At 38.1% G+C, this 72,089-nt stretch overlaps 2 protein-coding genes and 1 long non-coding RNA gene across 5 annotated transcripts in view; 2 read left to right on the forward strand and 1 right to left on the reverse strand.

Annotated features, from left to right (window-relative positions):
• The first annotated feature begins 1,632 nt into the window (after positions 1-1,632).
• On the forward strand, positions 1,633-17,450 carry CLUB (TRAPP II complex TRAPPC10/CLUB). Of its 2 annotated transcripts, none has more exons than XM_082884266.1 (21): positions 1,633-1,997; positions 2,562-2,791; positions 3,272-3,453; positions 4,152-4,335; positions 4,627-4,717; positions 7,045-7,202; positions 7,678-7,767; positions 7,886-8,047; positions 8,411-8,472; positions 8,599-8,689; positions 9,570-9,733; positions 10,029-10,242; positions 11,955-12,500; positions 12,606-12,818; positions 13,051-13,441; positions 13,543-13,633; positions 13,736-13,820; positions 14,338-14,527; positions 15,225-15,523; positions 16,671-16,761; positions 16,933-17,450. In XM_082884266.1, exons 1-21 carry the CDS (start codon positions 1,934-1,936, stop codon positions 17,109-17,111), a joined length of 3,777 nt encoding a protein of 1,258 aa, XP_082740392.1. In that variant the 5' UTR covers positions 1,633-1,933; the 3' UTR covers positions 17,112-17,450. The 2 variants fall into 2 exon arrangements, with proteins under 2 accessions (XP_082740392.1, XP_082740393.1); XM_082884267.1 differs by having other exon boundaries at positions 1,647-1,997; positions 15,231-15,523.
• Positions 17,451-19,265: 1,815 nt separating this feature from the next.
• Positions 19,266-21,239, reverse strand: LOC114284017 (uncharacterized). The gene is made up of 3 exons (XM_028226896.2): positions 20,761-21,239; positions 20,507-20,565; positions 19,266-20,397 (listed from the first exon to the last, which is right to left on the reverse strand). The coding sequence occupies exon 3, from the start codon at positions 20,356-20,358 to the stop codon at positions 19,486-19,488; it is 873 nt and encodes a 290-aa protein (XP_028082697.2). The 5' UTR covers positions 20,359-20,397; positions 20,507-20,565; positions 20,761-21,239; the 3' UTR covers positions 19,266-19,485.
• A 38,520-nt stretch (positions 21,240-59,759) lies between these two features.
• LOC145797350 (uncharacterized) overlaps positions 59,760-72,089 on the forward strand; it is a 12,530-nt gene continuing 200 nt past the window's right edge. The window contains exons 1-2 of one of the 2 annotated variants that reach the window (XR_014338788.1): positions 59,760-59,895; positions 61,210-63,518. This is a non-coding gene — a long non-coding RNA (uncharacterized LOC145797350). Of the gene's footprint in view, positions 59,896-61,209; positions 63,519-71,916 lie in introns of those variants that run through there. The other variant, XR_014338787.1, reaches the window with a different exon arrangement.

Genomic DNA, 72,089 nt, shown 5'->3' on the forward strand with positions numbered 1-72,089 from the left:
CAATTAATAATACCAACATTGACAGTAATGTGAACATTCACATTATTATACACCGATCTCAATGTTTGCACCAATGTCTACTACTGTGAGTTTATCCATTAATGAACAATAATGTGAATGTTCACATCATTGATGTTTACAAAATCAAATCCAAAAACAACAATAGTAATACGACAATGTAAATATATACATCGGTGATCACATTATGACTGGAAAACAGAAGATGGAATGATGTTGCTTACTTTTGTTCCTCATTGTGGGTGGGTACGAAAATCGATGGACCACACTCCGTTGACCGACGGGAAACACGAAACAACGAACCACCCTCTTTCTGATGTAAACCTTCGCAGCGGTGATATGAAGTGGATGACGACGACGATGGTGAGGTGATGTGAATCTAGGGTTACGGTTTAAGAGTTTTTTGGGGCTGACGATGAGATTTTCTTTGGGAAATCAATGTTTTGTGGATTGAATAGATGGAATAGGAATGGTTTGTTTTCAGAATGGAGTAGACGCGAGAGAAGTGGAGGGAGGGTAATTTCGTCCTATTATAATGAATGGACCTAATGGAATAATCAAAAACGATTTGGGTTTTATGGAATAAAACTGTTAGGAATAGGATTTATGAAAAAAGAGTTCAAGAAAATAATGTGGATTAAATGGAACATAAGTAGGTAAAAATGAATTTATGAAAAAGTACCCCTTAACTTTACTCTTATTTAAGTTGATGAACAATAATTTCAAGTCTCGTCGATTTTTAAAGTCTTATTTTTTTTTCCCCAGATTTGAAAAGTCTCATTTAACTTGAAAATTTTTCTGCAAAAAGAAAATATTTTTTATTAAAATAGGAAGACTTTTTATGGAAATTAATAAATTCATTCGAATAATTAAAATGAATTGATCCTGTCATTAGAAATTTTTTATCATGGATAAAAGCACATTTTTAAAAAATTAAAATATTTTACAAATTTGTTAAGCGCTTTTAATGTTCTGATTCTCTTTTTACTATTTGAATAATTAATGTTTTGAGACAAAGTTTTGTAGTTTTAAAGAAAAAAAAATTATTGAGTAAAATTGTAGTAATAAATAGCAATTAAGTTAATTAAATAGTCTTCCTAATTAATCTCTACAAATTAAAATGTGACATATGCTCTTATGAGAAAAAAAATATTAAAATCTACATCTTTTGCGTTAATATTAACTCACAAGAGAACTTGAAAATATATAAGCTTGGATTAATTATGTTGAAATTGTTACCTAAAGGACTTTCAAACAATTATTCATATTTTTTAAAAAATTAAATGACATAAAGATACAAAATACCTTAGGTATGTTATGAATTGAAAATATTTGAATTTAAAAGCCTATTTTAGAAACATGTTAAAATAATAATAAAAATTAAAATATCCTCATAAAAAATTAATTATTCTGTCTATTTTTTAAAAAAATTTACAAAAAATTAATTAAGTTATCGAAATAATCCCAATTAAAAAGAGAATTTTTGGACTGTAATCCTTATTTTTCTTAGCCGCGCTATCCTAGGTGCGGATAGCAGAACTATGCGTACAAACACTGTCTTTCGGGGCAAAGTCGTCTATTAGGAAAGTCGGTTGATTAATCCACCGCCAGACGAGTCACCAAGGGTTACGATCAGATGTTCCAACCCCTCATCATGAATTGTAATAAGGCCGCGACGTACCAAATTACCAAAATGTGAACCCCAACATCGACGGAAGAAAGAAACTGCGACCTCGATGGCGCTGCTGCATCAACCAAACTGCGCAGTTAAAACCTCACTTCTAACACACAGCCTCTACTGTCTCTCTCCGATTCGCAATCCCAACTCTTGAAGCAAATCACTTTCTTCGCTTCGCGGCTCTGAATTCACCGACCTCTTCTATGCAAATCAGCGCATGGTTTCTCTAGATCGATCATGGCGAATTTCTTGGCTCAGTTCCAGAGTATAAAGAATTCTTGTGATCACCTCGTAATTGCTGGTACTTTCTCGCATCTCTGTAGCCCTAATTTTGATTCCGATCTTCGTTTTTCATTCGAATTTGGGCATTGCATTACACTACACGGATCTTTTGAAACATTCATTGTCCCTTTCTATTGCTTGTGTTAGATTTGTGGCCTTGAGTATCAGATTTGAACTGAAACGAAGATGAGAAGTTGATCAATGAATCTCTGTTAATTTTTAATCATATATGGAGTAATTGTAATTGATAAACATAGAATATTTGTTTTGATTGTGTTTGAAATGTTGATGTGAGTTGAGTTGTTTACACAATTGAAGTTGTGACGTTCTACTGATCTTCCTGTGCTCACATTGTAGCCACAATATTGGTTATTGCTTTTGATGAAACTACTGTTCTTTTTTCTATCAATAATGTAAGTACAACTAGTCTAGGGAGTATGGTTTGAAGTTTTAAATGTTGTATTATACCTCTGTTACTATGTAACTCCCACGAACACACAAAAGGTTAAGTCTCATACTCTTTTGTTCGTTGTTGCATGTTCCAATCTTATATTTTCACCATGAAATATGAATTGCTTTCCAGTTGAAGATGTGAGCGACTTGTGGCCGATTGTCAAAAATGGATTTGAAGAGCGTTTGCCATTCAAAAGAGCTTGTTTAAATAACAAGACACGAAATCCTGTGTTTCTGGAGAAACTGCCTGCGGAGTTTATATTGACAACGGATGCAAGACTTCGTAGCAGGTTTCCTCAGGAGCCATCGTTATTTTGGTTCCGAGAACCATATGCAACTGTTGTTCTTGTTACTTGTGAGGTAACTGGCTATCTTTTTACCCTTAAATTTCCATATTAATATAACTTCTCAAGGAGCTTTATGAGGCATTGTTGTTTGATAGCGAACATTTAATTTAGTGTTTGTTTGAATTGAATACACCCCCGGCCCTTTTGAGTTTGAGGAATTGTATAGAACATCTTTAGAACGTAAGTCTTTCATTTTTGTGTAACGAAATCATTCCTTTGGAATGCACTTCTCGGTTTTGAGGTCATTGTGACCATAATATAGGGGTGGAAATTTATAACTTTGATTTAACATGCATGTTTTTCAATTTTGTCTAGAAGCACACAGTAAATTGCAAATGTCTTAAGAAAAATCAAGGCAGACTAACCACACCTATGACCTAATGATATGGTCTAGAAATTCCTTTCCCTCATTTTTTTCCTCATGTTGATAGGTTGTATGTTTTTTGTTATTTTCTTGTTTTGCTTGATCATTTTTGTGTTATCCATGGTGTAGGACCTTGATGAGTTCAAGACCATCCTTAAACCACGGTTGAAATTAATTGTTCAAAATGATGAACGAGAGTGGTTTATTGTGTTCGTGTCTAAGGCTCCACCCCACAATGATCAGGCCACAAAGCTTGCAAAGAAAGTATATGCCAAACTTGAAGTAGACTTCAGCTCAAAGAAGAGGGAAAGGTAACCTTGAAGCTGCTGATAATATGATTCGCTTTTTCAGATTTTTCATTGAGTTCTTTTGACATATATATCAGATCTTCTCATTTATTTATTTGGATAGTATAGAGTATGTATTATAGCATAACCAAATGTTGTCTTTCTTTTAGAAGAAGTAGCTGGTATTATGCTACAGATTAGTTAGTTTACTTTTTTTTTATATGGAATAAGAACATGTAATTATTGGCTAATAAGGGGACAGTAGGCTGTTGTAAAAGACAAACTGTTTTTAAAAGAATGATTTTCTTTGCTTCAATGATGCTGTTATAATCCATTGTCATCATTATTGCAGTGACTCTTTTCTTATTGTTCTTTTCATCCCTTTTACTGCATAATTAGCCCCCACATTATGCCTGGATTCTCTTCAAATTCATTTTTTGCCTCTTCAACATGCGTCCAATGACTTTTTAACTTAGAATTGAAGTTCAACACATAATGTCTTCAAGTCTTCTACAATTTCTACCTTGAAATGGTTACAAGCAATAAAACATCATATTGTGGCTAACATGGTTTGCTGAACTGGAATTAGTAAAAGATAAGCAAACTTAAGGGGAAATAAAAAAATATCAAGGTGCACTTTATATTTGAAGACTGTACAACGCAAGAGATTCATAGACGCTTATACTCCCTCTTGTAATGCTCCAAACAAATGCTTCACTCAGGTGCTGCAAACTTGATATATGTGGACCTGAAGCAAATTTCTGGGAAGACTTGGAGTCCAAAATCATGGAATGCATCAGGAACACGCTTGATAGGCGCATTCAGTTTTATGAGGATGAGATTCGCAAGCTCAGTGAACAACGTCTCATGCCAGTGTGGAACTTTTGCAATTTTTTCATTCTGAAGGTAGTTGCTACGCAAACTGTCTGTCTTAATTAGGAATGAATATTTGCATCCTTATTTTTTCTCATATGAAAATTCATTTTTTTTTAAAATAAAAAATTATTGTTTTAGTACCTCATGGTTTGAATGTATGGGGAAGAAAGAGAAAACTTCGTGCATGATGCAAATGGGAGGCTCATGTCTAATCTTTTGTGTCCTTTCAGCCTTGTATTCACAGTTACTCGAAACATTCTTGTTTAGAAGTGTTCTCTTTCTAGAGTTTCTGTTTTAATAATGATTTTCCTCCATATACAGGAAAGCTTGGCTTTTATGTTTGAGATGGCTCATCTCCACGAAGATTCATTACGTGAATATGATGAACTAGAGCTCTGCTATTTGGAAACAGGTGCTAAATGCATAAGTTACCTAGTGCTTCACTTGTTGTGTCAATATATATGGTGCAAATTCTAACCATGAATTCAAATCTCAATGCCAATGGCAACTCGTTAAAAAGAAAAAATATAATATATATTGGCTAATGTGAATATGATGAAGTAGATGTCTGCTATATGGAAACAGTTGCTTAATGCATATGTAACTTAGTGCATCTCTTCTGCTCCAAGCATATATAGTGCAAATTCTAATTATGCTTTCAAATTTCTGAGGCAATGATATTGGCACCTCATTGAAAAGGCAAAAAAATAAGCTATTGACTACTTATAGTTTTGGTGTCCTCAGGCTTCTATTAGCTTTAGCCTGTCTATCTTTTATGTATATTATTTCTTTCTTATTTATATTTAAGTAAAGAAAAATTGAAAATCTTCATGATTGTATATGAGGACAGTGACATATTTTTGGCTAATACTTTTTTGATTTTGTTTTAGAAAGAAGGGTCCAAAGTTTATCTAAGTCAATCGTGCCTAAAAGGTTAAGAGTTGGGTGCCTTGAGGAATGCCATTTTGAGTAATTATCATTATCTTGCTATTTCTGTTGGCTTATTTACTGATTTTTATTTTTTATTTTTTTTGTTTTTTGTAAGCTCAGTTAAGTTACGAGAAACTTGTTTTGAACTTGGGATAAGCCATGGTCACTGAAAATACTGTCTATCAAACTTATCATAGTCTTTGCTCTTCAGCTATTATTTCTTGATTTTGTTGGAGTTTGACAAACATTAGTTGTTCAAGGTTTTTGATTATTGTCCTCCAAAGCTTTTCCTTCCCTAAGAATGGGAGCCTTGGAAGAGCATTCTGTTTTCATATAATGATATCTTGCATTTGAGATATACTACATTGTAACAATTTATAGAATTATTCATTATTGTGATTATTTTTGCTATATTAACATTTAAAAAGTTGCAATGCTGATGTATTAGTATTAACAAATTTTGGTGCAAGACAAGTTGCCAGCACTGCTTTTGATTGCATATTAAAAATTATTGTCTAGCAGAAAATGATCAACCCACGTTAACCTTATCCCCAACATTCATGTTTCCCTGTATTCTGTCATACCACAAGGGCCAGATTTTCGAGTAACTTTGTAGGTTTTCAGATATTTTGTCATTGATTTTACCCATGCCCTTTGTGACAATGCCATTGGCTTGCAAATTGCTAGGCCATAAATTAGAACCATACAGCTCCTCACCTGTAGTCATGACTCATGAGTCCTGATAGATGATCATCAAGATTAACTTTCTCATTTTGTAACCAAGATTCGCGAGCTTGTAGTGCATTTGTATTGCTTCTTTATGCTTTTGTATTTAGAATATCTAAATTAATTAGTACCATAAAGCAATTGTATAATCCTGCTTCTCCTCATGCATCATCTATCTAATTTCAGTTCCCCATGAAGCATTTTCTTTAGTTTCTTCATTGTTTAGAAGGTTGAAGCAAGATAACATACATATTATCCTGGTCAATCGTTGCCAACAATTTTGGCAGTTACTTCACATACATTTTAAAAGAAAATTTGAAATTTTTTTACTACAATGAAGCCACATATATTTTATTCAGTTTTCTAACCACAAAAAAAAAAAAAAAAAAGTTCAATTGGATACAGGTATGTAGAGACACGACACCTGATGCCAGTCCAGCATAGTTGGGAATTCAATTTCCCCGGTTCATACTTATTATTTTAGTACACATCTTTTTTCAAGGCAGTATCATTAGAAATTGGTTTAAGACATACTATAGGATGGCAGTGAATCACAAAATGGCTCTGTGTAGTGAATTCCTTGTAGTTGAATAAGGCTTTGTTGAATGAGCATGCTCAGTTTTTGTCTATTTTGTCCCCCCCAAGAATTTTTCTTTATTCACTCTTTAAGACCGTATTATATAATTTTTCCATGTTAAAAATAGACCATGTTGGGGCCTTATTTTCATCTTCTTGATTGTTTCTCCTGCTAGCCAACTGTCAATTTCCTTAGGGTATGTAGATTGTTGTTTAGCACTCTGTCTCGAAGACTTGAAGTCCCTCAGTGGACTTACTATGCGAAATTTGAATCTCTATGTTCTTATAAGTTATAAGTACTCATCAAACATCTTTCTCTAGCTATATTTGTATTGTGTTTTCTCAGTCATTGTTGTCTTCTCTTGATTCACAAAATTAATTCATTCTTTGTGTTTCATTAGTGATGACAATATTAAAAGTAGCTGTCAATTTATGTGTTTCATTAGTGTTGCCAATTTAAAAAATCTGTCAATTTCTGTATGTGTTTACTTTTTTCAAGTAATGCAGTTATGTCAGGGAAACATCGGGACTTTGGAGGAATGGACCGTGGAGATGATCAAGCTGCAGTGCTAAACCCTGGGAACAAACCATTAACACAGATTACTCAAGATGATTCATTTAGAGAATTTGAATTCAGACAGTATCTTTTCGCCTGCCAAGCAAAGGTGTGCAAGACAAAGAAGTAGGATTAACTTAGGTTGGCTTTAGATAATAACAGGAGAAGTTATACATAATGGAAAATTATGTTTTTTATTTCATACCAGAAGTTATTGCGTTATTTGTTTTCCTCAACCATGTTCAATTTATGGCATGTAAAATTTTTCGTAGCGTTGAGTCTTTCATTTATCAGTAACACTTATATTATTCTTCTTGCATATTGGAAATTGGGATGCACTGCTTGAACTTGCTTTAGTATGTGCTCAGTATATCATAGTTAACTTAATTCTACATTTCATTGTTAAACTTCATTTGTAATATCTATACTAATTGCCTCACTGGAGCCATACTTTCTTAAGTTTTCTACAGTGCTGGTTATATTTGTCAAAACTTTATATATTTTGTCTCGCCACATTTCAAGGGTACTTGGTTTTCTGCAATTGTGTTTTAACTTTGTTGCAATTATACATCTCAATTTTGCAGCTATTATTCAAGTTGAATCGTCCCTTTGAGGTTGCATCAAGGGGCTATTCATTTATTATCGGCTTTTCAAAGGCATTGGCACTGCATGAGGTATTTGACATGTTGTTCAATGTTCACTCACAGTAATAATAGTACTTTTTTTAAGCTATTATTGAAATGTTATTTATTCTTATCCTTTTTACCTCTCTTTTCTTGGTGTTCTTTTCAGAGTATGTTACCCTTCTGTATGCGTGAAGTTTGGGTGATAACTGCTTGCTTGGCTTTAATCAATACAACTGCTTCTCATTATAGTGATGGACAAGTGGCACCTGATATAGAAAAAGAGTTTTATCGCCTTCAAGGTGATCTTTATTCACTATGCCGGATTAAGGTAAAGTTTACACGCATTGCAAGTGACTTCCAAACTCCATATACTTAGTGTGATATAGTGCAGTGTTTGCATACTATACTATGTAACTTGGTGAGTGGAAGTAATTAACATTTGTTATTTCAACCGAGAATGGAGTTTGAGGGAAAAAATAGTTGTCCAGGCATGTTTTTTGCTGACATATAGATGCAATGATATGTTTCATTCTATTTTTATTTCTCAATGGTTTCCCTGTGACAATTAACAAGCATTTTTTTTTGTTAAGAAAAAAAAGAAAAAAAAGAATAGCCATGCATTTGTTCACTTGTTTCTACAAATTTAATACCAAAATTATTGCTTATTGCAATGTAATACCCCATGTTGCAGTTCATGAGGCTTGCATATTTAATTGGTTATGGATCAGATATAGAAAGAAGTCCTGTCAACAGGTAGAAACACAACTTTTTAGCATACCAATCCTATTTGAAAGTAGTAGTCAGCATTGCCAAAGAGTTCCTTTGATGTTGCACTGTGGTCCTCCAACTCTCTCTCTAATATATTTTTCTTTTGTGCAGTGCTTCACTCAGCATGCTACCTTGGCCTAAGCCCGCAGTTTGGCCTTTAGTTCCACCTGATGCTTCATCTGAGGTGTTTGAGAAGGAAAAGGTGAGGTTTTTAATTTGGTATTATTGACATGTAACTAGGAAAAGGCTTGTAAATTTGAGCACTGATATAAATTAAATAAACCAACCTTGTACTGGTTATTTCGAGGATACTTCAATTGATACTCTGCGTCTTTTGTTATAAGCGATTCAACTGGTTTGCTGGTTGTTTAGAATGAGTCTTAACTGAAGTCAAATAAAGTTAATTACATTTTAGGATGAAAGAAAATTTTATTCATAACTCAAAAATCATTTGATGGCTCAGTATGATGGCCTCAGTGACATCCTAACAAAGCAGGCCATTTTAATTGGGCCAGAACTGAAAGCTACTCTGGAAAACATGATCTGGTTTTTTACTTTCTTTGTAAAAATTAGTTTTTTCAATAATGCCTCCTGTGCGCTCAGAAGCTTCATCATCAACATCTTTACTCTGGATTATTGGAAGAAATAACTGAACAACTGTGGGATAGTCAAATTTATTGTTGTCGCAGTTCAATTACATACATTAGTCACCAATATGGATCTTAGATGATATCTGGAGCTGGAGGATTGTAAGGACCAGGTTGTCAAAAAAAAAAAAAAAAAAAAAATCAGTTTTTGGAAATTTGTACTACTTACCTGAGCAGTGCTTGTGTCCTTTCATTGAATTGTTATGGTAATGTGGCTGAAGTTGAGGGTTAGGATTAAATGTTTCACTAAAATAGACTATGTCTTTGTGGGCACTTTTTCTGAGACACAACATGCCCTTCCTCACCTCAGTTAACATGTCAATAATGCGGTTTAAGTAATCCTTCTCAAAATTATCGTAATTATAGTTGTTACTGATCCTAATTTCATTCTCATTGAAAAATGTTATTGTTTATGTATTCCTTAAATCCATGCAGATGATTCTTCAAACAACACCAAGGGTTAAGCACTTTGGTATTCAGAGGAAGCCATTACCTCTTGAACCATCTTTACTTCTGCGTGAAGCTAATCGCCGAAGGGCTTCTCTTTCTGCTGGGAATGTGTTTGAATTATTTGATGGTCGCTCAGGTTTTATTGATGGGTAATGGAAATTTAGTAATTGAATGCAATATATTGTTACATGCTATTCAAAGAAATGCATAATTTCTTGGAGGGGGAATACAATCTTGTTGGTTGGTTCCAGTGTTTTGGCTTAACATGTACTGAACTGCTTTAATTTGTTTTGGAAGCAAGCATACTAGTTGCTGATAACAACCTTCCCCCCTCCTTTTTTTCCCCTCTAATTGTTGAAGAAGTGAACTCTAATATTTGTATCTTTGTGTAAATGTAGATGTCTTTGTCTTTTGAGCCCTTACCCAGTTGTTACATGCTGGCAGCTTAGGTTCAGATGCATCTCCGAGGAAGCCCCCTACAGCTAAAGTAAATACTGTTTCCATGTCAAGAACTAATTCTTCACCTGGAAACTTTGAAAGCTCCATCGATCGACCTATGAGACTTGCAGAGATATGTGTTGCTGCTGAGCATGCTCTGCAGAATACAATTTCTGATGCTAATCTTTGGAAGTCACTGTCATCTGTAGAGGAGTTTGAGGTACTTGTTAAAATACTGTATTTTACGTTTCTTCTCAGACATGATAAAAACTGTTTGGTTCTGTAGTTTCTAGCTTTGCAAGATGTCGTATTAACAAATTATCATGCTTAATGCACACCACCACCATAATTTTATTTATTTATTTTTAAATTTATTATTTTGACAACTTTGTGTTATAAGAGAGGTGTCAGAGAATCAATTTTGGTTTATGCCCGGCAGGTCAACAATAGAAACAATCTATCTTTTGAGGAGAGTAATAGAAAAGTATAAAAAAAAGAAAAGAGACATTCATATGGTGTTTATCGATCTTGAGAAAGCATATGATAGAGTGTCTCGGGATACAATATGGTGAGTGTTAGAGAAGAAAGGGGTGACAAAAGGTTACATTGATGTGATTAGGACATCTATGAAGGGGTGGTGACCACTATTAGATCGCCTGCTGGAGAGACAAATGAATTTCCTATCACTGTAGGGTTACACCAAGGATCTATCTTAAGTTTTTTTTTTTTTGCTTTAGTTATGAATGAGTTGACGAGAAATATTTAGGATGACGTGCCATGATGTATACTTTTTGCAGACGATATTGTGCTAGTGGATGAGACTAGAGAAGGAGTTAACACAAAGTTGGAGATTTGGAGAAAAAGTCTTGAATCTAAAGGATTTTGGATAAGTAGAACTAAGACAGAGTACATGGAGTGTAAATTTAGTAACAGTAACAATGAAAGCTGAGGAAAAGTGAAGATTGAGAACCAAGAATTACCCAAGAGTGAACATTTTCGTTATTTAGAGTCGATTATTACAACGGGGGAGATTGATGCGGATGTGGTCCATAGGATTAAGGCGGGATGGTGTAAGTGAAGAAGTGCGTCTGGGGTATTGTGCGATAAACGAATATCCAATAGACTAAAAGGTAAATTCTATAGAACCGCTATTAGACCAGCAATGTTGTATAGGATGGAGTGTTGGGCAACCAAGAAATAATATGTAGATAAGATGAGTGGGGCTGGGACGAGGATACTAAGGTAGATGTGTGGTAAGACTAGACAAGACAGAATTAGGAATGAGTGTATTCGGGAATGGGTAAGAGTAGCACCGATAGAAAATAAGTTGAGAGAGAATCGATTGAGATGGTTTGGTCATATTCAACGGAGACCAATAGAGGCAGTAGTGAAGAGATGCGATACTGTAACGGTAAAGTAAGTGTTAAGGGATGAGGTAGGCTTAGATTAACGTTGGTTAGCGTTGTAAATTGAGATATGGATCTACTTAATTTGACTAACGAAATGGCCTTTGATAGGACTGCGTGGAAAATAAGGATTCATGTAGCCGACCCCATTTGATGGGACTTAAGGCTTGGTTTGTTTTGGTTTGATTTTTGTGTTTAACCATTTTGAAATCATACTATAATAGGTACTTGTGAATTTTTGGGATGATTATCAAAGTCCCATTAGTTAAATTTAGTTTCTTTTGGAAGTGAGATTCCATCAAAATACCTGGATTATTATCTACCACTAATTCTTGTTAAAGCATCTTGATCAATTTACTTTCCTATCAAATGTGAAGTTCCAAGAGCTTTGTTGGCTTTATTTTTATTTTTATTTTTATTTTTGATTGTTAAATGCATTATTGGTTGATTGTTACAAGTATATTTACAGTTGAATTTTTTTATCTGTCTGCAATATGATGTGATCCTGAATTTTTGTTACTGTCAGCAAAAATATCTGGAGTTATCGAAGGGTGCTGCTGACAATTATCATCGTTCATGGTGGAAAAGGCATGGAGTTGTCCTTGATGGTGAAATTGCAGCTGTCTGCTATAAGCATGGGAATTTCGATCTTGCTGCAAAGTCATATGAGAAGGTTTGCGCTCTCTATGCTGGTGAAGGATGGCAAGATTTGTTGGCTGAAGTCCTTCCCAATTTAGCGGAGTGTCAGAAAATACTGAACGATCAAGCTGGCTATTTATCATCTTGTGTGAGATTGCTCTCACTAGATAAAGGTTTATTCTCAACGAAGGAACGCCAAGCTTTTCAGTCAGAAGTTGTTGATCTTGCACATAGTGAAATGAAGCACCCTGTGCCCTTAGATGTGTCGTCGTTGATAACATTCTCGGGCAATCATGGGCCGCCATTGGAGCTATGTGATGGGGATCCTGGCACTCTATCTGTAACTGTTTGGAGTGGCTTTCCTGATGACATAACTCTTGAATCACTTAGTCTCACCCTGATAGCTACATATAATGCTGATGAAGGTGTTAAGGTACTCTTTCTATGTAACACAATGACATTCAATTTTACATCACCAGTATTTTGTAGTATGCATATGATGGCATTCCTAATGTTTGATAATCTATTCTGATTTTAGGCTATAAGGAGCTCTGCGGCTACCATACTAAAGCCTGGCAGAAATGCAATCACCCTTTCCCTACCTCCACAGAAACCAGGTTCCTATGTCTTGGGGGTTCTTACTGGGCAGATTGGTCACTTGAGATTTAGATCTCATAGTTTTTCTAAAGGTGGACCAGCAGACAGTGATGATTTTATGAGTTATGAGAAGCCAACAAGACCCATTCTAAAGGTATCATTCTTGTTTAATGGAAAACCCAAACAGATTTTGATGATGTGTATTATAATAAAAACAATGATGAGAAGATGATGATGAGGATGTGGAGCAATCATTATGCCATCGTATTTTAGATTGCCACCTTTCCTGTATATAGTCTCCCTTTTAACATGACATGGATTGGTTTGTGACAACGGACCACTTTGTTGATTCATTTATTCATCTCACAATGCATTTCCATTGTTAGGTGTTCAAACCAAGGTCTCTGGTCGATCTTGCTGCATCTGTTTCATCTGCTTTGCTTATTAATGAACCTCAATGGGTTGGAATAATTGTTAAGCCAATTAACTACTCCCTTGAGGGTGCCGTCTTGCATATTGACACTGGTCCTGGTTTGAGGATTGAGGAGTCTTATGCCATTGAAATGGAGAGGTATGCTGACCTGTCACAAAATCCAGCCAACTCAGGGTCATCAGATGATGCTAGCGATGATGGTTCTGCAGTTACTGAAGAGTTTAAGCAGTTAACTCTTCAGGATGGAAAAATTGAGTTGCCAAAGTGGGCAAGCGATATAAATTCTGTCCTGTGGATTCCAGTGCGTGCTGTTAGTGAGAGTCTAGCTAGAGGAACTAATGCAGGTTAAAATAATGCTAAAGACTTCTTGTGGTTTGCATATACTTATAAAATTTCTGTTGTGTTAAGCGCTAAAATGAGCATGCTACGTGTCATATATGTGCAGCGGTTCCCCCACGACAGAGTGTTGTGGATGGATTGAGGACCATAGCTCTGAAACTTGAGTTTGGAGTATCACATAATCAAACCTTTGAAAGGTACTGTTATTCTCTTCCTTCTTTGAATTTTTCGTGCAGCTTTAGTCAAATTAGTTTTTGTTAGCCCAAATTTCATCCGAAATACTTGGAATTGATTTACAGGACCCTAGCCGTGCATTTCACTGACCCTTTCCATGTGAGTACACGTGTTGCAGACAAATGCAATGATGGTACTTTACTTCTGCAGGTATTGTGTCCTCTAGTTTCTTGCATAAATCGTTTGTAAACTGGCCATGATAGTGTTGACTGTATCAAGCTATTTTCAGGGGTGGGGGTGTCGGATTGTTTGAAGATTTCTTGCTTTGTATACAGCTTGTTGATTAAAAGTTGTAATTGGGCTGGGCTAGCTGAAATACTGGTATGGGTAGCTTGAACTGGGTCATTATGAACTATTGTTTCAATGCTAAATCTATTTGGCTGTACTAGGTAATTTGAATTAATGAACCAGTTAAGCTGGTTTAGAATGATTCCTTCTAGAGCCCATGCAAAGGTTGAAGTTGCCATCCCAACATGTTGGATTTAATTTTCTAGTTTCTTTTTTTTGGGCCTCATAATTAGAATGGAGAGGTTACCCCTTGCAATTTATGGTGTAGTGGAGTAAAAAAAATTTCCTATATAATTTCAATTTAATCATGTTAAATCTTCAATATCCCTTTTTCTATCATATCATCTATAAAATCTTCATACTGTCATTCTTCTTCCAGGTGATACTACACTCTCAAGTGAAGGCCTCATTGACCATCTATGATGCTTGGTTGGATCTTCAAGATGGATTCGCTCACACTGGACTGGGTGCTGGGAGACCGGCTTCTGGTTTCTTTCCACTTGTTGTTTCCCCAACATCTAGAGCAGGAATGCTGTTCAGTATATGCTTGGCAACTACAATTGCTGAAGGTATACCTATGTCATCCTTTTATTTTATGGTATGGATATTAGTCAGTGACTAGGTACAGATACCAGGAGTTATAACTTGACATGGATATGGGTTGTTGGATATCATAATTTTGCAAAATTTAGACATGTTTTTCTGTGTGCGCGCGCATGCATGCAGTGTGCTCGTGCACACTTACGTGATTTTAATTGGAGCAGTTGTTGCACAATGCATAAAGTTTTGTGCATATTTAGAAACTATAAAGATGGATGATTTATGAGTTGGGCCTACAAGCTTAGCCAAGCAAGCATCTTGCTTTCCAAGCTCTTGGGTTGAGCTCCCCAAAAGCTTCGGCAGGCTTGCTCAAGCCTGGATCATAGCTTAAACAAGGCAATCGAGCTCTAGTAGTTCACTTGGAAAGGTTTTTTTTTTTTTTTTTTTTCCCAATCAAATAATAACTGAGGATGTTTAGATGATGTTTTGATGAAAATGAATGTGTGGACTCCAAAATCAGAAGCAATATATAGGACCTGCCATACTATAAAATTCAAGCATAAAAGTTGGGGTTTGACTAAACAATGTGCGTTAATACTTCCTCAAGGGCAGGATCTCTTTCCTCAGGCTGTATAGAAACCAATTAGTAATGTTATGCTAGTCATAAATTTAAATGCTTTCTTATGTTTTAAAGCAAGAAAACAAATACTTATCTGGGTTTTACAGATACAGCCAAGGAGTTGCATCCAGATAGTATTTTAAATATCAAATATGGAATTGCTGGTGATAGAACCCTTGGAGCACATACCCCTGTGGCCATGGAACTCAACGGGACTGAGGATGCCACACAGTATCTGATCTTCAAAAGTGCCCTTGTTTTACAGCGGCCTGTGCTGGACCCTTGTCTGGCAGTTGGTTTTCTTCCTCTTTCTTCAAGTGGCCTCAGAGTTGGGAAACTTGTTACCATGCAATGGAGAGTCGAAAGGTTAAAGGACTTTGAGGAGAATGTGGTTTCTGACAAAAATGTAAGTCACCAGAACCTATTCATTTTCTCCCTATGTTTTTAAGTGCTTCAACTTGAAAGTCAGATTAGATTGGTGCATTTCTCCTCTTTTTCATAATCTTATCAAAATGGAACTGAAGTTTAACATATCAGAGTCTGTTCACCCCAAGCCAAGTTAGTGCCACGTGATGGCAAGGAAGTTGCCTTTGTCATTTCATTTCAGCATACAGGGTTGACATAATTCTCAAGTTTACATAATTCTCAAGTTCCCTCGTATGATTAGATATTGTTTGGATAAAAAGAAAACAATAGTACATCTGCATTCCACACAAACACAAATCAAAGGAAAAAAGAAACACGTGAGGATTCAAGAAGGCCTGTGGGATTAAGATAAAGACATCTGAGACAACTTGGTGTTTTGGTATTAACGTTACAAAGAAGTGCTTTTGGATTTTTTTATTTTTTTTACTTGATATCTTCAGAGAATGAATCAGAAATGAAGAGATTTCCAACTTTCTATTACATATCCTTTGCAAGTAGTATTTGATCTGTTTCTACTTGATCTGTGCGAGATGAAATTCTCATATACAGTTCTCAGAGTAATTTGATGTTACCCTTATGCTGTGTTTGGTTGGGGTTTTTGGGGTGGGATTTGGAAAAGGAATGAGAAATGTAATCCTATTTATGTTTGGTAATAATAAAAAATATATGGGAAAAGAAAGGGGGTGAGAAATAAACAAAGAAATAGGAGACATTTTAGGACATCAATTATATTTTATAACCAACACAACCAAACATAGTTGGGATTTGGAATTCTATTAATTCTTTCTCCTTTTCCTTTCATTTCCATTTCCCTTTCCATTTCCCTTCCCAAATCCCCCAACCAAACACAGCGTTAGTAACAATGTTATTCTCAATCAAAATACTTAAATTGATTCAAAAACTATATGCGTTATATGTATGACTATGCACAGAAGGCTAAACCTTCAGAGGTGTAAATCTTAGGGCAAGCAATGTGTGAATCCTTACTTTTTGCTTATCACAAAAGTTTATGTTGTAATTCTATGTGCATTTTTCTGCTGCAAGGTATTACTCTGTACATCTTGGTGATTTTGTCAATTCTTCTTCTTTTTTTTTTTTTAAATTTTTTCTTATTTCTTATCCAACAGGATGAAATATTATATGAAGTTGATGCCAGTTCAGATAACTGGATGATTGCTGGGAGGAAAAGAGGGCATGTTCCACTCTCCACAAACCAAGGTACCTGAATCACTTCATGTAGTTCTTTGTATATATATGTAACATATAAAATAATCATGGCTTGGACAATTTATGTTCTTGACTAGTTTTTTCTCTCAAGTTCAAGGGATCAACCCGGAACACTGTAATTTGTCCACTTGGTGTCCTGACAATATCTTGTGCTGTAAACAGGTTCAAGGATAGTTATCTCGATATTATGTGTGCCACTGGTAGCGGGATATGTTCGTCCCCCTCAACTAGGCCTTCCAAATGTTGAAGAGGCAAATATTAGTTGCAATCCTCCTGGACCTCATTTGGTCTGTGTGATGCCTCCAGCTCTCAGCTCCTCTTACTGCATACCCGCATCATAAACTTAGTTCAGTCATCTCTTGCTTTACAGGATTCGGTCTTCCATTCAATGAGAAATTATAAATCGGAGATAAAGTTGAGTTGCCCAGTTTTGAAATTTGTAAATCTTGGTTGGTTTTTAAAATTTTTGGAATTATTTAATTTGGTTTGGCGGTTCCTTTCGAGTGTTCAAGCTTCGGCTGCTATTAGGCCTTGCCTCTTATGTACAGTGAGTGTACTTTGAACTTGTACAATTGTGTAGAGGTTAAAAACTATGTTCAATTTTCGTCTCTTTCCACGACACTTGTAGACACTGTTTTGAATACAATAAAATCAGAAAAAGAAAAAAAAGATTACTCTAATCTATGGGCCTAAACTTTTTGTTCAAAACAGTTGTGGCCTTTATAAAATTATTTACGGATCGCTCAATAGGGACTATGAAGAAAATGTTATGTTATTTGTTTGATATTTTATTATTTCAGAAGGGTTACATACAAAGAGTAAAGGGTTTGCTACAATGGAAGCCCACCCACCACAAACAATTGGCTCCTCCGTTAAAGTTAGCTTTATCATCAGCCTTTTTATGCCTCATTTCTTTCTTTGACTGAGTTATCATTACTTTTGCATTTTTTATTTTCATGGAAAGGAAAAGCTAGGCTCCCAAAATTCTACAATGGGAATTACAGCAATGGAAAAAAGCAACTTAGAAAAGCTGATCTATAGTTTGGTCACAATCCAAACTTTCACCAAACTCTCTCTTTCAATGCACCTTAAATTGGACATACTCAGAATTTACAATAACCCGCACAGGTAGCCCTAGTCCAGGGTGAATTCTATAGCTGGAATCAACTCTGTATACTTCGGGCTTAATTGATTCTTACAATTTGTTGGTGATTGTTGATATTTAGAAATTACTCCAGAGTTTAATGATATCATTTAGTGGTGAAATTATGTCCTAACGGTTGAATTAAACCAAATGATATGAGAAACTTTACTTTACCTTGCCATTTTCTAATTCATGTTTGCCTTCTTAAATCATTACTGTCCCAACTTTTTATGATCAACATCAATATTTTTTTTCTAGGACCAATTATTGAACCTTCACTCCTCTTGACACTATTTTTTATTGTTCACTCACAATAAAATGGGATTCACACCTTTTTTTACCTCATTTTCTTTACTTACAATGAAAGTAGGACCTATATCATGTGATATTATGGGCCTTATTCCCACTATGAGTAAGTGAGAGAACATTACGTGTCTAGAGAAAAATATTTGAAGGAGATATTGGACTTTTTAGCTGTGATATACTAATTCACTCTCTTCCCTCTACTCAACTTTGTAATTTTTTAAACTAGCGGCTCAAATAGACCTAGACTAACCTTTTATGCAAAGTTGAATCATACCAAAATTTTTATTACCATTAGTCACCAACCACCAAATGGTTGGCAAAATCAACGTTATCTATGTGCTCCACCAAACCAATTGACTAACTAAACCATGTACATTGTTAGAATACCTAAGTTAAGTTGGATAACACACCCATCTTTTTTTTATTCATTTGACTACTAAACATCCATTTGTACTAATTCTATATATTATATGATCTTCATAGTTAACACAAAAAAATATATTTTATGTTATAAAAAATGGAAGTTAACACAAAAATAATCATGGTCAATATTAACGGATTTGGACAAGGCAAAGTAATGTGATTTTTAAGTATAAAAGTGATAAGAATTTTCAAATTTAAACATCATCTCACTACTAGATCATATTCTTACCATTGATTTTGCCAACGTCACTACAACTACAACCACAACGATGGTAGTATCCAAACAAAATAAAATGTTTTTTTTTTTTTATCAAATAAAATGTACAATAATTAGAAGACTTTTTTAGGACTAGTGGTGAAATTGAGATGATCTGATCATGCTTGTAGCATGTAGTTTCTGAAAACTACAACTAGAGAGGTGTGTGAGTGTGACACCCACTTATTGTAATTGTGGTCAAGAATTCAAATTCCATCTACAAAACTCATTCACACCAACACTCCCTCTTTGCTCATTTCCCTATCAAAGGTCGCAGCACGACGGGGACTCCACAACTACTCCACCGTACTAAATCAATTCAAACCCAATACCAAAAAAGTCACAAATCCAAAACACCCACCAAAAAGTCACAAATTTTCATTTTATTACTTTCTTACTACTACATACATTCTCTTCTCATCATGAATTAATATTGTATAACTATGCTTTTTCTATTTTTCAAAACACAAACTTAAAAATTTTATCTTCCAAACAAGGGCACTGGTTCGGCTTCGTCTCCCCAGATTCTTCTCCACCTCAAAAAACAAAATAAAAAATAAAATATTATTTTCACTTTTTTTTGGATTCAAAATCTCCAATCAAGCCTGACTTCGCCGGAGGAGCCCACCATGTGATGACTGGGTTTGCGAAACGATACGATGTGACTGCTGACCATGAAAGCCGTTACACGCTCAGACACCCTGATCTCCTCCATCTTCATCTCCCTCAATCTCATCACGTACTCCGGCACATGTACCAGGTCCCACACAACCCCAACTCCACCTGGCTTCAAAACCCTAACCACCTCCCCCACCACCCTCATCCTCTCCGCCGCCGCCGCTGCCGTCTTCTTCCCCATCTCCTTCCCCACCTTATGCACATACGCCGCCGACACCACCACGTCGAAGCAATTATCCCCAAACGGCAGCCTCCTTGCGTCACCTTCCCGGCAAGTGACGTACTCCTGAACCCCTTCGATTCTTGCTGTTCGGAGCGTCGACACGGCGGTGTTCCTCATGTCGAGCCCGACGACCCGGCCCGAACTCCCTTCCTTTTTCAGCTGCATCGCGACCGCATTGAGGAGGATGCCGCGGCCGCATCCGACGTCGAGGGCGTGTTTGACGGTGGACCAGTCGGGGACGGCGGAGAGCATGCGCTGTGCCATGTCCCAGCGGAGGGAGACAGCTGAGTAGGTGATGTTGGCGGCGGCGAAGAAGAGGCAGACGGCGGAGAGGGCGGTGACGGAGCCGGTGAAGCCGGCAGCGAAGCGGGAGGCGGCGGTTGGGAGGGTGGGGAAGAGAGATTCAATGGAGGAGCAGATGGGGTTGAAGTAGTGGAGGAAGATTATGGAGAGAGATGAGAAGATGATGGCGTGGATTAGGAGGAAGATTGGGGTTTGCCAATCGTCCATGCCGTAGATTGCGTAGATCTGTGTCCAATCTCTCCCACTTTTTCCCATTTGTTTTTTACTTCCAGAAATATGATCTTCAGTTAAAACCTGCAATTTCAAAGCAATTAAACCATTAATGTCGGAGTTGATTGTACAAGTAAGAACTTGAGTTCAATTGCAAGAATTAAGAGTGATTACGATTGTTGCAGATACTTACAGTAAATAGCAGAGAGGAACTTCCGAAACTCGATATGCAACCCTAATTCAGTTCAAAATCTGCAATTTCAGAACAATTCAACAGTGAGAAAGCAGTTCAGTCCGATAAAACCATAAAACAGTACATTATTAAGTCAAGCCAATCAGTTTCATTTTCTTCCAGTTTCTCAGCAACCAAACAAGAACAGTGAAAAAGAACCCACAAATGGAGAAGGTTTAAAAACAGAGTGAGGAGAGTGAAACTCTTTTACTTACAACAGAGACGAAGAAATTAAGTACTCTCTCAGATACGAAATATCAGATCCGTAAAATGCAGAGAATAATTTGGTGATCCCAACACGGAAAAATGGCCAGAGACTATGAAACCGAAACGTACCAGAGAACAAAAAAGTAAGCAAGAACAGAGTGTGACTTAAATGGGAAGTTCGTGTTAATGCTCATATACTACCCATTTTTTTTTTCTGAAACAAAGACTGGTTATCAATCAAAGAATCTGAAAAAGTAACGGAAACAGATAACAATCATTGACTGCAAAATGGCAGGGACGATGACGATGAGGATTTTTCTTGTTAGAGTGAGTTCAATGGGGGGGTTTATGGCAAGGTGTACGTAAAGCTCTGAAATTGGAATTCCAACAGACCGACCTTTTCCAATACTCTCTCTCTCTCTCTGTCTTACCAGTTTCATGAATTTATACAAAAATGGAGAGAGAAGGGATACATCCAAAAATTATTATTAAATTCTCATTATTTTTTCTATTAATTATGTGGTTAATATTTATTTATAAATTTTTGAATTATATCATATAATATTACTAAATGATTACCTAGACTAGAGATATACAATTGTACTTTACAACCTTCTTGAATATAATTTATTGAGGTTATTTATAATTTTTTTTTAATTTAGAATTTTGAGAAATTGATATTAGATTGTTTGGTTTAATTTTTATTTATAATTTATGATATAAAAAGAAATTTAAAAATTATTAATTATTGAAAATTTGAAGGATGAATATTTAAAATTTTATTTTTAATTGTTAATTTGAAATTTATAAGAAAATAGAGCAAATAAGATTTTATTTTTTTTATATTTATACAGATAATGTGAGTGGACTCGGTACGGAAATATAAGAGAGAACAATTCCTATCTGCCATCAATCCCTGAAATAATAAAAATAATAATAATTTGGTCAATTCCCACCATTGACATGCTCAATTGCTAACTTAAAAAAATAAATAAAATTTGTAACTTAAAGTTGAATCTGATGACCGGTAGAAAACATAAAATTAAGAGATATTTCTTCAAATTTATTTGAAAGTGTCTATACATGATGGGGTTTAGACTTTAAAATATTTTATTACAAATAGACGAATTGGAAGTAGTAAGAGATGAAAATTCTGTTTGGTAAGGTTTATTTCTAACTTATTTTAGCTTTTAGTTTAGTTTAAGTTATTTTGATTTGTTTGGTTCAACTTAACAATACAGCTTATAACTTTTTGTAAGTCAAAAATCAACTTATTTTTTGAATGGGGTAGGAGAAACTTAATTTATAAGTTAAAAATAACTTATGTTCACAGCTATAAGTTATAAACTGTTAGGTTATAAGTTATAATTATTTTTTTACAATTCTACCAAATAGGCCTGAGAAGTATAGGAGGGATGAAAGAAAAAGTAAAAGTGGACAAAGTTTCCATGAAAAAAAAAACAAAAAACAAAAATATGTGGTCTCACCTATGTTTCCTTATCTCTGGTTTAAACAAAGTTAAATTCATAATTAGATTTATTTATTTATTTATTATCCCTCATAGGGAATTAAATGGGGATAATTAATTCCATCAACCGTAACCGTAAGCAAGGTTTTAAATGAATTTAGATTAATTCTAATTTTCTATGCACCATACTGTATCGTTTTAAATATTCAATTTTTGTTAATATAGACAAATCAAGAAAATGTGAAAGGACAAAGAAGGAGATGTAGGACGGAATTAAGTGATTTTGATTTGTTTTACATATTAACCATTAGGTATGAAAATTTTAAACTTTTGACACTATTATTTGATGATATATAATTGTATTATGAGTCACAAGACAATATCACCATAGCTTACCTTAGGTCATTATGCTTCATCCTTGGTTCTTAAATTTTTATGACCATTCACTTGAACATCAACTTGCACAAACAACTTATAATTTCCAAAAAATTATGCTCCGCAAAGGAAAATGTCTCGTAACTCAAATTTTGTGGCTCAAAAGTGGCTCAAATGGTCAAAACGACGTCGTTTTGGCCATTTTTATGTTGTTCTGTACTCAAAACGACGTCGTTTTGGCCATTTGAGCCACTTTTGAGCCACAAAATTTGAGTTACGTAGCATTGTCGCTCCGCAAATAACGGGAATTTTGAATAAACATGTTAAGGTACGGTACGGACACTGGTGGTTGTAATCAACGGTATAAAATAGATCATGCTTGTAGATTTATTATAATTAGAGTATAGAACACTTTTCTGCTTTTGTTATATCATGTGCAAAGTAATTAAGTGGTGTTTGTATTTTTTTAGTGATTTTTTATTTTTTTGATTAAAATATAAAGTAAAAAAATTTAAATATTTAAAAATAATTTTTTAACTTTATGCGAAAAACATGTAAAAATAAAAAGAATAACTAAATTCTAAACTTTTTTATATGACTTTTAAATTTTTTAATAATCTTTTAATTATTTTATCAACTTTCCAAACAACCCTTAATATATGTCAATCACAATCACCATAGGCATCACCATCACTTGCATTACATTCTGATGATTCCATAAAATCATGCCATAATTTAAGTAGGCTTTTTTCATACTAGTTGACAATATTTAATTAGAGCTGAGTGGGTAATTTATGATCTGGAATTGGGCCGAGGTAACGGCCGAGCAGGTTAAGAGCCCAACGGTGCATGGGGCCGAGATGATCAACTATCCGCCCGAAGATGGGCTCCCAGAAGTTGGACCGGGCAGAATTTGGGCCGAGTGTGTGCCACCCCGGACCGTACAGAAACTGCTCGGCAAGGCAGTGTTCGGTCGGACCAGGATGCTCGGTCCGAGGATGGTCGAAGCCAGACAGGCCGAGTGACCGGCGCCTGGAAAGGCGTGGTCAGCCGAGGTGGTTGTTTGACCGGCAGAAAGGCCGACCTTAGGAGGTGCCTCGGGTTAGGCTTTGCCGAGATGCCGCCTAGCCCGGTCCTCATTGGTCTTAGCCATTGAAGTGCTGGGGTATGATGCACGGCACGACATAACAACGGATAGAGCAGCTCGGCTGCCGAGCTCCAGCTGTGATGACAGGCAGTTGAGATTAGGTGATGATTGGCATGGTTTATGCTGACAGATGGGATAGCAGAGCCATGTGTCAGGAGATGACTGGGAGTGGATATGGGGCGCAGAGGGTATATAAGCATGTCTGCGCCCCCCATACGCGACAGATGAACATTTGGTAAGAAATTACTTACACGAAAGACTCTCCCTTCTCTCTAGCTATCCCCTGTGTGTGTTCTAACTTGATCGTCGGAGGGTTTTTCCGGCCACACACTGCCGGGTAGCTCACCCTTATTGGCTCGCAGGTGATCGGACATCGACGGAGCTCGGAAGAAAGGAGCACGGGTTAGCCGGAATATTTGCTCCCCGTACAATTGGCGCCGTCTGTGGGAAACTTAACAGACAAAACCTTGTCTTCCAAGTTCATCTGATCGCCATCCATGGCGAACAACGACGAGTTTCCGTTGTCGGCCATAGACGGAGCTACCCCGGAGTTCACCCGAAGGAGAGAAGGTCCTCTCGCCATCCATCCAATGGCGGATCTGGGGACGTCCACTGGAGGACAGTCAGTAGACGTACGGGATAAGCGCGGAAGGAGTCATGGTCATTCGCGGAGTCCAGACGGTCACCGGCGTAGGAGAGACTCACACTCCAAGCGACTAGAAAGTAAGTTGAGAGACCAAGATGCTGTCATCCGGCGAATGGCGGCGGAGATGGAGGATCTGAAGCGGCATGTCAAAGGGAAGGGTGTAGCTGGAGTGGGAGACCACAGTGAGCGCACCCCATCCCGCCGCTCAGCCGGACAAAGTCAGCGACGCACTCAGTCCATATCTATTACCAGAAGTTACCAGGTTGGTGATTCCGACGCAGGTGCAGAGAAGTCAAGCGCGCAAGACAGCACCTACAAACCCTCACGTCCGGAGACGACGTCGAGGTACTCTTACTCCGCTCATTCAGAGGATTTGCGGGCAGTCCTGAAGGAGCGGGCTCGCCGGCGCGAAGCCCAGAGAATACCGGCGTTCCAACGGTTATCCTATGGGGTTCACGCCCGCGAGGAGGTCGGAATGCCTCCACCCCGTCAAGCGGTGCCACTCTTCGAAGATACGGACTTAGCCAGGCTGAGCGCCACCCCTTTCTCCCTAGAAATAGAAACAACACCGCTTCCGACAGGCTTCCACCAGCCTAAGTTCACACTTTACGACGGAAAAACCGATCCTTACATGCATGTGAGCCACTTCCGACAGGTCATGGCCGGACATAGGCGCAATGACGGACTTATGTGCCTAATCTTTCCGTCTAGTTTAGGCGAGCTGGGCTTAAAGTGGTTCGAGAGGTTGCCGGAAGGGAGCATACAAAGGTGGCATCAGTTGGCCGAGGCGTTTGTTACGTGCTTCAAAACCAACACAAAAACACCGAAGGAAGTCGATCACTTGCTAAGTGTCAAGATGGAACCGTGCGACACACTGAAAGCGTACAACTCAAGGTACTGGGAAACCTTCAACGAAATCTTGGACTGCCCGGTCAACCTTGCAATCACACAGTATAGGCGTCGTCTCCCGGTCGGGCATAGACTGCAGGACTCGTTTACCATGCACCAGCCGACCTCCATGGGCCAGCTCATACAGCGCATCAATGAGCACATCCGAGTAGAGGACGACGCGTCAGCTTCTACTGTGAAGGCCACTCCGGTAGCAACATACAAGAAGACAACAGGCAAAGTGCATGCAGTTGGGCAAGAGTCCAGCCGCTCAAATGACCGAGCAGAGGATTCAGACCGCGGCTCGAACCGCAAAAACCGGGGTAGAGGACGTTGGAATGACCGGGATGACTACCTCCGAGATGACATAGCGGACGCGAACCGAAGTTAAAGGTAAGGACTGGCATCACCACGGTCTTCAAGATTCCAATCTATCGCATACTTAGTGAAATCCGAGACGAGGAGTATGTCCGGTTTCCTGCTAAGTTGGGCGATGGACAAAAGGGCTATAATCCGCGGTACCGTTGCACATTCCACTGGGAGAGAGGCCACCGGACTGAGGATTGCTTGCCTTTGTGACAACATTTGGAAGAACTGGTTGCGGCCGGGCATCTAGACCTCTACATTGATGGCGGAGTACAACCGAATCAGGCCCCGGTCAATCCCAGGGAACAGGATGACCGAGATGCACCACCACAGGGAGTTATCAATGTCATCCACGGCATCGTGGAACCGGAGCGTGTTTGTGAACTCCAGGGCATGATAAAAAAGGTAGAACATATGAGGGAAGTTTTGTCGGTTCAACCAGCCATCAAAAGGGGGAAGACCGAAGAAAAAGAAGTGATTAGTTTCACCTCAAGGGATCTTGAGCGTATCCAGACGCCGCACAACGATGCCTTAGTGGTAACGCTACGCGTCAAGGAATTTGATGTTAAACGGATTTTGATCGATCAGGGAAGCTCGGTCGAGATCATGTATTATGATGCATTCAAGTAGCTTAAACTCCGGGAGACAGACTTGGCTCCAGCAACTTCGCCGTTGGTTGGGTTCAACTCACAACCGGAGTGGCCCTTGGGGAAGATAATCCTGCCGGTCAAGGCGGGATCTGTGGTCAAACAAGTGGAGTTTTGGGTGCTACAGGTGCCTTCGACATACAACCTAATCCTTGGAAGGGGATGGCTTCACGCTATGCAAGCTGTAGCGTCAACCTACCACCAGGTGATAAGATTCCCCTCGGCTATTGTAACAAGTCCGCGGGGGACCTCGCTACAGCTCGGACTCGATTTTGTGTCACGGTTCTAAGTCTGAACCAAAGAGTCCAAATCCGGCAAATCGTTTTGAGAAAACAGATTTTGAAAGAAGTGCCAAACATGGACTGCTTTGCCAGATATAGAGTCGCCACCTAAATATTTTTTAATGGGAAATTTAGGAAACCCTGACTCGGTGCCAAAGGCCACGTGTCCGTCATCACCAAAGTTGCCTCGGCTCGGGAACTTGGGTACGATTGGGGAAGGTCAGCTATGAGCACCCCCTCTCGCCCGATCAAAGATCGGCCTCTACTAACCATGATATCTATTTTTGAAAACATTGTGTGTTCTTAAACCGGTTATTAGCCTAGGTTACTATGTGATGCGCACAGCATATAAGTATAGACTGGGTTGCCCGAATTGGAACAAAACATTTCATGTGTTTATTTGAAAGATGGTTTGCTACTCGCAAGTAGGCTTAAAATACAGATTTTGCCATCCTCGGGTGGGCTTAGAAAAGATGATTTTGCTACTATCTAGTGGGCTTAAAACAAACAGTTGATGATTTATTCCAATCCAAGTAACCCAACCTTCACCCACAGGCATTCAGGTAGTTATATCACATAAGCAAGTAGCCTCATGGTAAGCATGCTATTCATGGCAGTCACTCACACGCATGCAAGGATGCTAAAGCATAGAACTTACCGAGTACTCCAAGTCGAAATAGAAACTACATTAGAAATCATGCATGATCCTAAGTATACAAAAATGCCTAATGCAACACATGCAAGAATGCAAACTATAGCAGGCTCGGCTATTCTAAACATGGCATATGGAATGCTACAACTAACATGTATTCAATTTGGAATTGAAAGTACAATGCAGTTAGTATGATGCGCCGAGCCCGGTGCATGCAAAACAGATGAATGAATGCAAACATGCTATCATACTGTATGCTATTTGAAATATGCCCTAATCTAACCATCATAAGCGGATAAATAAAAGGGAGAAAGACGTGGGGTTGGAAGACATACAACACACACACGCACACTTATTACAGTTATGCCCTCGCACAGAGGGTCCGAATAAATATACAGTCCCAAATGAAAGAATATTACAGTCCAAATAATACAAATTCCTAATTAATTAACAAATTAACTAAGAAAGCTGTAAAACTGGCGTGCAAGCCAGGGGCTGCCTTGCTCCTGATGGATGATGCATGTCTGGGCTGCCTTGCGCGGAAATCCACTGGGATACCCCGATTAGCCTCTGTTTACACCTTTTCTTGAAAAGCGCGCCAAACTCCGGAAAGTTGCTGATTCTTGATTTTGCTGCAACAGAGAGCAGGAAAGGGGCATAGCAATGTATTTCACAAATATATGCATGCCTCGATCCTCGTGCCACCAATCACGCATATCGATGCATGATGGCAGAGGAATCGAATTGTGCAACTCACTGTAGAATGAATGTACATGAAAACACAATAAAACCTAACTCCATCATGGATGATCCGGAGTGTCGGTGACTGGGGAATTGAGACACGTTCCGTCACTCGGAGTACGGAATGTACCTCGTTTCCCGTGCCCGGGCTAACTCCTATCCCGAACACGATGCAATATGCGTGATATGCATGAATGAAACTAAGATACAGCCTAGGATGCACAATGCTATGAAAATGAGATGTCTCGAAATGCGTGTACGCGGGCACGCAAATCGAGAAAAATAATTGAGTGCGATCTAAGATACAACCTAGTATGCACTGTGCTGTGAAAATGAGATGTCTCGAAATGCGTGCACACGGGCACGTAAACCGAGAAAATGACGTACGCAATGCAAATGACACGGAAATGTGATATGGACTTACACTAGCATGAGAGAGCCTCAGCCACACTCACATAAGAGGCCGATGAATGAAAATGAAGTGCCTCGAAATGCGTGCACTCGGGCACGCAAACCGTGGCAATGACATACGCGATGCAAACGACATGGAAATATGATATGGACTTACACTAACATGAGAGAGCCTCAGCCGTACTCACATAAGAGGCCGATGAATGAAAATGAAGTGCCTCGAAATACGTGCACTCGGGCACGCAAACCGAGGCAATGACATACGCGAGGCAAATGACATGGAAATGTGATATGGACTTACACTAACATGAGAGAGCCTCAGCCGCACTCACATAAGAGGCCGATGAATGAAAATGAAGTGCCTCGAAATGCGTGCACTCGGGCACGCAAACCGAGGCAATGACATACGCGAGGCAAATGACATGGAAATGTGATATGGACTTACACTAACATGAGAGAGCCTCAGCCGCACTCACATAAGAGGCCGGTGGATGAAAATAAAGTGCCTCGAAATGCGTGCACTCGGGTACGCAAACCGAGGCAATGACATACGCGAGGCAAATGACATGGAAATGTGATATGGACTTACACTAACATGAGAGAGCCTCAGCCGCACTCACATAAGAGGCCGGTGAATGAAAACGAAGTGCCTCGAAATGCGTGCACACGGGCACGCAAACCGAGGCAATGACATACGCGAGGCAAACGACATGGAAATGTGATATGGACTTACACTAACATGAGAGAGCCTCAGCCGCACTCACATAAGAGGCCGGTGGATGAAAATGAAGTGCCTCGAAATGCGTGCACACGGGCACACAAATCGAGGCAATGACATATGCAATGCGATATGGCTAAAATGGCATATAGAATGCAACATGGACTTATACTAACATGAGAGAGCCTCAGCCGCACTCACATAAGAGGCCGATGAATGAGAATGAAGTGCCTCGAAATGCGTGCACACGGGCACGCAAACCGAGGCAATGGCATACGCAATGCAATATGGCTAAAATGGCATATAGAATGCAACATGGACTTATACTAACATGAGAGAGCCTCAGCCACACTCACATAAGAGGCCGATGAATGAAAATGAAGTGCCTCGAAATACGTGCACACGGGCACGCAAACCGAGGCAATGGCATACGCAATGCAATATGGCTAAAATGGCATATAGAATGCAACATGGACTTATACTAACATGAGAGAGCCTCAACCACACTCACATAAGAGGCCGATGAATGAAAATGAAGTGCCTTGAAATGTGTGCACACGGGCACGCAAACCGAGGCCATGGCATACGCAATGCAATATGGCTAAAATGGCATATAGAATGCAACATGGACTTATACTAACATGAGAGAGCCTCAGCCGCACTCACATAAGAGGCCGATGAATGAAAATGAAGTGCCTCGAAATGCGTGCACACGGACACGTAAACTGAGGCAATGGCATACGTAATGCAATATGGCTAAAATGGCATATAGAATGCAACATGGACTTATACTAACATGAGAGAGCCTCAGCCACACTCACATAAGAGGCCGATGAATGAAAATGAAGTGCCTCGAAATGCATGCACACGGCCACGCAAACCGAGGCAATAGCATACGCAATGCAATATGGCTAAAATGGCATATAGAATGCAACATGGACTTATACTAACATGAGAGAGCCTCAGCCACACTCACATAAGAGGCCGATGAATGAAAATGAAGTGCCTCGAAATGCGTGCACTCGGGCACGCCAACCGAGGCAATGGCATACGCAATGCAAATGACATGGAAATGATATGCAAACATGCCAATGGGATTTCAGTAGCAAAATGAGGGGGAAAACAGCCCCGAAATGAGGCGAAAACACACCCGATGCATGGAATCTCTCCCGAAATGCAAAATTAGGCACATGAAATGGCTTACAGCTATACAAAGCAAGCATAATTGGTACATGGAATGAAAAGGCAGAAGCAAGAAAGCCCCGAAATAATCATTTTACCAGTACAAATCATGGCCAAACAGCAAGCAAAGATAGGGCAACAATGGCATGCAAAAATGGCCCTAAACATGAGGTTATGAAGCAACTCACAGCTGCTGACCTCAAACAGGTTAGGGCCCTTCAACAAAATTTAAGAGGGACAAAAAATAAGCAACTTTTCGGAACTGTAAAAATGCCAAAAACAAACATAGATATAGCTAAGCTCTTATGCAAGAAAACGGGCCAAAAGGTGGCCAAAGAGGCAAGTGGTATATGCAATGCCCAAACTGAAAAATTCCCTTCTACAATATTGAAGAGGGACCAAAAACAAGCATATTTGCAGAACTGTAAAAACTCCAAAACAATATACAAACATGCTAGAAATGCGATGTAAAATGAGGCTCGAAAGAGGCTATAACATGAAGTATGCAAAATATTCCACAAACGGCCAAAGACCCTTAATGAAACATGTTAAGAAGGTCAAAATAAGTCCATCTCTAGGCCTGTAAAAAGACCAAAAACAGAAGCATGATAGGCTGCCAAAGCATGCAAAAATGGGGACCAAAAGAGAGATATAACATGAAGTGACATATGGAGGTCCCAAACAGTGATGAGCCCTTCTTAAATGTTGAAGAGGGGCTCAAAATAAGCCTATTTACAGAACTGTAAAATGCCCAAAAATGGAAGCATAATGGGTTGCCAAAGCATGCAAGAAAATTGACATACAAGGGGATATTGAAGCAAGTGCAATATGGGGGCCTCAAACAGGGTTGAGCCCTTAATGAAACAAGAAAATGAGCTCAAAAAAATGACCTTTTCAGTTTTGGTCGGAGCTCAAAACAACAAGCATATATGGCTAAGAAATGGTGCAAAAATAAGCTCAAAAAGGGGGAAAGTGGACTTACCCTTGAAGGCTTGACTTTGGTTGCCTCTTGGCTTGAGTTTGTGGCTCCTTAGGCCTTGGAGAACACCTTCACACTTCTGGAATGGAGGATGGAAGGATGGGGGGTGGTGGTGTAGAAGAAATGGTGGTGTAGGACTTGGAAGTTTTTCAAGGAAATGAGGGAGATGAAGAGGGATTCTTGTATTCAAGCTTGAAGAGCAAATTTTCCAACCCCTTAACTCTATGTTGCCTGCTGATTATATGGACAAAAAAGGGGGAGTAGAGGAGGGGCAAAGGTGGGTGAAAATTAGGCAAGTTTTCCCCCACAAAATATCCCCCGGATTGGGATATTTTCTGGGGGAAACAGCTATACAGCTGTAAAGTGGATCACACAAGGAACATGGCCGGCCCATTTTTGGGCTTGCATGTGGCCGGCCGGCCACCTCCCCTAGCCGGCCGGCTAGGGGTCAAAAGGGTCAACTTGATTCTTTGGCCGGCCACCTCATATTGGTGGCCTCCCAGGTCTCCTCTTCACAACCCTGTGGTTCGAATTTGGAAACTTTAAAACAGGAGAGAGAACAAGCCATTTTCAAGAGGGGTTCAAAAGGGTCAAATGGAATTAGTGGCCGGCCATAAACTTTTAGGGTCCTCCCATGTGTGTACAACACAAATATGTGGTTCAAAGTTTAAGAAAAAGGGCCCAGGTTGTTCAACATTAGCTCGGAAGGAGGGGTTCAAAAGGGTCAAATGGAAATAGTGGCCGGCCATGAACTTTTAGGGTCCTCCCATGTGTGTACATCACAAATATGTGGTTTGGGGTTGAAGAAAGTGGCTCCAAGGTGTTCAACATTGGCTCGGAAGTGCAAAAAACGGGTGTCGGAGGGCGAAAATAGAATATAACTGGTTGCCAAGATAATTGCTGGCCTCCCATCCTCCAGTGACCTTCCCGGTAATGAAACAGAGGTTCCTGCCAAAAATGAACGAAAACCGATGCAAAACGAACCCTCGGGGGCCAAAACACGCAGTTCGGGGTCCCGAAAATGAGCTGCTAAGCACCGAAAGTGGTGTTCGACCACGAAGTGGGTTTCTCCGACCCCAGTGTCCCTCAAAAGGGAGCAAATAAGAAGTATGCCAAAAATCAAAGCAAACGGAGTCGGTTAGGCGGTCCCGAACCGAGGCACTCGGCCAATAGTCCCGAAAAACCGAAAACCGGGCTCTGAAATGGGCAGAATGGCCTACGGCCACCAAATCTAGCCCACGGCCACTGAGAGATGGTCTACGGGACCTCTCCCTTCCCTCAGGAAAAGAAACAGAGAAAACCGAGTCTGATTCGCAAATCGAGACAAGGCACAGAAGAGGGTTCGGAAGTCCGGAGGCGGGGCTCACAGCCGCGACTCTGAAACTTCTGAAAGAGCGCGATATGCAACATCACCAAGCGCTCAACTGGTGACGTCTAAGTCTTAAGGTCGGTCAAAAATGGGGTGTCTACAGCTATGGGGGCAATCGAGGAGACTTGGGGCGATTAGGTCATGTCCAAGCAGTGCTTCGTGGCGGTCAATGGAAGCCGGGCTGCCAAAGGATTCGTTCAAATGATTGAGGGACCAGAGGACCAGGGTGTCCTGGATGATGTGGGTACCAAGGCTGAAGACAAGGCTGTTGAAGAATTGGTTGAGGTTCGAATTGATACTGAACGGCCGGACAAGTTCTTCTTGCTCGGCTCAAGTCTCGCGGCCACAGAAAGGACCGAGATGGTTGAGTTCTTGATGGTCAACATCGAAGTCTTTGCGTGGTCGCCTTACGACATGCCTGGCCTAGATCCAAGTTTTATCTGTCATCACCTCAATGTCTTCCCTGGAGCAAAGCCAACGAACAAGAAGATCGGCATTACATCACGCCGAGGTAGTTGCAGAGGAGGTGAAGAATTTGCTTGAGGCACGAGCAATTCAGGAAGTGCACTACCCCCGGTGGATCTCCAACACGGTAGTGGTGCCCAAGAAGAATGGAAAGTGGCGAGTTTGTGTCGACTATAAGACAGTCAACCGAGCTTGTCCCAAAGATAGCTTCCTTTTGCCACGAATTGACCAGCTTGTGGACTTGACGGTTGGACACAACAGGCTCAGTTTCTTGGATGCCTACCGCGGCTACTATCAGATCGCCATGCATGGGCCTGACCGAGAGATCACCTCTTTCACGACCCCAAGGGGACTCTTCTGCTACCGAGTGATGCCTTTTGGTTTGAAGAACGCCAGGGCAACCTTTCAGAGGATGGTGACCAAAATGTTTGCTCCTTTGCTTGGCCGGACAATGGAAGCTTACATCGATGATATGGTGGTGAAGAGCCGACATGAGGCAAACCATTTGTCCGACTTAGCCGAGATGTTTGCCATTCTAAAGAAGCACAAGCTGTGCTTGAATGCGTCAAAGTGTGCCTTTGGCGTGAGATCCGGAAAATTTTTGGGTTTCTTAGTCACGAACTGAGGCATCGAAGCAGACCCTACTCAGATCAGAGCCGTGCAAGAGTTGAAGCATCCCAGCTCAGCTAAGGACGTGCAGCATCTGGCCGGGATGGCCGCCGCGCTTAATCGGTTTATAAGCCGGTCATCAGATCGCTGCCGCCCTTTCTTTCAAGCGTTGAAGTCAAAGTTCTCGTGGGACGAAGAGTGTGACCGAGCTTTGGCTGAGCTTAAGGAGTATCTGTCTTCTCCGCCACTGTTGGTTACACCAGAGCCGGGTGAGGAACTCTACCTTTACCTCGCCGTCTCCCACCACGCAGTCAGTGCGGTGTTAGTTCGCGCTGAAGAAATCAAGCACCTCCCAATTTTTTATGTCAGTAAGACCTTGCTGCCGGCTGAGACGAGGTACTTGCCGTTGGAAAAGCTTGCGTTGGCATTGATGATGGCTTCAAGGAAGTTGGCGCATTATTTTCACGCCCATACCATTGTCGTACTGACCGAGTTTCCCCTCAAGGCCTTGTTTGAACGAGCAGACTTTTCAGGCCGAGTTCTTAAGTGGGCGGTCGAGCTGGGACAGTTTGATGTGAAGTTCCAACCGCGCACCGCTATCAAGGCCCAAACCTTGGCAGATTTCGTCGCCGAGTTCTCACCTGGCACTCATCCGGTATGCCCGGTCGATATTACTGGGGTAGATGATGAGATGCACGCAACAACAACTGAGGTACAACCAGTTAGAAGAGGTAGCGACGCGGAGTTTGCGCGCACCATCGACGCACCCTCAGTTTGCACGGTTTTACCATCCGGTGATGCGATGACAGAGTTAGGTCTTCCCGACCCGTCCGCTCTGTCCGGTCCCGCATCACCAAGGGGGGAAGAAATTGAACCACACAGCTCAGAACCTGCAGTTGGCTTGACATCGCAACCTGGTGATTCGCCTACGGACTTGAGCATTACAGATCAACTTGCTGAGTCCGGTGCCGAATCATCAAGGAGGGAAGGAATGAACCAACATAGCACAGAACCTGCGGTCGGCTTAACACCGCAACTTGGTGATTCGCCTACGGACTTGAGCATTACAGATCAACTTGCTGAGTCCGGTGCCGAATCGCCAATGGGGACTGAATTGGAACCGGTCAACACAGAACTTGAAACCGCACAGCCGAGCAGTTGTGTTCCCATTGACCTACGCAACTCTCAGGACCCATCAGACTGCTGGAAGCTTTTTGTGGGGGAAATGTGGAAGCTTTTTGTTGATGGGGCGTCCAACCGTCATGGCGCCGGCCTAGGTATCGTTCTTATCTCCCCGGCTGGCCTAACCATTAAACATTCTATCACGCTTGGCTTCCCAGCATCTAACAACGAGGCTGAGTATGAGGCCCTTCTCGCCGGGCTCAAGAGCGCAATTCATATGAAGGCTGCCGAGCTCCTGGTCTATAGTGATTCCCAGCTTGTGGTTAACCAAGTCTCTGGGATTTACGAAGCAAAGGACGACCGGATGGCGAAGTACCAAGCACTGGTCAGGGAGCATATCAAGCAGTTTGAGGCAATCAGAGTCCAACAGATTGCCGGGAAGAAAACAGCCGAGCTGATGAACTGGCCGGCCTCGCCTCCATGGTCGATAGTACGTCTCCAAACCCCTTGTTGATCGACTTTCTTCCGCGGCCAAGCATTCAAGAAGCCGGGCAGACGGATGTACTCTGCGCCGCGCTAGGTCCTTCTTGGATGGACCCCTTGATCTTGTTCCTCAGAGACCGGACTCTTCCAACTGACAAGAAAGAAGCACACAAAATCCGAGTGAAATCAGCGCAGTTTTGGCTCTCTCCGTCAGGTGCGCTGTATAAAAAATCCTTCACTGGTCCTTATCTAAAGTGCGTGCACCCAAATAATGTGGAGGCCTTCTTGTATGAAATTCACGAAGGCATTTGTGGCAGCCACATAGGGGGCAGGTCCCTGGCCTACCGAGCTATTTCGTAGGGATATTGGTGGCCGTGCATGCAGGCCGACGCACAAAAATACGTCCGCAAGTGCGAAAAATGCCAGAAATTCACCCATCAGATCCATCAGCTTGCTAGAGAACTTCTTCCCCTCACCAGTCCTTGGCCCTTCGCCATGTGGGGGCTAGATATAGTGGGGCCACTGCCAACAGCACCGGGCAATCGGAAATTCTTCATTGCGGCCACAGATTACTTCACGAAATGGATTGAAGCTGAGCCTTTGGCAACCATCAAAGAAAAGGACGTGAAGCGGTTTGTCTGGCAGAACGTGGTCACGCGGTTTGGCGTCCCCAAGATTTTGATCTCTGACAACGGCACCCAGTTTGACGGTCGCCTATTCAGAGGATTTTGTGAAGATCTGAAGATAGAATTCTACAACTCCACCCCGGCTTACCCTCAATCCAATGGACAAGCTGAAGCATCAAACAAGACTATACTGGATGGGTTGAAGAAACGGCTGGAGAAGGCAAAGGGAAAGTGGGCTGAGGAATTACCCAGCGTCCTTTGGGCATACCGAACAACCCCGCGGCAATCTACCGGGGAAACTCCATATGCTTTGGCTTATGGCATGGAGGCGGTCATACCCCTGGAAGTTGGCATGCCTACCCTAAGAAGCGAGAGTTTCGAGCCTGAACTGAATACCAAGGCTATTGCCTTGGAGTTGGACCTAGTGGAAGAGTGTCGGGAGAAGGCCCTCATCCATGTGGCCGCCTACCAGCAAGAGCTCTCCAAGAAATATAACAAGACGGTGCACCCCAGACCATTCAAGGTTGGTGATTGGGTTTTGAGGAAGGTTATGGGCAACACCCTGGTGCCAGGAGAAGGCAAGCTAGGGGCAAATTGGGAAGGGCCCTACAAGATCACTAGTCTGGCGGGCAAGGGGGCTTACCACTTGGAGGATCTAGACGGAAGGGCAATACCCCGGCCATGGAATGCGACCAACTTGAAACTGTATTATTTTTAAATTTTGCTTTCTTTTCTTGTGCAAAGAAATTTTTTGGCTTGCACTACAGAATGTAATTCTTTTTGTCACTATATCGAAGTAATTTTGCTTTAGCACTTGGACTATTGTTTTAATGTTAAGAACCGAGATGGTTTACTCCGGTTGGAAGTGTTGGTGTTTTGCCCAACTTCGGATTCCCAACCGAGATGGTTTACTCCGGTTGGAAGTGTTGGTGTTTTGTCCAACTTCGGATTCCCAACCGAGATGGTTTATTCCGGTCGGAAGCGTTGGTGTTTTGTCTAACTGCGGATTCCCAACCGAGATGATGTCCTCCGGTTGGACGAGTTGGTGTTTTGCCCAACTGCGGATTCCCAACCGAGATGATGTACCCCGGTTGGAAGAGTTGGTGTTTTGCCCAACTTCGGATTCCCAACCGAGATGATGTATTCCGGTTGGAAGAATTGGTGATTTGTTTCATTTTGTTATTACCAACCGGGATGGTCATTTCGGTTTATGAATTTGTTTTGTTCTGATTAAGTACTTCAACCGAGTTATGAATTCCGGTTGCCAGGGTGTTTTGTTAAAACAATGATTTATACCGAGATATTTTACTGAAGATGGAATTCTTAACTACCGTGCAAACACTTGGCAAAATTTGGCTTTTTCATTGATAAGAAAACCAATACAAAAGGTGGGGACATAGCCCGGTTACATCAAAAAGCGTTGAAGGCAAAAATACAAAAAAGAAAAGAAAACTAAACTAAGGGGGATAGATTTGTGAATTCGTCCTCGCCGGCATCAAGGTCAATGGTTGGACTTGTGTCTTGGGCACCAGGCTCCTCATTGCCGGGCTGCTCTTGCACCTCGGCCTCTTCTGCCTCAGAATCTGTCTCATCACCTCCTTCTTCAAGCCCCTCCTCGGCCTCCGCTTGCAGAGCGCTGAATACGTCATTTGCGTAAGGCACGAGGTAGACCGGTAGTTTGGCAGGAGGAGGATTGGCAAATACATCGGTATCAGAGCCCTGGCCGAGATGCTCGCAAGCGAACTTCCAGCCGGCTTTGAAGTAAATATCCTGCGTGGCAAAGACTTGTTTTTTGTAGCTCTGCTCGGCCTCGGTAAAACTGGCGTTGTTGGCAGCCCGGCAAGCTTTCTTCTTCGACTTCTTCAGGGTGTCCACCTCGGTCTGGAGTTCATTTTGTTTTTTCTCGGCCGCATTCAGCTGACCGAGCAGTCTGTTATTATCATTGTTGGCCATTTCAAGGGAAGATTTAGCCCGGCCGAGCTCGGCTTGAAGGCTCTCGACCTGGCTGGCTGTGTCGTTGGCTTTTTGCCGAAGCCTGTGGATGCGCTCCAAAACCAGGTGCTGTTTTTGAATGGCCTGCAAAAAAGCAAAGTTGATTAGAAAGGGAACCGGGCAAACACTTGTGAAATTTTCAGAAGAACATCGACTTACCCTGGCCATAGACTTCACTGAGGATTTGACCAACCGGGTGTCGGGGACGTGGTCGCTGCCGACCACGTCGCTCGGTAGTAGCAGGGCTTTGGACAGATCAAAGGCAAGCAGATGCTCTTTGTCAGCCTTGATCGAAGCCGTTGTCGGGATGTCTTGACCCCGGTGCTTCAACTGCGGACGCCAGGCCGGCACTGGGGCGGGGGCGTCAGATGGATGCTCGGTGGTAAGCTTGGCGACTAGCTCGGCGGATGGGTCAGCCTGAGCTCTTTTACCGGCACGTCGTGCAGAGGGTTCTCGGCTGGATTGCCCGGCGGATTGAGAGGCAAGGGCGACCACAGCGCTATTGGATTGACCGGCGGTTGGCGACCGAGTTACGACGCTCGGCATCTCGGCAGATGTGGCGGTGAGCAGGTTCTTGATTCTGCTACGCTTGGCCATCTCTTGTTCCTCGGTCAGGCGAATGAGGGGAACGTCTGGAAGGGTAGGATCTGGAGGTGGCGAAGGAGCTCGGAGGAAATCAGTTACTCTACTCCGGCGCGGAGCAGAATACCTGTAGGTCGGTGTGTAGCTGAGCAAATCGTTGCAGTCGCGGTGAGAATACCGAAGCACGGTCCGAATTGCTTCGACGTTGGGAAATTGATAGTTGGCTTGCAAGGCTTGGATTGCTGCAAAAGAAACAGGAAAACCGGTTAGCTACAAAGTAAAGAGTTAAGCTAACCGAGCAAGTTTGAGTGGCTTACATGAAGAACCGAAGTCCTTGTTTATAAACCAGCCCGGCACCTCGGCTGTTTCGTAATTGCCCGACACCCAGAAAAAATCGTCGTCGTGCAGATCTTTATCCGGGGTGCCGGTTACAATTTTTTCTTTGCCCGGTCTTATCTTCAAGTAATATGTTAGGCCGTCGCCGGTGTGGCCCATTGTGTATTGCCTCAATATCTCGGCTAGACCTAAGTTGGTGCCTAGCCGATTGTTCAATTCGTGAACACCGTTGATAATTCTATAGGTATTGGTGGACACCTGTGTGGGTGCCAGCCCGGTGCGGCGAAGGAACTCGGTGATAAGAGGGTTGAGCGGGAAACAGAGGCCCCCTTCGACAATTGAGAGCACGGTGAAGGGGCATTGGTCAAGTCTGCCCCAGGGTGTGGTCTCTTCTTCAGCCAGTTCGAGATGAACATCGGCCGGGATACCATAATCCTCTCTGAACGCAGCGAGCGGGGCCGGAGTATCCACTAGGAAGCGGAATTTCCCCATTTATGGCCGGCTTAGTTTATCCCGGCTGAGGTGTTTGGCACTGGTTATTGGATGATGCTCGGTCCTGAGAGCCTCAGGAATGACAGTGGTCCCCTTGGACTCTGCAGGAAAAGGATGGCAAGTGTTAAGTGTGAGCGCGGTCGCGCAATAGGAGCTGGACTTTAGCTCGGTCAGTAAGAGTGCCAAACCACCTCGGTTGTCTATTTTAAGGAGCCCGGTCACCCAAGCAGACCAGATGTTAGCCTGGTTGAGCGACCAGATGTTATCTCGGTTTTTGCTGGGGTTGAGACAAACTTGTTATTTGCTCGGTTGGACTGGTTTTTTGGATCAAAAGAGGACCAGGAGCCCGGTTCACCCCAGTTCTTTAGTGTTCTTCATGAAGATGAAGAACACCAAGAACAGTGGGAGGTTTGGTACGGATTCTATGGCCTATGCCCTAATAGCTACGTTTTTGTGCCCTAATGCGTGTGAAATGAAATAAAATAGCAACTAAAGAGGGATTGAGTATCTTACCTGTGAAGGGCTGGAGGTGTTCTTCCTAGCACGAAGAATGGCAGTCGAATCCGAGAGGAGGTAGCTCGAGCTCTGAATCGTCAGGAATAGAAGAGGCAGTAGGAAGAAATGGCATAAGGGGAGTCTTGTATATGTAGGATCGAGAGGCCGCCCAAATTCAAATTCTGGCAACAACGGCGGGTTGGCTGCCCGATGACCAATAACAGCACGCCACGTGTCCACATTTATGGCGACGTCAGGACTGAAGCGACGGGTTGCAGAGTCGAAGAGCCAACCGAGCTAATTTCGAAGTAAAGGATGTCAGCTGAGAAGTGTAACCGGGCAAGTTTGCAAACAGTTATGTTAACTAGCCCGGTCGAGGTTTGGCATCTTGAAGACCGGAGAAATGCTATCTCGGTCGTAGTGAGTAATCCCAGTCATGCTTTCGCGGACGGAATTAAGGGGTAATTGAGTGGGTAATTTATGATCTGGAATTGGGCCGAGGTAACGGCCGAGCAGGTTGAGAGCCCAACGGTGCATGGGGCCGAGATGATCAACTATTCGCCCGAAGATGGGCTCCCAGAAGTTGGGCCGGGCAGAATTTGGGCTGAGTGTGTGCCACCCCGGACCGTACAGAAACTGCTCGGCAAGGCAGTGCTCGGTCGGACCAGGATGCTCGGTCCGAGGATGGTCGAAGCGAGACAGGCCGAGTGACCGGCGCCCGGAAAGGCGTGGTCAGCCGAGGTGGTTGTTTGACCGGCAGAAAGGCCGACCCTAGGAGGTGCCTCGGGCTAGGCTTTGCCGAGATGCCGCCTAGCCCGGTCCTCCTTGGTCTTAGCCATTGAAGTGCTGGGGTATGATGCACGGCACGGCATAACAACGGATAGAGTAGCTCGGCTGCCGAGCTCCAGCTGTGATGACAGGCAGTTGAGATTAGGTGATGATTGGCATGGTTTATGCTGACAGATGGGATAGCAGAGCCACGTGTCAGGAGATGACTGGGAGTGGATATGGGGCGCAGAGGGTATATAAGCATGTCTGCGCCCCCCATACGCGACAGATGAACATTTGGTAAGAAATTACTTACACGAAAGACTCTCCCTTCTCTCTAGCTATCCCCTGTGTGTGTTCTAACTTGATCGTCGGAGGATTTTTCCGGCCACACACCGCCGGGTAGCTCACCCTTATTGGCTCGCAGGTGATCGGACATCGACGGAGCTCGGAAGAAAGGAGCACGGGTTAGCCGGAATATTTGCTCCCCGTACAAGAGCCATAGCTGAGTGTGATTCGACTCACTTCTCCCCCTCCAATCCAATGCATCAAAAATAACTTTGATTATATTAATACCCTTCAAAATGATAATTTTGTCAATGGAGCCTCTTCAAATGCATTTATAAAAAAAAAAGAAAAGGACTTCTCGTTTTTTAGAATAATCTACTATAAAATTTAAATTTGGTTATTCTTCTTTGAACGCCTCAATTAATTGCAGCTGTATTTCTATCAATCCTAACTATCATCTATCACCTCCTTTCTCCTATTTGACACCTAACGTTGTGTTTGGTTAGGGAATTTGAAAAGAAAAATAGAAAATAAAAAATATAGGTAAAATGTGAATAACACATATTTACATTTTACATAGTTTCATACAACTTTTCTCTTTTCTTTTTCAAATCCCTTCCCAAATCCCCTTACCAAACACAACGTAAATACCTCATCTTTTTCCCTCTCGACTACCTGCTACCCCTTCCTCTTCAACGCTCTTTCCTTTTTTCTCAAATCCTAACCTTACCCCATCTCAACCACTACCTACACTAACAATAGAAAGAGTTATGAGAGAGAGAGAGAGAGAGAGAGAGAGAGAGAGAGAGAGAGAGAGTCACCACCAAAAGGAGGCTAAGAAGGAGCTAGGGTGTGACAGCTGAAGGTAAGGAGGGGCTAAGAGCATCTCCAACCCACCCTTTATACCTTCATATTTGTAGGATTTGTTCCTCCAACCCATCATTTAAATCTATCTTTATTTGGAATGAGGATGGGTTGATCCTCCATATTTGGAGAAATGATGAAAAATAGAGGATCTCCTCTAAAATACTATTTATTCTATATTTTTTATTATATTACAAATAACTTTTAATATGTAAATTTATTTATTTTTATAAAATTGGCATCATTAAAAAGGGTGAAATCATACCTTTAAAATGAATATAATATTAAATGTATTTTACAAAAATTTCAAAATTAAATATTTGTTAATGAACAAAAATTATTTACTTTTTGATGAAAGTATTTTTGAGAGAAATCTTTAGAGAAGAAAATGATAATTTATAACACTATTAGAGAAGAAAATATTTTTTTTGATGAAAAAAATGCCCAACAAGTAAAAAAATAAAAAGAAATAAAAAAAAATGTCATTGATTGGTTGACTGGCCGAACGTCTGGTCAGAAGAAAATGAAGATTTGTGATTGGAATTTAAATAAATAGTGACATACTCTATATTTATTTTTTGAATAAAAAAAATTATTTTTATAAGAATTAGGTTGGAGATTCTCTAAGGGTGGTGGCAGCCAAAAAGGGGATTATGGTGCTTGAGAGTGGATATAGAGAAATCAATTTTAAAATTTTGTCCTTGGTAATTTAATTTGAGGGTATAATAGTATTAAAAAAATATATTAAATGTGAGGAATCTAACAATATTTTTGAGGTGGTTTTAAAACTATTCATCAAATGGATAGTATTAATTTTTGAGTTGTGCTACAACCTCAATATATGACGCGTGAATTTGTCTCGAATTTGTTTAATCGATCGTCCGACTGGTCATTCGGTCGATTGTCTGGCAAAAAAGGTGACAACTGTGGTCAATAAGGTGACAACTGTTGTAGACAAGTGCTTCATTCGATCGTTCAGCCGGCTGACCGGTGACCACAAATTCGCACTATTCGCACCTGAACCTCTTGAGACCTGAAGCATTAGTGTTAATTTTTGCAATAATGCTTGAGGCTTCGAATTTGAGACCTCGAATTCCTTTTTTTTGGTTGTGTTAGCTAGTTCGTTTTTTATTTTTTTTTCTTTTATTTTCTTTTCTTTTTGTAAGGGTGGTTATGTGTAGGAGTTTGCTAAAAAAATTAGACATTTCACACTAACTCAACCTGGTTTGATAAAATGAGTGAGTTGGATTGGACAAATTGGGTGATAAAATTGACTGATCAATTAGGTTGCTAGTTAAAATTTGTTAATTCTATATAGTTTTGTATGAGTCCATTCTATATTTTTATTTCAAATCAAGAAGACTCGGAGGAAAAACTAATCAGTCAATTTTATCATTCAATCAGTCAAATCCAACTCACTCATCTTATCAAACCACATAGGCTGAGTTGTTTTTTTTTTTTTTAATTTAATTTAATTTTATTTGTTGGGCTGTGGTGGTTTGATTTTTTTTTTAAAGGTGATTATGTATGGGGGTGTGTCAAAAAACTAGACATCATACACCAACTCATCGTATAAAATTATATGAAATTAATAAATTTTAACCAGCAGCCTAATTGATCAGTCAATTAGGTTGGACTGGTTGAGCAATAAAATTGACTGATTAGTTAGGCTATTAGTTAAATTTTGTTAATTTCATATAATTTTGTACGATGAGTTAATACGAGATGTTTAATTTTTTGACACATCCTTACACATAATCACTCTTTAAAAAAAAAAAAATTAATTAACACAGCGCAAAAAAAAAATTGAGGCAAATTCGAGACCTCAAGCACCGCCGTAATTTTTTAATAAAAAATTAATTGAGGAGGGTCCATAATATTTTTTCGAAAAAAAGTAGTGTGTGGGCGAGCAAAGCAAAGAGGACGCGGTCATGGTTGTGAAGGCAGGAGTAGGCCGGCTTGACGGTGTACACGTTCTTTGTAATTACTGGCCTTCAGATAATTAAACACGAATTAGTATCTAGTCTAATTTTAAATAACTGATGATTTGAACTTCTTTCTATATTTGGATAAAAAAAATAGGCCTCAATGTTGGTAGCTGTATCCCAGTTCATTTGATAACATTATCTCTAAAACATCATATTCATCAATATACAAGACTTTTCAATATTTGTCATAAATAAAGTAATAAAATTATGATTATTATATTATTTTATAACCTTTTTTGGGATTTTTGTTGGCATAGTACTGTCCTAAAATCTTTATTTTAAAATTTATGCAAAGATATGGGTATATGTTTATTTATTTTTATAGTTTATGGGTTAAGAATTCATTATTTTGAAATATTTTTACTCTTTTTCAATATATTTCCAATCACACCATGATATGTTCATACGATTAAAAATGAAAAAGATCTCATCCCAATTGGTGGATTTAACTCTTGATATTTCGCCCATCAGTGTCCTAAATGTGAGAGTATCATGTTTAAATAATTTTTATAATTACAACAATGATTCATCCCCCCTTTTCCTCCATCCCCTTTGACCCCCTCTCTCTCTCATTGGTTACTTTTTTTTTTTTTTTTTTTTTTTTTTCATGCTCCTCCAATCACCACCCGCCATGTGGCAAGGGGGTGAGGGGGTGACCCCAAAAGGGGATCCCAAGCATTATTCTTATAATTAATAGGGGTGCAATTCTTGACATTTGCTCAATAAATGAAGTGTTCCAACTTCGAAAGAATCATGTGGAAATAGTAAGCTAAGCTAATACCAACTTTGAGGGCTTCATAAGAAGAAGCCTAAATGGCTAGTGTTTTTAAAAATTATCAGCAATTGATTACTTTGGAAGGATTCAAAAGTTTGTGGGGGCAATTTCGTGCTGGAATGGTGAAAGACCAGTTCCTAGTCCAAAATGAAAGAACGATAATTTTATGATGTGCACTATTGAAAGGGTATTATCATAAAAAAATTATAATATTTTGTTATAAAAATTGTAATGTGTTATAAAAGTTACGGTTGTATTATGCCTGATGTAATGTAAATCTAATGAATCATTTGAGTTCGTTTGAGAAGTGGGTTGATTTTTTAATTTTTTGATTTTTTGACTATTTTAGTTTGGGGCTAAAAAGTCTTGTTTGGGAAGGATTTTTTGGCTTTTTAAATTTTTTGTGAGAGAAAGAAGGTAATGATTATGGGTTGAATGTGATATTTTGTCATATTAAATTAAAAGCTAAAATAACCCCAAATCCAACCCAACCCTGCTTCCCCAACGAGTGCATAATTAGGAGTGGTTTGGGATGATCTAAATAAGTATATTTTTTTGATTTTTTATGAAATATGAATTGGGTTTGAAGTGATGCGGTAAAGAGGTGATGTGACTTAAATTAGATAATATGACTTAAATAAGATAGTAATTTTTTAATTTTTTTAAATTATGATAAACAAGACTTAAGTTATGAATTATTTAGCGTTTGTCATAAAATTTTATGATTAGCAGCATGCATTTATGGCTAAAGTTTATATTTATTGTACTTTCCAAAAAACTCACTGTAGCATCATCATTTTTTTGATGGTGTAACATGTATTAATTAGTGTATTAATTAATAATATGATATTATCACTGATTCTATTTATTATACAAATTATAATATCCAAATTTTTTAAAATGATACTACATTATTTATTAATACACTAGATAATACACTAATTGATACATAACATTTCTCAATAGTATTATTCATTTTTTTATGCATCTAACTTCGTAAAATAAGTGAATTGTTTTAGTTTTAATCACAGAGTATAAATGCTCTGCAAGAACTGAGTTTAGCATGTGCAAAGGTACTGGAAGAATTACCAATCCCAGTTGATAATCCACAATAGATAGACCATTCCGTTGACTTGTATTTGCTAATCTCTCTCAGTACCCAGAGGGCCTTCTGTTTAAATTTTGTAAGATATGAATTAATATCAGTTGTTAAATGCAATAATTAGTCAAATAATACTGACATAAATATTTCATACAGATTAAAATAATAAGAAAATTTTATATATAATTTTATTTTTTTACTTCATTTTTTCATTTTGCGACACAAGTGAATAAGTTTCATATACATTTATGAATGTGACTCTCATTACTTTGTGTCTGACAATAAAAAAAAATGGCAAAAAAGTAAAATTATATATAGTATTGCTCAAAATAATATTAAGTAATTAGCCTGAGGCATTTTTTTTTTTTTAATAATTTATGATATGTCTTGAAATATTAATAAAAAACATTTGTAATGATCCACCTTAAACAAATTTATTTTGACAAAAGGATATTTTTTTACTTTTAAAAAGTTAAAAATATTTTACCAACACATTATTACTATCATTGCCATCCCCTCTAACTCCATACCGACCACTGTTGTAGCCATGAAGCATGGGTACTTTAAAAAATATGTCATATTCGTACTGAGCACGTGCCGGCATATAGTATCTCATATAGTACTTCTGTATACGTACCAAACACACGAAATATGTATCTAAATTTTTTCTTCATTTTTGACGTACCCAGACATGCCTAGTATATACCAAAATCATACCGTAGCTCAGTTGAAATAATATTTTCTTCTACTACAAAGATAAAACTCATTTCACTAGATTTCTTTTTTATTTTTTGTTTTATACTTAGCATGATTTTAAAATTAAACTATAGTTTGTAAGTTATTTAATATATGAACATTTAATTTTAATTAATACTTTTACTTTTGGTATTAAATGTTAATTATAGGTTGGATCTTAACAAATTAAACAATTTAATTAATTTTTGTATTACAATAAATTAAAAATAAATATTTTTTTATAAGCGTACCAAGCCGTATCTACATCCTATTTTTTTTTTTTGAATTTTAACATATCGACGTACTCATATCATACTAGTATCCGTACTCATATTCATACCCGTGTTTCATAGTGCTGTAGTTGTGACGCCCCGATTCTACACTATTGGTTGCAGTCAAGGGAGAGTCACTAATGAGTCCTATGGTCAATAACCAAGTAAGATCCCAGATCGCCGGAGGAGTCAAATTAGTCTCCTTTCTAAGTCCAGCTTTCTTAGGCAACGCACTACCCTTTTGACAGATCTTGATAGGTATTGACACAAGATCTCATAAGTAACGATAATGTTTATATATAGAATATAAATACATAACAATCCCAATATTTATAACTCAAAAGATGGTTCCATTACAGCACATCCCAAAAGAAAGCTTAAATATTCAAATGAGTCTTTACAAAACATCCAAAAAGAAACTTCTAATATTTTTTTTTCTAGGATAGCCAAAAGTCTTCAAAAGTTTCAGGCTCGTCGTCTCCAGCCGTGAATTCTGCTTCGTCACTTGGCATGATACGCCGTGAGCTTTGAATACCCAGTAAACGCACACACATCCTACCCCTTTTTCCCAGTCCAATACACAATCACAATTATAACATCAAGTAATAAAGCATGATACTCAATTAAAGAAATAAAAGTTTAAGTTATATGTTAGCAAACTAGAAATCCCCCAAAGAGATTTCGTCCTCCCAATCACAAGAATCGGACGCGGATTATTCGGTATGCCCTATCTTTTGCTGCTTTGTTGCAGAACTAACCTCGGATGCCTACAAATGGTTATATACCGCGTAGCGCCAACCGCAGGGCCTCAAAAGAGACGGTAAAATAGGGCCTTGCCCAAATCCCTCCGCACACCAAACCGCCTAGGGTCCGAATACAACCGCTCCGTTCAAGGGTTCCGAAAACCATTTGCGCAAGACTTTAACTTTCAAATAGGGAACGCATCCCAACAATCCATATATCACATTTCTCATCTTTTTATTTCTCAAGTGTTCGAAAACCCAATACCCTCCCAAGTAGGTTTCCCGTAAAATTAAATGTTTTAAATCAAGTTAGTCCAACTTACAAGACAATAATATCCACATAGACATGCATCCATAAAGTGAGGAAGATAAATAACATAACCATAATACACATAATAACATGCCAAGATATGCTCATATGTAAGTAGGCAATTTCATGAATTCAAGGACATAAACAATCCATACATAACACAGTTTCCAGATTTAATATCACATGAAGATTGAGATAAAAGGACTATTTTAAATCTTCCACCGGACTCGGTCTCCCTATGGTTCGTAGAGAATTTGATCTAGTTTCTAGAACACTTTTCGGAAATGGGATTGCTTTTCCAGATTTTAAGTTATTTAGAAAATACTCCAGCGCTGTCCAGAATCTGTCCAGATCCGTCGACCGTTACGAAAATTTGATTTTCTTGCAAACCGCTTGATGTTTTTCGATGAAACTAATTTTAGTTGAAAGCTAACAGCTTAAGGAAGGTTTTGACATAAAATATAGGTCCAGAATAATTTTGTACATTTTTCTAGAATTTCTGGAAGTGGGCTGCAAAAATAGATTCTAGGGTACTTTGCCCAAAACAAGAAGATTTATGAAAAAGGAGTTCCGCCAAGGGAAAGTTTCATTTCTTTTGTGAAGAAAATATGCAAACTATCGCATGTTTAACTTCAAAATTTTTTTTTGAAAGAGTGCCCTTGAAAAGTTGAGAGATTAGTACAAAAAGAAGATGGTTTTGTGCCAAAATGGGAAAAATACAAGAGAGATGGAATCAATACTCAACCCTTAGCATTTTTAACATAAGAACTTAGTAATAACAGATCTGAAAACATTATTTAGAACCTTTAGAAACATGTATTAGACAAAGAAAATGAAAGAAAATGTTGTGTTTGTGGCTTACCTACTAAACTTTGTACAAGAAGCTCTCTTCTTCCTCCTTCTTCTCCTCTAGACTTCTCTTTCTTGCTCTCCTCTCTCCTCTCTCTAACCGAAATGTGTGTGTGAGTGAGTGTGTTGTGTGTGCTTGCATGCTAGGGGGTGTATTGGTATTTATAGACAAACCTTTGAGGCAAAAAGTCCTAAAAGTCCTTTAGTTAGATATGGATGGAAAGGTTAGGATTTGTTTGGATTCTAAAGGAATAGAAGGGATTTGGGAGGCTTGTTCATTGGTTTAGGCAACTCCTAGTTGTAATGAAACTAGTTCTTGGATTTTGCATCCTAGGTCTAGGTCACTAGATTGTGTTTCTCCTAGAAGTTCATGATGGTGTTTCTTGGGAATTTGATTTCTTACCTTCTCCTAGGAAGGGCTAGCCATAGGGAAGGGTGAAGGGCCAATTTTTTAAAATTATTTTATGTTCTAGGCACACTCCTCTAGGTGTATGTATATATATATTACAAGATTGATGGTACTTCAAGGTACAAGGTACAAGTACTAGTTTGGGGCAAGTTTTGAATTTAAATAAAGAGTGAGGACTTAGACTTAAATACATGTAACTTAGGTAGAATTAAATTAGGTTAGGGAACCTAATCCGGTTAGGGAAATTTCTGATAAAAATAAAAATAGTAATGCTAACTGACGAGATTCGAATTAATTCAAGTAAACGAGGGGCTTTAAGAATTCAACATTAGGGTTTTCAAAGTGAATACATATTTTCGGAGGCTTCACAACAGTCACCACCACCCATCTCTTAACACATGTTAGGAATTGACCCTTTCTATCCAAGATTAGTGAATCACAAAATAACAAACAAGATTGGTGAGTCACACACACAAGAACATAAAGATTTACGTGGTTTACCCTAGAATAGGGCTACGTCCACGACTGCTGCGATTTTCACTATGATCAGAAAAATACAATTCTCTCTTGACCTACAAGAGGCGCCCTGATCTATTTATAAGTATAGAATTAGGGTTACATGGAAGTAACATGGGAATTACGAAAGTACTCAAAAAATTTCAGTTGGGGAATAAACCCCTCTTGGGCCCCATCCTTCTTGGGAAGAGGTCCTCCCAAACTGTAACAACCTTCATCACTGATTACTGATTAACCACCGATTACTGTTAAACTAAAACTGATTTTGATAAATAATTAAATCAACTGAAATACTGAACAAACTGACTGAAATCTGGAATTGAATTGACTGAGTATATCTATTTAATTGTATATCTATCTGTTTGTCGTTCAATTATCTGTTCATGTTTTTGTGTTTAAATTGCAAATTGAAGACCTTATCGGCTGCCGAACCGGAAATTGATTAGTGTTCCATGATCAGTAGAATTTATGTGATTTAATGGTGTAATTATTTGAAAACTGATTAGGCATGATTAAACTAGGTTAAATTAAGCTAAATTAGGTGCCAAAATGCCACTTAGTGGCCACTATCTCACACATTTAGAGGCTTGCATACTTTTGACACAAACACACTTCATCAACCATTTGTTGTCTACAACCGACTTTATAGAGAGAGAGTGAGAGAATTGACTTGATCTTGAGGGTTTGGCTAGAAAACTTGAAGGAATTGTTAGAGAATTGTCAAATTGAGCTCCTAGACCTTGAATACAAGACCTAAGGTAGCGTAATTACCCTATTGTTTGTGAATTGAACTCGTTCTTACATGATTCATGTCAAATTTAGTGGATTAAGTCATGAAATAGCTTCACATGTTGAATTATAACTTAATTCGCATGCATGGTTGTATTGATGAATTTTAAGTTGTTTTCATAGCAAATTGTCACATGCATGTTCATAATTAAGCTTAAGTCCATGATTTCATCTTGTTTTTGGAACAATTAGCTCACTAGAGCATCAAATTGAAGCTTTGAAATGATTTGGATTTCATGCATGTCTTGGTTGTAGCATGTTCATGAAAAATTGGTTTGAATTTGGAATTAATTGACTCACCCTTGGGCTTTGGTTTTTCAAATTGAGCTTTGGAACTTGTTTTATATTGAGTTTGGATGTGTTTTCCAGAAATTGGGCCCAAGAGGTCGAGTTTTGAGCTGTAGAATGCTTGGTTTGAACTTGGGAGGCAAATCTGGAAATTCAAGATTTTGAACTCACGCTCGAGCGGGGTGACTGGCGCTCGAGCGTGGAAATCGTGCTCCCAGCATTTTTTTCTATTTTTAAGCCAGCTCGAGCGGGGTAATTTATGCTCGAGCGGGACCTTGTGTCTTACGCTCGAGCGGGTGTCGAGCGCCCAATCGAGCGTGAATTTCACCTATCCAGCACTTTTGACTGTTTTGAGGTACGTTCGAGCGGTTGAGTATGCGCTCGAGCGGAAACCTTTGTCTGTATTTCCGCTCGAGCAGAGTAACCTACGCTCGAGCGTGACCCCTGTTTTCTAAAAATTCTGAAAATGCTTTTAAAGTGCATCTTTGCATCCTCATCTCATCCTAGGCATTATTAGGCCTAGTTTAAGGCATCTTAATGAGGATATAGATGTAGAACACACCGAGGCAAATTAGGGATTAAGTTATTATCTTTCCCAACTGTGTAACTTAGTGTGTGTTCAATCTGTTAACTGTATAGGGTTGGCTTTCGGGGACGCGCTCTAGCTGCTTATAGCCCAGAACCCTGTGAGTAACAACTGTGTAAAGATATGTTCAAAATGATTATCTTCTGAACAATTGAACTGTACTGTTTCTGAATTGATTATTGTTAATTGAACGAATGAATGTCTTATATTCTGAACTGTATTGTGGCATCCTTAGCAACTACTGTTTACCGTTACTGTTACACAGATCTCTGTCGGTTCCCTCGTTGGAACCACTACTGTTTACTGATTGATGGCCATCATTTACTGTTCGGTCTTTTAAGGCCTACTATTTATTGTACTGTTATGCTAATGGGTGTACCACATATGACTGAACGACTGATATACTGAATCAATGAACTGTTTTCATTACTGTAAGGACATTTCATTCTTAACCTCTTTACGCATGATGTTATTCACTAGGCTTTAGCTCACTGTTTATATATATATATATATATATATATATATATATATATGTAGGTGTTCAGGCACCAGACCGGAGCTAGGAGCGTGGGTTAGACTCCCATTTTTGTCAAGCCAACTACTGTGCCTCACTGCGAGGTTCTGAGCCTGCCAAGCCTTGGCTTAGGGGTGTTTTAGTTCCCTCTTCTGTCTCTGTAACTGTTTTGTTTACTGTACTGTACTGTTTAATAGGGATTAAGTCCCTGTTCTGAATGACTGTATATATTGTACATACTGTTTTGTCTGACTGTATATATTTGAATGAAAAGTCTTTTTGCATACAGACTGTCACAGCTCATTGGACATTATTTATTTACTGTATTGGCTTCCGCCAGGCCCCTGTACTCTGTTTTACTGTATTATTGTTAAGCAGGCCTTCGGTAATTTCGGATTACTGGCCGGTTACGGTGCTAAACCCATAGGGGCGGGTTTAGGTCGTGACAGAGTGGTATCAGAGCGATACTTACCACGAGTTATACCGCATACACGTGTCCAAACGAGCTATAGGGTGTCCTAGAAAAGTAATAGGGCATTACATGAGCATGATAAGTGTGTGGCTATGACATGACTGAATATATGCTAATGCGTTAATCTGTTTAAACAAATGACTGCCTATGTTGATAACTGTTATAATTGCTTATAGTGAAATGGATAATGCGAGAACTGCAAATGAATCTGAATCCTCATCCTCTGAGGCAAGAATGGTAAGACTGGAAAGAATGACGGAACTAATAACTGAAAGACTAGATCAACAACAGAATCAACAGCCCCCACCTCCTCCTCCAGTACAACCGGAGCAGAATGTGAATGTTAATGATGAGGACATAATTGCTCTCACTCATAAGTTTAGCAAAATGAAACCGCCATCCTTCTAGGGAGGCCTTGAACCATTAAAAGCTGAAGCGTGGGTTCTCAAGACAGAAAAATTGTTTGAGGTTTTTCCGTGCTCCAAAGCACATAAAGTGCTATTGGCCACCTTTACTCTGCAAGAAGAAGCTAGAAGGTGGTGGATGCTTATCCGTGATGACAATACTGTTATGACTTGGGCTCAATTCAAAGGAGCCTTCTTTGAAAAGTACTTCCCTCAGTGTGTTAGGGACAGAAAAGTAACTGAATTTTAACAGCTGAGACAGGGCACAATGTCCGTTGCTGAATATGAGACAAAATTTACTGAACTTGCCTGTTATGCACCACATATGGTTGACACAGACTACAAGAATGACATAAAGTTTGAAGGCGGCCTTAATGTTGCAATACTCGACAGAATAAATGTTCTGAAATTACCGAATTACGTAAATGTTCCTGACCGAGCCTTGATGGTTGAATCGAACATCGAAGCACTGAAAAATGAAACACCAGCGTCTGAATGGTGTGGTAAAAGGCAGGGTTATAAATTCAAGAAAGGCAAGCATAACCCATTGAACAAGAAACAGAACACGGGGTCAGCAACTAGCCCCAGCCAAGGGAGTGGTTTCATACCACCCTGTTCTGTGTGGCAAGAAGCACAAAGGGGTCTGTTGCAAAATATCTGGAGCCTGTTACAGGTGTGGCAAGGTGGGCCACATGGTTAAAGACTGCCCCCCTGCCTCACAAGCCAGTAGTAAAGCTGCACCAAGTGTGGCAATATCAACTGTCGCACCAAAACCGAACCCCAAAGCTACCGGGAAAGAGCCCATGAGGTAGGGCCGAGTGTTCACCCTAGTACCGGGAGACGTGAAGAATACCGAGACCGTTGTGTTATGTATTCTCTTTATTTGTACTCAAAATGCTTATGTACTGATTGATTCGGGGTCTACGCATTCATATGTGTCACATGTTTTTTCGCGAAAATTAAATAGACCATTAGAACCCATGAATTATCTGTTAGTTGTATCATCACCCATTGGAGGATCTATGACCTGTGCATATATGTACCCTGCTTGTGAAATTATTGTTGGAGATGCACATTTGTTTATTGACTTACTGCTCCTGAACATTGATCATTTTGATGTAATATTGGGAATGGACTGGTTAACGAAATACCATGCTACCATAGACTGTGTAACGAAACAAGTAGTTTTCTGTTCACCGGGTTTACCCGAATTTGTGTTTAATGGGGTTGGAGTAGTACCTCCTCCGTACTTGATTTCATTTGTGAAAGTTGTTAAATTGATTAGGAAGGGGTGTAAGGGATATCTGTGTTCTGTATTGACTGTATCTACTGATGATAATGCTAACGTGAACAGTATTCCTATAGTCAGAGAATTTCCAAATGTTTTTCTAGATAATTTGCTAGGGGATTTGACCGACAGGGAGATTGAATTTACCGTTGATGTGATTCCGGGAACGCAGCCAATATCTAAAGCTCCTTACCGAATGGCTCTAATTGAACTGAAAGAATTGAAAGTGCAACTGCAAGAACTGCTAGATAAGAAGTTCATCAGGCCTAGCACTTCGCCATGGGGCGCTCCTGTTTTATTTGTGAAGAAAAAAGACGGCTCACTAAGACTGTGTATTGACTACCGTGAACTGAACAAGGTAACTGTGAAAAATAAATACCCATTGCCACGTATTGATGACTTATTTGATCAGTTACAGGGTGCTCAAGTGTTCTCTAAGATCGACCTCAGATCAGGCTACCATCAGTTGAAAATTAAACCAGAAGACATTGACAAAATTGCTTTTCGAACGAGGGATAGACATTACGAATTTTTAGTTATGCCTTTCGGAGTTACCAATGCACCTGCTGCATTTATGGACCTCATGAACATAATCTTTAAACCATACCTTAATGACTTTATTGTAGTATTCATTGATGACATACTGATTTACTCCAAAAGTATAGAAGAACATGAACATTATCTGAGACTTGCCCTACAGACCCTAAGAGAACAGAAACTTTATGCTAAATTGTCTAAATGCAAATTTTGGCTCGATCATGTTATGTTTTTGGGGCATGTTGTTAGCAAAGATGGAATTTCTGTTGATCCACAGAAAATTGAAGCTGTAGTAAACTGGCCTAGACCAACAAATGTGACAGAAGTCCGAAGCTTTTTGGGACTAGCCGGGTATTACAGAAGATTTGTCAAAGATTTCTCCAAAATTGCCTTACCGTTGACCCAGTTAACTCAGAAGGGGATATCATTTGACTGGACTGACCAAAGGGAATCAGCATTCCAAGAATTGAAAACTCGACTTGTGACTGCACTGGTTCTTACCCTACCTTCAGGTACAGATGGTTATACTGTATTTAGTGATGCTTCTCATAAGGGTTTGGGGTGTGTTTTAATGCAGAATGGGAGAGTTATTGCTTATGCTTCCCGACAACTGAGACCGCATGAAAAGAACTACCCGACCCATGATCTGGAACTTGCTGCAGTGGTATTTGCACTGAAAATCTGGCGTCACTATCTGTATGGGACAACATGTGAAGTATATACCGACCACAAGAGTCTGAAATATTTCTTCACATAGAAAGAACTGAACATGAGACAGCGGAGATGGCTAGAACTGATTACAGACTATGACCTACAGATTTTGTACCATCCGGGAAAAGCCAACACCGTTGCCGATGCACTGAGTCGGAAATCGATTGGAAATTTAGCCTGTTTGCTTACCGGGCAGAAGGAATTGCTTTGTGACCTTGAAAAATCTGAAATTGAAATTGTTTTACGAGAACAAGGTGGAACAATAGCTGCTATTTCTGCTCAACCAGCACTGATTGAAGAGATTAAAGAGAAACAGCAACTGGATGACTTCTTGAAGAAGATCATCGAATAAAGGGAAACTAAACCAAGACTGGGTTTCATATTTGAAAATAATGTACTGAAATTTCAAGAAAGACTGTGTGTACCAAATGATTCTGAATTAAAAAGAAGAGTTCTGCAAGAGGGCCACAATTCAAAATTTTCTATCCATATAGGGAATACAAAAATGTATCAAGATCTGAAACTGAACTTCTGGCGGCCGGGAATGAAGAAAGAAATTACTGATTTTGTATCGAAATGTCTTCATTGCCAACAAGTTAAAGCCGAACATCAACGACTCGCAGGCTTATTGCAGCTCTTACCCATACCGAAGTGAAAATGGGAACATATCACCATGGATTTTATTGTGGGATTGCCTCGCTCCAGTAAAGGTATGGACTCAATTTGGGTTATTGTTGATAGACTGACTAAATCTGCTCACTTCTTACCTGTTAAGACAATTTATAATGCGGACAAATTGGCTATACTCTATATTGATGAAATTGTTAGACTGCATGGAGTGCCTGTGTCCATTATTTCTGACAGGGATTCGAAGTTTACATCAAGATTTTGGAAAAGCCTACAGACTGCATTGGGTACTGAATTGAGACTGAGTAGTGCTTATCATCCCCAGACAGATGGCCAGTCAGAAAGGACCATCCAGACTCTAGAGGATTTATTGAGAATGTGTGTCCTCGATTTTCAGGAAAATTGGGAAAGCCATTTGCCATTGGCTGAATTCACCTACAATAACAATTATCATTCAAGTATTGGTATGGCGCCTTTCGAGGTATTGTATGGCAGAAAATGTAGATCTCCGATTTATTGGGCAGAAGTTGGAGATGGGCCTTTGCTTGGGCCCGAGATTGTATACGAAACGACTGAGAAAGTGAAACTGATACAACAGAGACTGAAAACTGCACAAAGCAGACAGAAAAGTTATGCTGGTGTCAGAAGACGGGACAGAGAATATGAAGTGGGTGATCACGTGTTTGTGAAAGTGACACCGATGAAAGGCCAGACTCGTTTTGGATTCAAAGGCAAGTTAGTGCCGAGATACGTCGGACCATATGAGATTATCGAGAAAATCAATCCGGTGGTGTATCAAGTTGCGCTTCCTCCTGAAATGGAGCATATGCACAACGTCTTCCACATCTCTATGTTGAGAGACTACCTCCGAGATCCTTTTCATATGATAGAGCCGACTCGTGTAGTGCTGAGTGATGACTACACTTACGAGGAGCGGCCTATTCAGATTGTAAACAGACGAATCAAGAAGTTGAGAAACAAAGAGATCCCATTAGTGAAAGTTGACTGGCAAAACCATGGTGGCGTATATGCCACTTGGGAAAGGGAAGATGACATGGCTAAAAGATATCCTGAACTGTTTCCATTGAATCCTGTTTTCTTCTAGAATGAAGTAATTCGAGTTTAGAGGACTAAACTCTTTTTAAGAAGGAGAGACTGTAACAACCCTCGTCACTGATTACTGATTAACCACCGATTACTGTTAAACTGAAACTGATTTTGATAAGTAATTGAATCAACTGAAATACTGAACAGACTGACTGAAATCTGGAACTAAATTGACTGAGTATATCTATTTAATTGTATATCTATCTGTTTGTCGTTCAATTATCTATTTATGTTTTTGTGTTTAAATTGCGAATTGAAGGTCTTATCGACGGCCGAACCGGAAATTGATTAGTGTTCCATGATCAGTAGAATTTATGTGATTTAATGGTGTAATTATTTGAAAACTGATTAGGCATGATTAAACTAGGTTAAATTAAGCTAAATTGCATTAGGTGGACTTAAGTGCCAAAATGCCACTTAGTGGCCACTATCTCACACATTTAGAGGCTTGCATACTTTTGACACAAACACACTTCATCAACCATTTGTTGTCTACAACCGACTTTATAGAGAGAGAGTGAGAGAATTGACTTGATCTTGAGGGTTTGGCTAGAAAACTTGAAGGAATTGTTAGAGAATTGTCAAATTGAGCTCCTAGACCTTGAATACAAGACCTAAGGTAGCGTAATTACCCTCTTGTTTGTGAATTGAACTCGTTCTTACATGATTCATGTCAAATTTAGTGGATTAAGTCATGAAATAGCTTCACATGTTGAATTATAACTTAATTCATGCATGCGTGGTTGTATTGATGAATTTTAAGTTGTTTTCATAGCAAATTGTCACATGCATGTTCATAATTAAGCTTAAGTCCATGATTTCATCTTGTTTTTGGAACAATTGGCTCACTAGAGCATCAAATTGAAGCTTTGAAAAGATTTGGATTTCATGCATGTCTTGGTTGTAGCATGTTCATGAAAAATTGGTTTGAATTTGGAATTAATTGACTCACCCTTAGGCTTTGGTTTTTCAAATTGAGCTTTGGAACTTGTTTTATATTGAGTTTGGATGTGTTTTCCAGAAATTGGGCCCAAGAGGTCGAGTTTTGAGCTGTAGAATGCTTGGTTTGAGCTTGGGAGGCAAATCTGGAAATTCTAGATTTTGAACTCACGCTCGAGCAGGGTGACTGGCGTTCAAGCGTAGAAATCGTGCTCCCAGCATTTTTTTCTATTTTTAAGCCAGCTCGAGCGGGGTAATTTATGCTCGAGCGGGACCTTGTGTCTTACGCTCGAGCGGGTGTCGAGCGCCCAATCGAGCATGAATTTCACCTATCCCGCACTTTTGACTGTTTTGAGGTATGCTCGAGCGGTTGAGTATGCGCTCGAGCGGAAACCTTTGTCTGCATTTCCGCTCGAGCTGAGTAACCTACGCTCGAGCGTGACCCCTGTTTTCTGAAAATTCTGAAAATGCTTTTAAAGTGCATATTTGCATCCTCATCTCATCCTAGGCATTATTAGGCCTAGTTTAAGGCATCTTAATAAGGATATAGATGTAGAACACACCGAGGCAAATTAGGGATTAGGTTATTATCTTTCCCAACTGTGTAACTTAGTGTGTGTTCAATCTGTTAACTGTATAGGGTTGGCTTTCGGGGACGCGCTCTAGCTGCTTATAGCCCAGAACCCTGTGAGTAACAACTGTGTAAAGATATGTTCAAAATGATTATCTTCTGAACAATTGAATTGTACTGTTTCTGAATTGATTACTGTTAACTGAACAAATGAATGTCCTATATTCTGAACTGTATTGTGGCATCCTTAGCAACTACTGTTTACCGTTACTGTTACAGAGATCTCTATCGGTTCCCTCGTTGGAACCACTACTGTTTACTGATTGATGGCCATCATTTACTGTTCGGTCTTTTAAGACCTACTGTTTATTGTACTGTTATGCTAATGGGTGTATCACATATGACTGAACGACTGATATACTGAATCAATGAACTGTTTTCATTACTGTAAGGACATTTCATTCTTAACCTCTTTACGCATGATGTTATTCACTGGGCTTTAGCTCACTGTTTATATATATATGTAGGTGTTCAGGCACCAGACCGGAGCTAGGAGCGTGGGTTAGACTCCCCTTTATGTCAAGCCAACTACTGTGCCTCACTGCGAGGTTCTGAGCCTGCCAAGCCTTGGCTTAGGGGTGTTTTAGTTCCCCCTTCTGTCTCTGTAACTGTTTTGTTTACTGTACTGTACTGTTTAATAGGAATTAAGTTCCTATTCTGAATGACTGTATATATTGTACATACTGTTTTGTCTGATTGTATATATTTAAATGAAAAGTCTTTTTGCATACAGACTGTCGCAGCTCATTGGACATTGTTTATTTACTGTATTGGCTTCCGCTAGGCCCCTGTACTCTGTTTTACTGTATTACTATTAAGCGGGCCTTCGGTAATCTCGGATTACTGGCCGATTACGGTGCTAAACCCATAGGGGCAGGTTTGGGTCGTGACACAAACCCCCCATTGGACCTAGTGTTTGAATGAACAATAGGGTTGAGTGAACAATACTTATCAGGGTCCATCAACCCAACAACACACACAACATCAATATAGATTTCAGAGGGCCAGTCAACCTGAGCTTATCATAGAAGATTAAAGTTTCGTTTGGCAATGGCTATGGTAGCCAACTTTTTTGTGTTGAGACTTTTTTAGCTTAGCCTTTTTAGTCTCGTTTGGTTTTTGTTTTTGGACTTTTTTTACTTTAGTTAGAAAAAAAAAATGTAATTATTATGATTTGGGTGTGATATTTTATATTATTAGTTTATATAACTTATTTTATCTTTTTGTATTTTTTGAAGCCCAAAATATTTACCAAACGAGGACTAAAGAATGTTTAGAAGTCCATGATTATAAACTAATAATTCACTCGAATATTTTATTACTTCCCAAATAATAATATAGAAAGAAGACCCATTAGTCGTCGAATAACTGTTAATTGTTCACATACCACCGGTAGCTTCCAACTCTATTCTGTGCACTTACTTGGGAACAATCCAATTGCCTTTCTTTCACACGGTTTTCTTTTCTGCAACTCAAATCGTTTACCAAAGCTCACATATTTCTCCGCTTACTCTTTCTTCTCTATCTTCTAGGTTTCTCAACTTGATTTCCCCTTTCAGGTACTCTCTTAACTTTGTCCTCTCAACTGTTCTATGTTTCCTCCTCTCTGTTCTCTTTGCAATTAAACCATTATTTTTCTCTATTACTTTACTTTTTGAACTTGAGTCTTTATTCACCCAAAAAGAACGTGAGTCTAAATCTGGGGTTTCCCTTGTTTTGTGTTGCCGTTATGCATCATGATTGCATTCTTTTAACTGCATGATCTACTAACTACTACTGTTCAAGATATATATATATATATGTGTGTGTTGGTGAGTGAAATTTGGAATAACTTGGGTCTGAATCTATGATTTGGTTTGTATTGTGTTGCCCTTATGCATCAAGATTGCATTCTTGTAATTGCAGAATCTACTGTTTGACATGTATGTGTTAGTGATTGAATTTCAGAATACTTGGAAATTCAAAGGCTTAAATTTTATCAGTTTAAGCTGAAAATTCACATAGGAAGTTATGGGTATATCCTTTATATGACATGGACCAAGTTTGGGTGGCCTAGAGTAGAGGTGATAGAGAGATCAAAGATGAGAGAGGAGAGAAACCTGTGTGCATAGACTTAGGCCACGAGGACACTTAGCTCTGATGAAATTTTAGAATTTTGCAGGCATCTAACTCAAATTGGTAATAAGTGGAGAGGCCTTTAGATTATTTGGACCAAGTTTAGGTGGCTTATATAGAGAGACAATGTGAGACAAGCATAGGCTGAACTGAATCAACATACAAGAACTCAGAGCATTTTCTAGGACTAAATTCACATTTTGTTAAAACTAATTTTATTAGAACTCCTTAGGTCCTTTGATGATACCGGTTAAGCGGATTTAGTTTTGATATCAAGTAATATATGACTGATAAATAGTCATCAACTAATTAATTTTATTTAGTTGACCATTGAAGAATATTCGTGTGCTAAATATGGTACTACGGACCTCATATTCCTTCATGCATGAAATATTAACATACTATCGGTCCTAGTAATACTGGTTATGTTCTTCAAATTTCAGTCTATAATTCCACCTATTGAAACTAATTTTGACAGTTGGTTATGTTCTTCAAATTTCAGTCTATAATTCCACCTATTGAAACTAATTTTGACAGTTGAATAGCGTGCTTTAGTTATTATATGTTATGGACGATTATGTATCCTCTAATTCCAATATAATATTTGGTATTTTATTTACTCAAGTAATTTCTTCACTCAAATATTAGGTTTGTAAAACTTTGTTGATTATTTGTTATGACTTTTTCTTGAAGTTTTATTATGTTACATGTTCTAATAATTGGTGTGCTAATCACCACACTGACATTCTTTACATTAGGTTGTAAAATGGCGATGGAATTCTTAACATTTTTGGCAGTAGGTAGTCTTGTGAATACAGACTTCTTACAGAGCGTGTGGACGAACTTCTTAAGAATATATGGATGTTCATTGTTGAGTGCCCTCAGTGGCTAAATAATCACAATCACCTTGATGAAAATGTCCAGACTCTCACAAAACAGATGGAAACATTGTGCTCTCTAGAGGAGGATGTTAATGCACAATTGGTAAATGAAGAGTTAAATCCTAGAAAGAAGCGAAAGAGAGAAGTTGTCGTTTGGTTGAAAAATGTACAACATAAAAAGACTGATGTACAAAGCATAGAACAAAACTATAGAGAAATGAACTTTTTAATTCGTGCATGGTTGGGAAACTGGGTTAAAAAGAATATACTAGAAGTTGTTTTGCTTTGTCAACATGGACGATTTTCGGATAGTCTTGTACTTGAATCATCTCAAACCAGGGAGGAGGCATTATTAATGAAAAGATTGGTGGATAAACAAAAAAGAACTATGGAAAATATTCAGACACGTGTGATGAATGATAGAGTCTCAATAATTGGTGTTCTTGGAATTGAGGGAATTGGAAAAACATGCATTGTCGAAAATGTGCACAATGGACTAATAGATTCTCCTAATTTTGACCATGTTTATTGGGTAAGTGTATCCCCAGAGTATAGCATTTTTGAATTGCAAGAGGACATTGCAAAAGTAATAGGATTTAAGTTAGATGAAAATGATGAAAGGAAAAGGGCAACCAGGTTAGATAATGCATTAAATAGAGGAAAGAAGATTGTACTAATTTTAGATGGTCTTTTGAGACATTTTCGCCTAGATAGGGTAGGAATTCCCACTCAAGTGAATGGATGCAAACTGATTTTAACCACTTGATCACGGGAGGTGTGTTGAAGGATGTGCTACAGGGAGATCATCGAAGTGGAACGTCTTGCTTTAGACGAAACAGAGTAGTTATTCTTGGAAAATGTAGGATTGAATGATCGGTGTTCTCCACAAATTGAAGAAATTGCCAAGCGAATTGTTAGAGAATGTCATGGCTTACCTCTTTCCATTATCGATATGGCTAATCAGCTAAGGGGTGTGGATGACATACACGAGTGGAGAAACAAATTGAACAAATTGGAAAACCGGTTTCATGATTAGTGTTGTGAGTTATTTGAGCAACTTAAGTAAGTCATAATTTCTTTGCAAGATGAAAACCTCGTATCTTTGCATAATTTCTTGTAGTTACAATGATTCACGGATTGGAGTTATTAGTTATAAATATAGATAACAAATACATAATATTCAAACATCAATACAAAACACTTTCAATACTCTCATTACACACAATATTTGGGTTGATGAATTTTTCACCACACCACCCTTTCTTTACTATCATACTCTTATCTCATTTATATCATATTTCAAATGAGGGGACCCTTTATATAATCTTCCACTTGTTTAATGGATGGCTAGGATCAACTTAATCCAAGGTTATCATTAGCCTTCTAGAATATTTTAAGATACTTTTATCCTTCCACCATATTTTAAAATTTTCTACACTATTATAGTACATAGTTGAGTTTTCTATACTTTTCTAGAATACTCTAAAACCTTTCAGATTCTTCTATATTTTTATTTATAATGTTCTATTAAGTTCCATATTATTCTAGAATGTTTTTGAACCATCCAGATTTCTCTAGAACTTTTTGAAGATCTTTAGATTCTCTTAACATTTTAGAATGATGTAGAAGACTTTAAATAGTTTGTGTTGAATCCCAACATCCTTGGCCTCCAGTGACCTCTTTTGGCCACCACCCACAGTTGTTGACAATCTATTTCTTATCGAGTCCGAATCCTCTGCCATCGTTTCTTGCGATAGTTCCTGTGGCAGGTCAAAACGACGTCGTTTTGATCCATTTTTCTTCTTCTTCTTCTTCTTCTTCTTTTGTTTTTCAGCCTCTTTTTCGTTTGCCTTTCGTTTGTGAACCCTAACCCCTCTTTTAGAGAGATGAATAAAGAGGGCGACGCAGGCGGCCGACGTGACTCCTGCAACTTGGCAACGGCGACAAAGCAAGTAAAGGCAGCGACGACGAGATCCGTTTCGTCCATTTCGTCTTCTTTCTCATTTTTGTTATTGATATATATATATATGATTTCTACAGATTTGATTTCTACGGATATATATATATATACTAGTGTATGCCCGTGCCTAAAGGCGCATAGGAAATAATATGGAGATTAATCTTATCCTATCCAATCTTTTATGTAGTAGATGGAAAATTTATTTACAAAATAATTTTGGAGAAAATTGTTCCTTTCTTATAGCATCACTATTATTCTTACCCAAGTTATCAATCTTTCTTGTTCTAATTGAAGAGGTTGGTCTCATTTGAACTTAGGCTAAAATTAAAAAAGAATATAATCTTCGTGATTGCAATATTAACAAACCATCTCTAATGTTTAAAAAGAAAAGGCATGGAAAGAAAAATCGTACACTGCCGCTGACCCCTCCATTGTGCAAAATTGAAGTGTATCAAAGCTCAAAGTTTAGCAAGAAAAATGTATCAGTTAAGTAAAATATATGATTAGCAAACTCATGAACATAATACACTTAAAGTCTCAGTGATATTACAGTATTAGTTGGTTATAACACTCATTTCACTTTTTTAAGCTTAAGTCTTAAACTCTTCATATTACACTTCTCTCTTGCTAAAGCTTAATTAATAAACCAATTACAGAGAGAGAGAAAAAAATAGAAAGTAAAAAAAAAATAGAAACTAAATTTTAATCAACAAAACCACTTGTCTTTGAGCAATCAACTAACCCTCCAATCAAGCATATATGTCTATGCATTACACCAATCTCAAAACATCAAGAACTATTTATAATAATTGCAAAAAATAAAAATCATCAAGCACTAACTAAAAAAGTTTTGTTTTCCAAAAAAAAAAAAAAAAAATTGAAAAAGTTCTAAACACATTATTAGATTTTTAGGTCTTAAACACATCATCAAGCACTAATGTTTATAAACGCCGCCCTACATCATCAAGCACTAATGATTTAGCAAATATATTTAATTTCTAACATTGAGCAGTCTTTTAGAGACATGAAATTCAGCACTCACATAGACAATTTTTTAAGAAACAATTTGTCTTACACCATTTCACTTTTTGCCTCCTTTTACCTCTACTCCCCTTCATCCCACACCTACACACCTTATCTGTTTTTTAATTTAGGGTAAATTACATTGACACCTCATGAGATTTATGTTGATTACAGTTCTCTCCCTCATCTTTTGGAAATTACATCCCCCTTCTTGAGGTATAAAGTTTCATTACAGATTGCTACCTCCAGCAATTTAATTTTTTTAAATACCAATTTTTCCCTCACTGGGTAAATTACATTTTAAAAATTATAATCCCCTCCTCAAGGTTTAAAGTAACATTACTAATTGCCCTCTTAGTTAGTATTAGTTGAAAAATATGTTCAATGAAAAAAAAATTAATTGAAATTTTTTTTTGTTTGTCAAATTTTTAAATTTCTGTTTAAAAACCAACGTAAACTCATTTTTTGAATTTACATTTTTTCTTCAAATTTACAAACTGAGACAACCATTTATAAACCAAAAAAATTATCAAACAAGTTTTTATGACAGTTTTTAAAATTTTTATAAATATAAATTGAAAACTGAAAATGAAATAGTTACCAAACATGCCTCAAATGGTAAAATAATTAAATAAGTTACCAACGGAAGAAATGACTTATCAAAAGATTTTTAGGTTATGTATGGTTTGATTTTTAGAATTTCTTTTAAAAATAAAAAATTAATTTAGTTAAGAAATAAAAAATAAAAATAATTATCATTTTTATATAATTTTTATCTTTCGATTGTAATAAACATAAACCTCAAGGGGTGTCAGTGTAATTTTTATCTTACGTTGGTTTTTAAACAGAAATTTAAAAATTTGACTAACAAATATTTTTTTTTCAATTAACTTTTTTTTCAATGAATTTTTTTTTCAACTAATACTAACCGATGGAGCAATTGGTAATGCTATTTTAAACCTTGGGAAGGGGATTGTAATTTCTAAAATGTGAGGGGTGTCAATATAATTTACCCAGCGAGAGAAAAATTGGTATTTAAAAAAATTAAATTGCTAGAGGGAGCAATCTGTTATGAAACTTTAAATCTTAAGGAGGGGGATGTAATTTCCAAAAGGTGAGGGGAGAACTGTAATAAATATAAACCTCAGGAGGTGTCAATGTAATTTACCCTTTAATTTATGTAACAAATATTTTATGCACCCATACAGATGTGGCGTCCACCCAAGAAATTGCTATATATCAAAAAAATGTTTAACAGAGACATTCATATAGAGAGAAAAGAGAGATTTATTGACCAAGAAAAATGTTCTTTATTTAATAACCTTTCATGGATATCTTTGGCACCACAATGCAAGGAGCGTCCGTTTCAAAAATTTTCAAACCACAATCTGAAAAAAAAGATTTCATGAACTCATAACTAAGATCCAATTGAGAACATTCAAACTATTTAGAAGTAATGCAAACAAAAAACTAAAAAACTACACACTGTTTGGTTTGAGTTTTCTGGATTAAGTTTTTTGAAAACTGAGTTTTTTGATTTTTATGTTTTTTTGTTTTTAGTGAATATTTTTTAAATTTTAAACATTTTTTTACTTTTTTAGATGCACCTTACTTAGATGTGTCTAAAAAGTAAAAAAATTGTGAAAAAATATTTTAAAAAAATTAAGAAATACATAAAAATACAAAAAATGTACTAAATTCTTGTATTTTTTTTTTTTTGTATTTTTGGTATTTAGCGAATTTTTAAAAGATTTTTTTTATTTTTTTACTTTTTAGGTGTATTTATGTTAGGTGTGTCTAAAAAATAAAAAATTGCATAAAATATTTAAAAAATTCAGTAAAAACAAAAAAACACGGAAAATAAGAATGTAAAATTTTCTAAAAACTGTTTTTAAAAAATAGAAACCAAACAAAGTGACTATTTTTTTGGTCTTTCCCAAAAACAATAAATAATAATAATAATAATTAGTAAAGAGAACATTGTCAAAAAAAAATAGATAAATTCATAAACTCAACCCAATCAAGTAAAGGGAAACTTTTTACCAAAAGTTTGATCATTCAATTAATCTCCCTTCACCTTCCATTCCTTGTGAATTAATAAGCACATCAAACAAATCAAATAGAGAAACAATTTATGAAGTATTTGGCAAACATATGAAAATGGTTTTTTATCAAACAATTTATCAAGCATTTGGTGAACATTGTAGTAATAGAAATTATGTAGTGATAAAACCAATCACTATGTTTGTTTCGAGTTTTTTGAAAGCACTTTTCAAAAAATTCTACTTTCTTGTTTTCCGTATTTTTTTATTTTTACTGAATTTTTTCAATATTTTTAAGTAATTTCTTTAATTTTTAGATACGCCTAACATAAATACACTTAAAAAGTATAATTTTCGTGATTTTTTTTAAAAAAATTCATTAAATACCAAAAATACAACAAAAAAAAAAAAACAAAAATTCAATATATTTTTTTTGTATTTTTGTGTTTTATTATTTTTAAAAATATTTTTCAAAAATATTATACTTTTTAAATACATCTAAGTAAGGTGCATCTAAAAAAAATAAAAAAAATGCTAAAAATTTTAAAAATATTCACTAAAAACAAAAAAAAATAAAAAACAAAAAATTCAATTTTCAAAAAACTAAATTTAGAAAAATTGAAACCAAACACATTGAATTATTTTGAACTTCAATTATTGCAAATTATACCCAAATCCTTACAATGGAATGAATAACAATCAATTTAATTAAAATAATAGGAAATAGGCCGTAATTTATGCCAAGTGATATGAAGAAGTTGGTCTTTGAACTATGGAAATCAAGTAAAAGATTAAATCATCAACTTATAACATGAATGTACAAAAAATAAAAAATAAAAGCAAAAAAAGGATGGAATCTTGATTACCTCTATTGATAGAGCCTTTACAACTATTCTCCTCACCAAATTTCGATGCCTCCGTTACATGTACAAAGCATTAACAATAAAAACATCAGCCTTACACGAATTGATAATTTCTTTACAACATTCCAACTCAACAAAAAATTGTGCATTGATTTTAGGAGAAAAGATTTTTCACACTTAAAACTAAAAAGAAAAATTAAAGTGAAACCTTATAGATGATGAGATTCAAACTTTCCGAACTTGAATATGAGATTGAAATTGTGTTAAGCACCTATCACTTGGAGAAAACAGAAAATTTTATTAGAAGAAACTTATTGAGAGAATAAGTTTATTGTACACCATGAAATGGTGTACAATAAGTTTATTAGAAGAAACTTAAGGGATAAACATATAAAATTTATTGTACACCATGAAATGACGTGCAATGTATGAAATAATATTAATTTAAAAAAAGGGAAAAAAAAGTAAATAGTCCTAGCAAAGTTTTAAATTTGCAGAAACATGAAGAGAACCTGAGTTAAAAATGAACTAGAGAAACCAAAAATCAAATTCAAATATCAAATTTAATAACATATATATAAATACATGAAGCCTTTAAACTAAACAAAGCACACCTTCATTGTGGGTCTCAGATTTATTTATTTTTTGTAATTATGACATAATTACTATTTAAATATGATCTATTGTGGTGGTTTTATTATAACTAAAAGTGGCTTAGCTTTCCACTTGAGCAGATGTTGAAAACCCATTTCAGATAAAGTAACCATACAGCAAACATTTCAAACTAATTTCATAAATTAAAACTCATTTTATAAATCAAAAGCTTTTCAACACCATAGAAAATCAACACCTATTTCAAAAGTAAACACCCATTAAAGAATCAAACCCATTTCATAAATCAAAACCATGAGAGAAATCATACATTTCAAATTAATTTTATAAATTAAAACCCATTTAAAAAATGAAACACATTTCATGAAGATCGAGTATTATTTCAAACCCAAAACCTTTTTAAAAATTAAATTCATTTAAGAAACAAAACCTATTTTAAAAATAAAAACTCATTTCTTATTTCAAAATCAAAACCATGTCAGAAGCCAAACTGTAAATAGAAACCCATACAATGACCAACCCAACCAAACACCCACACATGTCAGAAAGGTTTATGGTTTAAAATTGATGAATTGCAATTTCAACAGCAATGCACAATCCACTAAACAAATGATCTGAGATTCAACAAAATGAAAAACTATCTAGATTCAACAAAAATATCCAGATTCAACTTTACAAACTCACAAAAATATCTAGATTCAAGCAATCAGAAATAACCAAACCCACAAAAATATCATGAATTGCAAAAGTTGGAAGTTGTAGTTTACCTTGCGAGACATTTTATTTGGAAAGATCTTAGACCATTAAAACCAAATGTATCTCTGATACATTTTGGATATTCGTACGATTACTTGGGAATTGTAGGTTCTATAATTTTGACAGCTTTTCCTTGGTTGGAAATCAATACCTAAAATGGGTTGAGCCTGAAATGGAATAGAATCAGGTTGGGGATAGTAAAGAGCCAGAAATTTCCATTCAAAAACTACGAGAGAGAGAGTACATCACATCCAAACAAATAGACTGAGTTTGAAATGCAATAGAATCAAACCCATTTCAGATTTCAAATATCAAACCCATTAACCCCATTCAGATTTCGAAAAATTAAACCAATTTCAAAAATCAGAACACATTTAAAAATGAAACCCATTTCACATTTCAGAAATCAAACATGTTTAATTTTTCCAACACAAATACAAATACAGTTTCAATTTGGAACTGTGTATATATTATTCTTCATTAAGCTAATAATATGTTACCCTGTAGATCCATAAGGGAAAAAAACTCTACAATGCAGACATCAAAATCTAAAATCAAAGTTGGAATTCGAAAATAACTTCATAATTGAAACAATAAAGAATGGGGGGGAAAATTGAAAATTGAAAATCATACAAATGGAGAATTCTAAGAAAATAAAAAGAGCTTTGCTAATGAGATTAATTAAAGCTTGAATAGTATGATATTACAAATTCCAACCAATTAAGTCGTGAATTTCAAAATCAATTAACTGAAAAAAAATTCAAATCCTAACAATTAACAAAATAAAAATTTAAAGCTATGGTTGTCTAACTTGACTATCCAAATCCTAACTATTAACACATTCATTCATCAAATGAATTTGTAGGTATGATTTTTTTATTTCATCATTAACACATGACACATGACCCAAAAAAAAAAAATGTATAGTCAAGTTAGACAACCAACCAAAGAAATAATCACTAAATGACAATGATCAATCATTGCTTCAGTAAGAATACAAATCAAATTCTTACCTCAATGTTTGGAAGCCCTCAAGTTGCCTAGTGATCATTCACTGTTCTTAAGAAGTATCAAGCTGTCTAATGTGAGCCTATTTACACCAAATTCACACCAAACACATTAATTCACACCAAATTCTCACAGAGGATATCATGATTATTTGTATGTGAGCATCAACAATTTTATGTGAAGAAGAATACCATGGTTGCAATAAGAGCAATGAATTTCAATTGAAAGTAGAAATCAAACACATAAGAATACCATGTAATCTTCTTTATCATCAAATGTTGTTTCATATTTGTGTGGGTGTGTTTTGAGTAATTGATTCCTAATGTTATTGTTTCATACTAATTTAACTGAGTTTTTTTTATTTGAGTGCCAGTGACACGGGTCATGCACTAATAAATAAATAAACAAATTTGTATGAAACATATGATTCTCTGTATTACAAACAAATAAATACAAATTAGCAATCAAATAAATAAACCAAAAAAAAAAATTACACCTTTGCTGACAGTCCTTCCCATTCACACATACAATGGGTATAACAAAGAAACCTGATAAGAAGTCTAAAACCTATAACAAATATACGACAATAATTTCATGGCTTTTTAGAGAGAGACAGAGAGTGAGCATACCATTTGTTGGATGTCAAGAGTAGATGGTGGCCTCTGCTCACAAACTCATTTTTTTGAGAATATCTATATTCATATATTTATATACATTTATTTGAATATATATGAAATCTAGTATATGCTAGAGAGAAAAAGAGAGTACACTCACGAGGATGAGTCGGAAAACTTGTTTGCGACTTCGAATTTCTGCGAATTAAAACCCATCAAATCCATTTCAAATTTCAGAAATCAAAACCCATCAAGCCCATTTCAAAAATCACAACCACTCCAACCACAACAAATTAAAATAGTTTACAACAGATTAAAATTCAATAATTTCATGGCTTTTCATAGAAACCCATATAAATATAAACCAGAGTATACCCATAGAAACCAAAATAAGAGAGAGACAAAGAGAGAGCATACCATTTGTTGGATGTCAAGAGTAGATGGTGGTCTCTGCTCATAAACTCATTTCATGGAGACACAGAGAGAGTAAACTCACGGGGATGAGCCGGAAAGTGCCGAAGCCGAAAAAATTGTTCGCGACTTTGAATTTCTGCGGATTTCTGCGAATTAAACCCATCAAATCCATTTCATATTTCAGAAATCAAAACCCATCAAACCCATTTCAGAAATCGCAACCACTCTAACCACAACAAATTAAAATAGTTTACACCAAATTAAAATTGGAGACTTATAGTTTCACCATCTCTCTGCGTTTGCTTTAGGAAGACATGGTGACAGCGGAGAAGGACGATTTGAGATCTGAGAGGGAGAAGAGATGAAGAGTGGCTGCCAGTGGAGATCGGAGGCGGCGTAACGGTGGAAGCGGAGCGGTAGTGGAGAGGAGAGAGAGGAAGAGAGAGAGATCTTTGAGGAGAGAGAAATTGAGACCTGAGAAGTTGGAGAGAGAGAAACTGTGCAAATAATGTTTGGGTGCAGGAGAGAGAGGATTGTTTTGGGCGGGATGTTAAAAATATCACAAAGCATCTCAGCCCTTAATGGTTAAAAACATATCATCTCAGCTGTTTAATTGAAATGTATCTCTGATACATTTTAATACAAATTCAAAAACCCATCTCCCTTATATATATATATATATATATATAATTTCTACTGATATAACAAGCTCCTTCATTGGGCACCAAAAGCTTTGAACATGTACTTTACAAATTAATTCAGGATTTTTGTCAAATTTGTGGAGAGAAAAAAAGAAAACGATATTAGTTATTAATAATAATCTATTTTTATTAACGAAAATCAAACATTCGTGCTTATTTATTTTCCCAGATCTCCTCCTATATATTGCATTTTCTGTGATTAGAGATTAACACTCAAATGTAATGGTGTTTGTCAAATTTGTGGAGAGAAAAAAGAAAATGATATTAGTTATTATAAAAAATATATTTTAAAATTGTTTTGTACCTTTAAAAAATAATTATGTATAAATAATCTTATTTTTCTTATATATATATATATATTGAGAAATTTGATGTACTAGTAAAGAGTTATTATGCTTTTTACAAAAAAAAAAAATTAAAGAGTAATTTTACATATTCAAGTAAAATATTAAATAAGATACATGATTGAATTTGCTTGAAGTTCTCTATTATGCCTTACTTTGTTTTCGAAGAATAAGATTATGTGATTGAGTTTGCTTGAAGTTCTCTATTATGTCGATTCCAACGACATTTTGTTTTTGGTGTGTTTAGTTTTCTTCTCGGTCCAAACTTGTGGACTATGGATTATTCTTGAATCTTGATGCTATCGTGGGCCTCTCAGGAACAACAATTGACCAAGGGATCACACACGCCATGATGTTGGTGGCATTGGTGCTCTCATACCTTATCCACACCTTGGATGTCCCCTTCAACTTCTATAGAAA

This window comes from Camellia sinensis, chromosome 8 (genome assembly GCF_055761805.1).
Source record: "Camellia sinensis isolate YWXY chromosome 8, ASM5576180v1, whole genome shotgun sequence".
In the NCBI taxonomy this organism is placed as follows: Eukaryota; Viridiplantae; Streptophyta; class Magnoliopsida; order Ericales; family Theaceae; genus Camellia; species Camellia sinensis.

What these genes read in the sequence shown, in the direction of transcription:
- CLUB (XM_082884266.1), top strand. Translation starts at nt 1,934, where the DNA reads ATGGCGAATTTCTTGGCTCAGTTCCAGAGTATAAAGAATTCTTGTGAT. An exon ending in GGCAACTACAATTGCTGAAG is followed by an intron (nt 14,528 to 15,224) that starts GTATACCTATGT and finishes TGGGTTTTACAG; the next exon opens with ATACAGCCAAGGAGTTGCAT. An exon ending in ATGTGGTTTCTGACAAAAAT is followed by an intron (nt 15,524 to 16,670) that starts GTAAGTCACCAG and finishes CTTATCCAACAG; the next exon opens with GATGAAATATTATATGAAGT.
- LOC114284017 (XM_028226896.2), bottom strand. Translation starts at nt 20,358, where the DNA reads ATGGGAAAAAGTGGGAGAGATTGGACACAGATCTACGCAATCTACGGC.